Source organism: Schistocerca serialis, chromosome 4 (genome assembly GCF_023864345.2).
Source record: "Schistocerca serialis cubense isolate TAMUIC-IGC-003099 chromosome 4, iqSchSeri2.2, whole genome shotgun sequence".
NCBI classification, from domain to species: Eukaryota; Metazoa; Arthropoda; class Insecta; order Orthoptera; family Acrididae; genus Schistocerca; species Schistocerca serialis.
The window spans coordinates 858546154-858618242 of NC_064641.1; positions in this window are offsets into that span (position 1 = coordinate 858546154).

Here is a 72089-nt window from a genome sequence, read left to right on the forward strand (position 1 = left end):
CGGCATTGCTCGAGTAATCATTTTGCCAATTTTCTATTAAAAACGAAAACAAAAAATGGACTATGTTTGTCGTCAAGTATATAAAACAGTTCGTTTCCATGTTGTTGTTGTTGTGGTCTTCAGTCCTGAGACTGGTTTGATGCAAATCTCCATGCTATTCTATCCTGTGTAAGCTTCTTCATCTCCCAGTACTTACTGCAACCTACATCCTTCTGAATCTGTTTAGTGCATTCATCTCTTGGTCTCCCTCTACGATTTTTACCCTCTACGCTTCCCTCAAATACTAAATTGGTGATCCCTTGATGTCTCAGAACATGTCCTACCAACCGATCCCTTCTTCTAGTCAAGTTGTGCCACAAACTTCTCTTCTCCCTAACTCTATTCAATAGCTCCTCATTAGTTATGTGATCTACCCATCTAAGCTTCAGAATTCTTGTGTAGCACCACATTTCGAAAGCTTCTATTCTCTTCTTGTCCAAACTAGTTATCGTCCACGTTTCACTTCCATACATGGCTACGCTCCATACATGTACTTTGAGAAACGACTTCCTGCCACTTAAATCTATACTCGATGTTAACAAATTTCTCTTCTTCAGAAACGCTTTCCTTGCCATTGCCAGTCTACATTTTATATCCTCTCTACTTCGACCATCATCAGTTATTTTGCTCCCCAAATAGCAAAACTCATTTACTACTTTAATTGTCTCATTTCCTAATCTAATCCTCTCAGCATCACCCGATTTAATTCGACTACATTCCATTATTCTCGTTTTGCTTTTGTTGATATTCATCTTATATCCTCCTTTCAAGACACTATCCATTCCATTCAACTGCTCTTCTAAGTCCTTTGCTGTCTCTGACAGAATTACAATGTCATCGGCGAACCTCAAAATTTTTATTTCTTCTCCATGCATTTTAATACCTACTCCGAATTTTTCTTTTGTTTCCTTTACTGCTTGCTCAATATACAGATTGAATAACATCGGGGAGAGGCTACAACCCTGTCTCACTCCCTTCCCACCCACTGCTTCCCTTTCATGTCCCTCGACTCTTATAACTGCCATCTGGTTTCTGTACAAATTGTAAATAGCGTTTCGCTCCCTGTATTTTACCCGTTGAACGGAATGGACAGTGTCTTGAAAGGAGGATATAACATGAACATCAACAAAAGCAAAACGAGGATAATGGAATGTAGTCGAATTAAGTCGGGTGATTCAGAGGGAATTAGATTAGGAAATGAGACGCTTAAAGTGGTAAATGAGTTTTGCTATTTAGGGAGTAAAATAACTGATGATGGTCGAAGTAGAGAGGATATAAAATGTAGTCTGGCAATGGCAAGGAAATCGTTTCTGAAGAAGAGAAATTTGTTAACATCGAGTATAGATTTAAGTGGCAGGAAGTCGTTTCTGAAAGTATTTGTATGGAGTGTAGCCATGTATGGAAGTGAAACATGGACGATAAATAGTTTAGACAAGAATAGAATAGAAGCCTTCGAAATGTGGTGCTACAAAAGAATGCTGAAGATTAGATGGGTAGATCACATAACTAATGAGGAGGTATTGAATAGGATTTGGGAGAAGAGGAGTTTGTGGCACAACTTGACAAGAAGAAGGGATCGGTTGGTAGGACATGTTCTGAGGCATCAAGGGATCACAAATTTAGCATTGGTGGGCACCGTGGAGGGTAAAAATCGTAGAGGGAGACCAAGAGATGAATACACTAAACAGATTCAGAAGGACGTAAGTTGCAGTAGGTAGTTGCAGTAGGTGCTGGGAGATGAAGAAGCTTGCAAAGGATAGAGTAGCCTGGAGAGCTGCATCAAACCAGCCTCAGGACTGAAGACCACAACAACAACAATGCATTAAAACATTAAGCATGATGTAGCATTTGTCCACAAATCTCGGTGTTTATGACGCCATATTTATTGACTATGTGTCGTACAATTATGATGTGCATACTGTCAGCGAAATACCTTGCGAATGGAGTTAGTAGCAAGGAAATAATAAATTTAAACGGCATGCAAGACGCGAAATTTTTTCACGGATCTCAGTGTTTATGACGCCTTATCTCCTGAACTATATGCGGTACCATGATATACTTTTGTAGCGCATTTAGCGACACATGTGGATACTGCTTGCGAAATTTATTGCTAATAGAGTTAGTAGCACAGAAGTAATACATTTAAATATCAGGCATGATGCAGTTTTTCACGCATCAAATTGTTTATATCATATCTTCCTAACTATGACAGGTGGTCGTTGGTATTGCCACAGCGATTGTTGCCCGGCTGTAAGGGATATATGTACCAAGTTTGGTTGAAATCGGTCGAGTGGTTTAGGGTGAGGTAATGGAACACACACACACACACACACACACACACACACACACACACACACACATGTACATACATCCATACATACACTCACGTACATTTTACTTCACAGGACTGACGAAATTTGAACAGCTGATTTACAGGCACCATTTCTGCGAAACAACTGACGCTCGTAGCAGCGATAGTTGTTCGGCGCCGCAAAATGTGTTCAGGATGTAAATACTACACCGAATACCTGTTCCTTCTAATTCTTCTATTTTGCGAGAGCTTTGTCCCACGTGTACGCGGTGTGAGTTTGTGTGTGTGTGAATCGCTGTTTGGAACGAGACGTTTAAGTTCCACGGACGGCCGTTTTCGCACGGCGGGGCGCAGCGCTCGTTTGGCGGTCGCCCAGTTGGCGCTGCCGTCGAGTGGCGGCGCTGGGATCGCGCGGCGGCTTACTACACGTCGGCGGCGTCACGTTCCCAGCCAGGTGTAATGGACGCCGAGCCAAAGAGTCTTTGACCTTGCCGGAATTCGAAGACGAGCCGCGCCGTGCGCGCGTCCTTCACTTGCTCTACCGCCATCAGTCTTTTTCTTTTTTTCGTTCCCTGCCTCGCCTGCGGTTCCTCTTGGTTTTGTTCGCCTACTCGCTGCAACCGCCGATGACGAAGCATTTCCCCCCACCCCCCGCCCTTCCTTTCGCCTCCTCTCACCCTGCCAGGGCGCGACTCACAGCCGCGCGGCGATGCGGTCGTGCATGGCGGATTCCTGAAACAAGAGCAGCGCGACGCAGCGCGCGGTCGTTCAACCGCGGTAACAATATCCGGCGTGTCCTTGCGCGCGATTGGCCGGCGGCCGCGTGACCTTGCCTGCCATTGGGCGGCGCGGCGCGCGCGGCGAGGTCAGTCGCGTGGACGCGTAGAGCTGCTCCGGCAGAAGCGGGCGAACTGCAGCGTCGTGCGCCCGCTCTCCACAGCAATACGGCGGAGCGTAGCGTGCTATGAACGAGCTGGGGACCAAAGAAGCGCACCCAGGCGATGATGCGGCGGAACTAGAGGGCGCGGGTCGCACGGCTCTGTCCATGGGGCGGGAACGAGCGTAGATGCAGAGTGAGGCACTGCTCTCCGCGGCGGCGTGATTGCACAAGTTGGCTAACAAGTCAAGGCTTCATAGCCGAGGTGACGCGGTCCGAGCACACCGTGGGATCGACAGGGCTTCGAGTACGCACACCCTCCCGAAGGTAAAAAATGTCTAGATCACGGACAGTGATATTCAGGGCTGACATTTGCTGTGCTCCCTGCCTTAAGTGTACTACTTATATCAATTCAACTGCCCTCGGCAGCTTTTGAAATCACCACTCCCATGCCAATAAATCGTAATTATTTTGGGTCGCCAACCTCAGCGTGAAAGATTATCGCGTGACACAAGGGGATTACTCTAATTAGAAATCAGCGGTCCATCTGCCATTCGCGAAGACCCAGCGTCGGTTCAAACGGACCGTCGAATCGTAGCGAAACCTACGTAGAAATAAGCATTACACACAAGCCTAGCTTGTCGTCCCACAAAGATTGTGGCGGGCACTGAAACAGCAACGACGCCGTATAGGACGTTTAACACTTACGGGTGGAGACACTAACTGTTGTGGTAATGTAAATTAAAAGTGAGAAGGGTTTCTATTCACATCCTTTAACATCCGCTCCCATCCTTTTACACTTTGACGAGTAAGATCTCCTCTAGTCTCTGGATTTATGTGGTGTTTATTTGGTTTACTCTTTACACTATGACAAATGAGGTGTAAACTATCATCTGTTACAACCTTAGACAATTCCAGTCCTTCCTCGCAGTTGGTAAAACCCACAAACTACTAGCCATCCGGTATTCGACCGAACAAAAGTCCTGAGAGACAATCTCCACTCCTTCCAAATTAACAGTGTACCGGTAACTCAAAGAAATAGTATCGACAGCAACTGATTATATATATATATATATATATATATATATATATATATATATATATATATATATATAGCCACGCGGAGTGGCCGCGCGGTCTGAGGAACCATGTCAAGGATTGCGCGGCCGCCGGCCGGAGTGGCCGAGCGGTTAAAGGCGCTACAGTCTGGAACCGCACGACCGCTACGGTCGCAGGTTCGAATCCTGCCTCGGGCATGGATGTGTGTGATGTCCTTAGGTTAGTTAGGTTTAAGTAGTTCTAAGTTCTAGGGGACTTATGACCACAGCAGTTGAGTCCCATAGCGCTGAGAGCCATTTTTGATTGCGCGGCCCCTCCCGCCGGAGGTTCGAGTCCTCCCTCGGGCATGGGTGTGGGTGTTTGTCCTTAGGATGATTTAGGTTAAGTAGTGTGTAAGCTTAGGGACTGATGGCCTTAGCAGTTAAGTCCCATAAGATTTCACACACATTTGATTTTTGATTATGGACGGGGCCGTATTCAGTTCCTAGTAGTTGCCCTTTACAGTAACACAAAATTTATTTTAAACCAGTAATTCCAGACTCAATAATAAATAAAAAATACCACGCGCTATTAATGAAGGAATAAACAGCTGTGTAAACAATAGTGTTTTCAGTGAGTTACATTTTAGCAAATCACCTTTAAATACAGATACAGCAGATAATGTTTTAAAAGCAAGCCACTGTGATCTGGGCAGAAGGCCTTCCACACCAGGAATGGCAATAAATTAAGAATTGTCTAAAACTCACTGCAACTTACACATTACAGGTATTGAAATATTAAAGGCAAGTCGCCACAAACACAGCAGAAGGCATCAGGCGCCAGGAATGGCAGTAAATAAGGTTTTAAGGCTTACTGCTAAAATACAAATACCAAATTAGAATTTTAAGGCAAATGACCAAAATCACGGCTGAATGCCTTACACGCCAGGAACGGCAACAATATACAAAAAAATTAGAAACCTGCTGTAAAACAGCAAATACAATAGCAAAGGTTAATTTAAAAAAACAAGCAACTGATCACGAAACGGATGAAATAAGATGATGGTAAACTTTGTAACACAACCCTTAACATCCACTGAACACTACACTGCTAGATTTATTCCAGAAGGCGACAAGAACTATTAACCATATATAACCTTTAATGTAGGCATTACAAGGTATTGTAATAAATAATACAATAATAAAACATAAGGATCAGTGCGTAAGTTCCTTAAAGAGAACTGAGCCACATTATACCCGCAGAAGGCGTGGGCTGAAGGAGCGTTACACTGAACTATTGGCTATCACACCTCCTTTTAGAACACACATGTCTTACAAGCACCAAAAGGCCACAGACGGTGCTCCAGATATTGACATTTGAGAAGATCTGGTTGGTTGGTTGTTTGGGGAAGGAGACCAGACAGCGTGGTCATCGGTCTCATCGGTTTAGGGAAGGAAGTCGGCCGTGCCCTTTCAGAGGAACCATCCCGGCATTTGCCTGGAGTGATTTAGGAAAATCACGGAAAACCTAAATCAAGATGGCCGGACGCGGGATTGAACCGGCGTCCTCCCGAATGCGAGTCCAGTGTCTAACCACTGCGCCACCTCGCTCGGTGAAGATCTGGCATCAAACACTTTCGTGAGCGATGAGATGGCCAATAGTTGCATTCACTTCGCAGTATGGTAACTCAGACTAGTGGCAGTCTAACGAATGACTAATGATAATCTTGCTGAAGCTACCTGACGTCCGATAAATCAAATGCAACGATGGAACAATACGCCAAAGCCGGAACCGGCGATCTGCACTACGTCCACTGAATATTGTGGCTAGAGCGCCCAGAACGAGAAAGGAACCACTACCACCATAGTAGAAGAATCACCAACCGGCCTACAACCAAGAAAGCTGTCAAAAATACACGCCTTACCCGAGAGCAGCAGCGAGGAAACGTACTCTGCCGTTACATACACTAACCCCCAGGGCAGGTAACTGGGGCGTTAGCGGCCACCAGCCAATAAAAACTACCGCTGGTTGAACTTAACAAATTGTAACAAGTTGAACGCAGTAAATAGTAATAAGAAGTCGAGGGAAGCTAAACAGATCCGCCTTCCCCAAGCACTCCACTCGCTGCTCTTCACTTCGGCAACACTACGAGCAGCAACACGAAACCAAGTCAGTGGAGAATCGCGAGATATCACAAAGGTGGGGGTTTCTCTACTTGGTTTGAAATGCACTCATCTTAAAGCTTCCTGTATCCGGTTTACGACGAGTTCGTGCACCCTGGTGACCACAGCCCTTCCATCCGGCAGTCCATGCGTGCCGCCAGCGGTCCCGGCTTGTTCTTGCACTGCGCGGACCTGGCTCCTCATGAGTCCCCAACCGAACTGCCACACTCACACGAGCCGGGAAAATAACAACGTCGCCCCAAAGATAGGACCATAGTTACTACATATCGATAACCGCCGCTGCTGTCACTAGCGGACAGGCAACGCTTGCAAACCCGACAACCGCAACCATGCCAACTAAACGATACCGTCTGGCCTGCAACAGAGGACGGAAACCTACAAACAGCACCAACGCCAGTCGCAGCACGGCTCACTGACAGCAAATCCAAAGAGATTCTTGTCGTATGAGAAGTATACTAGCGGCAAGCTACAATCAATACTTTCTCTGCACGATAGCAATGGAAATACTATCGACGACAGAGTTGCTAAAACAGATTTACCAAACACAACCTTCCGAAATTCCTTCAGCAAATAAGGCGAAGTAAATATTCCAGAATTTGAATCAGGAACAGCTGCCAACTTAAAAGTAGATATCCTCGGAGCAGTGACACAACTTGAATCACTTAATAAAACCAAGTCTTCTGGTCCAGACTGTATACGATACACGTTCCTTTAACAGTAGGCTAATGCAATAGTTCCATACTTAAAATCATATACAACCGCTCGCTCGATGAAAGATCCGTACCTAAAGACTGGAAAGCTGAATAGATCACACCAGTATTCAAAAAAGGCAATACGAGTAATCCAGTAACAGGCCCTTACCATTAACGTCGCTATCCAGCGGATTTTTGGAACATATATTGTGTTTGAACATTATGAATTGTCTCGAAGAGAACGGTCTATTGACACAAAATCAACAAGGATTTAGAAAACATCGTTCTGGTGAAACATAGCTAGTAGCTCTTTACTCACACGAAGCATTGAGAGCTATTGAGAAGGGATTTCAAGTTGATTCCGTATTTCTAGATTTCTAGAAGGCTTTTGACGCCTCGCAAGCCGCTTGTAATCAAATCGCGTGCTTATGGAATATCGTCTCAGTTATGTGACTGGATTTGTGGTTTTCTGTCAGGGAGGTCACAGTTCGTAGTAACTGAAGAGAAGTAATCGAGTAAGACAGAAGTGATTTCTGACGTTCCCCCTATAGGCACTCTGCTGTTCCTTATCTATATTAACGGTTTAAGAGACAATCTGAGCAACGGTCTTAGGTTGTTTCCAGATGATGTTGTCGTTTATCGTCTAGTAAAGTCTTCAGAAGGTCAAAAGAGATTGTACAACGATTTAGAAAAGAAATCTGTATGGTGCGAAAATTGGTAGTTGACCCTAAATGATGAAAAGTGTGGGGATCACCCATATGAGTTCTACAAGGAATCTGTTACACTTCGGCTACACGATAAATCAATCAAATCTAAAGGCTCTAAATTCAACTAAATACCTAGGAATTACAATTACAAGCCCGCATCTCGTGGTCGTGCGGTAGCGTTCTCGCTTCCCACGCCCGGGTTCCCGGGTTCGATTCCCGGCGGGGTCAGGGATTTTCTCTGCCTCGTGATGGCTGGGTGTTGTGTGCTGTCCTTAGGTTAGTTAGGTTTAAGTAGTTCTAAGTTCTAGGGGACTTATGACCACAGCAGTTGAGTCCCATAGTGCTCAGAGCCATTTTTTTACAATTACAATCAACTTAAATTGTAAAGAACACATAGAAAACGTTCTGGGGAAGGCGAACCAAAGACTATGATTTATTGGTAGAAAGAAGATGCAACAGATCTCCTAACGAGACTGTTTACGCTATGCTTGTCCGTCCAGTACTAGTAGGCGGTGTGGGATTCTTACCAGACAGGATTAACGGAGTGCACCGAGAAAGTACAAAGGAGGGCAGCACGTTTTGTATTATCGAGAAATTGGGGGAGAGAGTGTCAGTGACATGATGCAGGATTTGGGATGGACATCATTGAAACAACGGCGCTTTTCGTTGCGGTGGAATCTCCTCTCGAAATGTAAACCACCAGCTTTCTCCTCCGAATTCGAAAATATGTAGTTGACGTCGACCTACATGGGGAGAAACAATCATCATAACAAAACAGCGGAAATCATAGCTCGTACGGAAAGGTATTCGTGTTCGCTTTCTCCGCGCTCTGTTGGAGAGTGGAGTAATAGAGAATTATTGTGAAGGTGGTTCGATGAACCCCCTGCCAGGCACATAAGTGTGACTTGCAGAGTGTCCATGTAGACGAAGATGTAGATGAAGTTTACATGCTGAAACAAAATTATGTGACCCATCAAAATTTTGTTTAGTTTTCTATTCCAGGTTGTTACTACCCACGGCTAAGTCAAAATTATGTGAACAATATTGATTTTGTTTTGTTTTCTATTCCAGGTTGTTAGTACCCATGGCTGACAGATTCACACAGGAGCAAGGAAGAGTGGCTGCAAGCTTAATGGAAGTTGTGCAAACGGCGACAGAAGTGCGTCGAAGGTTTACAAAATGATTTACAGACAGACAGACACCAACTTGTTTAAGAATTTGTCTCATTTACTAGAAGTTTGCAGCAACTGGGTCAGTAGCAGACAATTATCACGGGAATGCCGGGCGACCTAGAGCCGGCAGAAGTGAAGTAAACATTGCTGCAGCGCAGGAGGCCATGATACGTGGTCCATCGAAATCTACGACACGTTGCAGTGTGGAAACGGGAATTCCACAGAGGAAAATGAACCTAATTCTATCCAAGGACCTCGGAGTGCGGCCATTGAATAAAATTTTGAATAAAGCTTACAGTCATAGTAAAGATTACAAAACTGTTACTTCTATTAACGAAAAGCTTGATTCAAATAACGCAATCGTTACCAAAGTGGACAAATCAAATTCCATTGTTATTGTTAGTGAAGAGTAGTACATTAATAAAACATTGCAGTTCTTTTCGGTAAACGACATTACAGAAATCGGCATGGATTTAACAAAAAAGGTACAAGCCGAATTAAAAAAGCTATTGAAGAGGACTTTCTTCCTCTTCACAGAAAAAGAAAAAAAAATACGCTGCTCCGTCATGAATCCGAAAGCTCCACGACTTAGATCCCAGTTTAAGGTACATAAGGAAAATTGTCCTGCTAGAGTAATTGTGAATTCTAGAAACAGTCCTTTATGCAAAATTACTAAAATGCTCGATAAAATTTTAAAATCATCTTTCGTGATCGAGGATAAGTTTTCAATCACTAATAATTCAGCTTTGATAAATGAAATTAAAGATAAGCCTATCGCTGACACGGCCCGCCTAGTATCTCTAGACATTAAAAACCTTTATGCGAATGTGCCGGTAAATGAGGCCGTTAAGGTCATCAAAGAAAATTTGCTGAAGTACAAAACACTGTCTCAGCAAGAAATAGTCGAATTCATCGAACAGTTAGAATTCGTTCAGAAATATAATTATTTTTCTTTTAACAATAAATTTTATATGCAAAAAGATGGACTGGCTATGGGTTCCACTATACCTGGAACCATAGCAGACATCTTTATAAATCATTTGGAAAAAAGACTCCTCGTTAACCCGCAATATCCCGTGGATAAACTTGTATATTACAAACGCTATGTAGATGATACGCTGCTTCTTATTGATGGACAAGAAAAAGAAGTTGCAGAAATAGTAAATAAATTTAACGAGTTACACAGTAAAATTGAAATCACTGTGGAAGAAGAGAAAAATGGTGAACTGCAATCTCTCGATCTAAGTATTAGGAAACAAAATTTTAGGCATGTTTTTAAAATATTTAGGAAACCAACCACTACTGATGTGTTGATACAAAATAATTCCTGCCATCCTAATAGCCAGAAACTTTCTGCTTTTAGATCTTTCACAGATAGAGCCTTTAGAGTCCCTATGAATGAAGAAGACAGAATGACTGAGCTGAACATCGTGAAACAACTAGCCAGAGCTAACGGATATCACCAAAACGTTGTCAATAAATTAATACGACAGAAACAGCGCGCGAATGCGAGGAAGAATACCGTAAATAATATTACGAGAGTCGCAATACCATACTTCGGTGATATTAGGCAAAAAGTGGCTAACATTTTCAAACCTTTTAAAGTTGATACCGCTTTTCAGACCAGTAATACGCTGCGGTTTAAACTAAGAAATAATTTACAGCAGGAAAGCGATAAATATGAGAGAGCTGGGGTCTATAAAATTCAGTGTAACACGTGCAAGGCAAGCTATGTAGGCCAAACTGGTAGGTCCTTTAAAGTGCGTTACAAAGAACATAGCGATGCTTTCCGGCTCAATAATTTCGAAAAGTCAGCTGTAGCCACGCATATTTGGGAAACGGGACACCCCATGTTGGGAATAGATCAGGATCTCGTTATTTTACATAGACAGGACAAAGGCAAAAAGCTGGATCTACTAGAACAGCTGGAAAATACGATACATAGCGTGGATAATCAGAACACACTGAATGAACAGCTAACGGGTGATACAAATAACTTTTTCAGACATTTCACTGGTTTCTTTTCGTAACTACATTTTTAGCAATTGGTAGGATACCATCATTTCATGAGGTCCTTGGAACATGTATACGTCATCTGTTTGTATAGACATCTCTGTGACTTCCTTGTTTACTTGCGCGTGAGCTCACTCGCGTTTCCGTGTCGTGTTTGGCTACGTGATGTGTGGTATCAACGAAGACGCACGGGCGGTTTACGACGATAGAGGAGAGAGCCATGTGCTTAGATGTTGAACACCATAGGCGACACCATTTTAGAACTTTTTATACTTTGACGACTATGTGGAGATGCACCTCGGAAGACACGGCTGCAACAAGGGAAGTACCCACGACGTTTTAATTTTATTATCAATTTTTTTGTGCCTGATGCATGTTCCATTTTAGCGAGTTTTAACAGGTTCTTTCACTTTTTATTATTCTGATGATGGAAGCTTGACTTCTGAAACGAGTCAATCTTAGTTTTTTACACTATAAACAAGTGGTTGAGCCGATATATCTTTTAATATTGGTATGGGGTGCCATTGGTTACACGTCTCGGTCACCTCTTGTTCGCACTGACGGCACTTTGAACAGTGGACGTTACTTTTCAGATGTGTTGCGACCCGTGGCTCTACCCTTCATTAGATCCCTGCGAAACCATGCATTTCAGCTGGATAATGCACGACCACATGTTGCAGGTCCTGTACGGGCCTCTCTGGATAGAGAAAATGTTCGATTGCTGCCCTGGCCAACACAGTCCAGATCTATCACCAATTGAAAACGTCTGGTCAATGGTGGCCGAGCAACTGGCTCGTCACAATACGCCAGTCACTACTCTTGATGATCTGTGGTATTGTGTTAAAGCTGCATGGGCAGCTGTACCTGTACACGCCATCCAAGCTCTGTTTGACTCAATGCCCAGGCGTATCAAGGCCGTTATTATGGCCAGAGGTGGTTGTTGTGGGTACTGATTTCTGAGGATCTCTGCACCGAAATTGCGTGAAAATGTAATCACATGTCAGTTCTAGTATAATATATTTGTCCAATGAATACCCGTTTATCATCTGCGTTTCTTCAGGGTGTAGCAATTTTAATGGTCAGTAGTGTAATTTTGACTCACTCGTACTTGCTCCTTCCCGAAACGAAACTACAGAAAATCTGCTAGAGCGTTGTAGCTTTCGCAGAAAGCGCTACGCCTCTCCCTTCTCCACGGTCCTTGCCGAACTGCCATCTCGTCCTCCGGGCGGCTTCCAACTCCTAACGCCGTTATCGCCACTTCCCAGTTCTACTATCGGCCCCGACTCCGGACCGACATCCACCACCCTCAATACGCTTTTCACTCCGGCACATCACTCTTGTTCTCTGCCTTATTTCGATTGGATGTCTCATAATGAATCTTATCGACTAGCTGTCACTGGTCACTCTTTTCCCTGCTACCCCCACTTCCTCTCTTGCTCCTTCCACAAGGATCTCCCGGTATAACGGTGGCCTAGGAACCACCGCTGTTACTGTCCACTGTAATGAAACTGGTCTGACTACATCGTGTTCTATCTCCCAAGCGTAGTTTCCGATACAAGATGTTTTATCACACATTTTGCGATGTTGTTGTTCTATTCTTCAGTCCTGAGACTGGTTTGATGCAGCTCTCCATGTTACCCTATCCTGTGCAAGCTTCTTCATCTCCCAGTACCTACTGCAACACACATCCTTCTGAATCTGCTTAGTGTATTCATCTTTTGGTCTCCCTCTACGATTTTTACCCTCCACGCTGCCCTCCAATGTTAAATTTGTGATTCCTTGATACCTCAGAATATGCCCTACCAACCGATAACTTCTTCTAGTCAAGTTTTGCCACAAACTTCTCTTCTCCCCAGTCCTATTCAATACCTCCTCATTAGTTATGTGGTCTACCCATCTAATCTTCAGCATTCCTCTGTAGCACCACATTTCGAAAGCTTCTGTTGTCTTCTTGTCCAAACTATTTATCGTCCATGTTTCACTTCCATACATGGCTACACTCCATACAAATACTTTCAGAAACGACTTCCTGACACTTAAATCTATACTCGATGTTAACAAATTTCTCTTCTTCAGAAACGCTTTCCTTGCCATTGCCAGTCTACATTTTATATCCTCTCTCCTTCGACCATCATCAGTTATTTTGCTCCCCAAATAGCAAAACTCCTTTACTACTTTAAGTGTCTCATTTCCTAATCTAATTCCCTCAGCATCGCCCGACTTAATTCGACCACATTCCATTATCCTCGTTTTGCTTTTGTTGATGTTCATCTTATATCCTCCTTTCAAGACACTGTCCATTCCGTTCAACTGGTCTTCCAAGTCCTTTGTTGTCTCTGATAGAATTACAATGTTGTAAGTAGGCTGTTTAGGTTTTTTATTAGTAACGCCACCTCTGTATGAAAATCACTGGCTGTGCTGTGTGCAGTCTGTGGCTGCTTTGCATTGTTGTAATACTCGCCATTGTAGTGTTGGGCAGCGGCAGCTGGATGTGAACAGCGCGTAGCGTTGCGCAGTTGGAGGTGAGCCGCCAGCAGTGGTGGATGTGGGGAGAGAGATGGCGGAGTTTTGAAATTTGTCATGAACTGCTATATTTATATATGATGATATCAAGGTAAATACATTGTTTGTTCTCTATTAATATCTTTCATTTGCTAACTATCCCTATCAGTAGTTAGTGCCTTCCATAGTTTGAATCTTTTATTTAGCTGGCAGTAGTGGCGCTCGCTATATTGCAGTAGCTTGAGCAGCGAACATTTTTGTGAGGTAAGTGATTTGTGAAAGGTATAGTTTAATGTTAGTTAGGGCCATTCTTTTGTAGCGAATTTTGAAAGTCAGATTGCGTTGCGCTAACAAAATATTGTGTGTCAGTTTAAGCACAGTCTTGTATAATTGTTCAAAGGGGACGTTTCATATGTCGACCCTTAGCCGAGGATACCTCGCTGGAATCTTCTGATTTTTTCTTGTAGTTTGCGTAATTAGTGTAGCTTTAGTTTATTGGTAGCGCGTAATTGTAGAGAGAATCTCCTTTGTAGTTGCAGTCTTTCATTGTTGTGCAGTAAAACAGTTGTGGCATGCATGTAAATTTGCACCAAGTATTTCGAAGCTGCGCTTGCAATTAACTAGATATTTCTTTCAGTGCTATGTTAATGTTTTCTCTTATTTTTGCTCTTCAAATTGTGCTTTTCTGTGTTATCTTGTGAAATATTGTGACAATAATGGCGTGTGAAAAACGTAATACTAGGCTCCAAAGTAAACTGAGAAATAATAGTGACGACGAGTGTAGCTTATCAGCACCACTGTGTAATGAATTAACAGACATTCAAAGTGGTAATTTGATAATTGTGCATAGGGAAATGGAGCGGGCGGCAAATAATGGTGTAGACAGCGAAACAAGTAGTGAACAGGGAAGCATTATAGATCGATCGGTCGGCAGCAGCTCGCCTCAGGAATCCGAAATGACAGAACACAATATTGCAAATACTGTAGACTCAGGTTTTGGGTCCTCACCGTTTCCTCAAATAAGTCAGGACACATTTACTACTCGTCAAAATGTAAATGTTGCCGGTGCAAATGTACTGCCGAAAAGCACTGAGGAACATGTTTCAGACACCAGTGCATTGTTATTACAATTAATGCAACAAATGGGACAAAAGCTTGAAACGTTAGACACAATGGAACAAAATCAGAGACAAACACAGCAAAAGTTGGACACAGTGGAACAAAATCTTCAAAAGTTAGACACAATGGAACAACACCAGAGACAAACACAGCAACAGTTAGACGCAATGGAACAAAATCTTCACACCACGCTTGAACAAACACGTGAAGATTTAACTACTGAGTTACATAACATTGAATCGAAATGTCAAAAAGTCTGTAATGACGTAAAAACACAAATTTGTGAGCATTTTCAACCTATTTTTTCGCGGCATGAAAATGCATTACAGAATCACGAAGAAGCCATAAAAAAACTGCAAACCATTGTTCATGAAAATCATGAGACCTTGTGGGCTAAAATTGACTCAGTTGCATCTACCGATTCGGTTACGCAACTTGCAAAAACTCAGGAAAACTTAAAGGACACAGTAGATTCGATCTCAACACAAATGGACACTCTGAAACTTGGTTCAGAAAAACACACTGAGGAAATGTGTTCACTATCGGAGAAAGTAGCTGAACTTTCGGATCAGGTCACTAACTTATCTACAAAGGTAGATGATGATCTGAATGACACAAGACCCGTAGCCTTCACTGACACAGAAGAGTATGAACAAATAAGAAAATTCAAACAAAATCAAAATCAAATCAATACATAGTACAAAAGAGAAATCCGGGAAGTACAAGATCAGTTGACGCAGGTGATACAAGAATTACATATTTCAGAGGACTCTCGCGCTCCAACACGGGAAGAGGAACTTAGAAATACGGAGAAGCCACAAAATAATAACACGGGGCATTTCGGTAATTATGAAAGGAATTGGCAAGGTGGACCGAATTTTGAGATGGAACCGCCGACACGACGTAACAATGACCGATATGCTACTCGCCGACACGATGACTTTGACTATAAGCTGTTCATTACTACACGTAAATTCAAAACATTTAAGAATTCTGCCAATGACATTCATCCACAAGCGTGGCTCCATCAATTCTCTCATTGTTTTCCTCCCAACTGGTCATTAGAACACAGATTAGAATTTATGTGTGGCTACTTGGAGAATGAACCAGCTGTAAGAATGCGATCGGTCATTCACGATTGCCACAGTGAAGGAGAGTTTTACCATGCCTTCCTCTCAGCATATTGGTCTCAAGCCACACAAGACCGAGTAAAACATAGCATCATAATGATGAAACGTTTCGAACAATCTGAATTTTCCAGTCTTATGAAATATTTTGAAGACATGTTGCATAAGAATCAGTATCTTTCAAACCCATACAGCCCCTCAGAACTTATCCGCATTTGCTTCATCAAATTGCCTGAACATTTACGACACATTATTTTGGCAGGACGTTGCAAAGACGACATTGAAGCTTTTCAGGGACTGTTACAAGAACTGGAAAGTGACACTGACAATCGCGGAACGCAGGAGCACAACAATTACAGATCACATCAGTCGCAATTCCGCGATGAAAGAAATAATAACTGGACGCGACAAGCCTATTCTTACAACACAAATCGTGACCGAAACAGACACCACCCATATTACAACCGTTGGCAGAGTAGTAATAATTACAGGGAAAGATCACCCCTCCGCGGTAATGACTATCACAGAGACAATCAGAGAAACAGACAATATGGGAACCAAAACAATTATTATCAAGGGAGACAGAATAACTTTAGACGCAACGGTCCAGCGCACAGTTACGATTTAGGGAGAAATTCTCCACCACTTAACCGACAAAAAAGAAACTACAGGAACTACCGAAAAAACGACAGACGTGAATTTCATCAGAACTAGCGGGATTCTAACAGAGCTGGGCCCTCTGGGCAAGGTGAATTTGTAGAAGTTAGGTCTCCAAATCCCAATAACGACGCACGCCAACAAAGGAACAGACAATGACTCGCACCACAGGCAGCCGCGTGCGCCGGCCGGCTCAGAGAAAAATAACATAGACGCTAACCTTGAGAAAAATTTTAGCATTCTTTACCGATGTATACAACATGACAATTGCTTTGAAGTTGAAACTCTGTGCACTATGAAGAGTAAAGGCTTGCACCACATTCCGCATGTAACACCGTTCATAGAAAGATAATCTGCTTTTTAACTTAAGTCTTCCCAATAAAATTTTTCACTTCACTCTACTAGTATAATTTGTCACACTTAGAAACTGTTAACATGCAACAATGTTTTGAAGTTAACTATCCAGTCTAGAACCTAGGGAACATATTTAGATAGTATTTACAAATGCATTGTTATAGTGAACAAACGACACAGTGTTATTGTGTGTGTACATTCTTGCTTGTTAGTTGCACAATTACGTAACGAATGTATGGATTACATACTTAGAACATATACTGCCAAATTTTGGTTTACTTGAAAAGATACTCTTCATTTGAGAGAGATTAAAGATGACTTATCATTTGGTTTCTTTGATAGCTACACGATTTTATCACGACGCTACCAATGAGTGACAATTTACAATGTTGCTTTTGCGGTGTTTCTGTTTTATATCAGCACAGTTTTCTGTTTTATTCTGGAAAGTAAAACAGGTTTTAGTAGTAACTTTTGTGGTATAGCTACAATGAGACTGCCTTTTCCGTAGCACAACAATACGTTATAGCACAGTACTTTCCTCATCACGGCAATAAGCGTAATAACTAAGACATTTATACGCAAAGCATTTCACTTTTGTGTATTATGAGGTAAGTACATTGACTTCTGCAGAACTTAGCTTTCGGAGGACGATAACTACGACACTTCCACACAGATTATGTTGCAACAAGACGCACATTTAGCGCTACAGTACACGTATTTAAGTGATTAATTTTGTACTTAAAACATTTATTTTTAAAGATTTTTGAATTACAAAGAAAGTTTTCCGTGATACATTTCATTCCATTGCTGTAATCTGTAACACCTGAGGGTATAATTACATTAATCCTCAGGGGGGTACATGCTTACTTTGTGTACCATGTGTGTGGCAACCACAAGGAACCCTAGCTAACATGGTATTTGCTTATACAACTTTACACATCGGTACCATATTTGTCTAACACACAAATTACACAGCTATCTGATCATATAACTGAGAGATATACATGTTTTTTACTACGTCAGTGACACATGTTTACGTAATTACACCGTTGGATAACTTCACACTTACGAAATTGTATTTTGTCTGTACTGTGTGAACTCTTCATATTTTTTCGGAACCATTGTGATACTATGAGAGCTTTGAATGATGTATTTGGTAAGGGAGCATGATTTTAAAGTACGTTTGAGGTAGATGACACTATTGAAATGAGCAGAGAATTTTTTTTAGGTTTTGAAATTATTGCAGAAAGCTACAACGTTTTTGAGATTTGACTGAGGTGTTATGATATTATTACGACGACGATGTGTACTATGCTGTTGAGATATGTTTATGATCAATAAGATGATGCTACCGTATATGAGGAATAAGAAGTATGTTGGAAACCAAGAATCGTACTTTAAGAGTTATGAAATGTGCGTAAATGCGTGACTGTATCACAATGCTGACGAATATTTTATTTGGACACTTATATTTATAGGATTTTCTTTCTACAGATTTGCAACGCTAATTCTTGACCTGTGAAATATTTTTATGTGAGACTGTCACTGTAGAAGAAACTGCTGTCATAAATATTTCCGTAAGAAAGTTAAGTGACCACCTGCACGTAATGCGTCGCGGGCACCCACCTGGGCGACAGCCGCCCGAAAAAAAGCCATTAGCCTTTCAGAGGCACAGGTGCAGAAAAAAAAGGACCATTAACCTCGCTATTGACATTCCTTTGTAGAAAGCATCGCAAATATGACACGCTCATTACTTGAAAACATATGATTACTCGTACTTTGTGCTACTTACTGAAATGCTTATGAATTGATAGGAAATATTCGTACATCTGCACACCTGATTATGACAAGTGTCTACGAGAATTGAGAGAATTTCTACTAACTTATGAAATGCCTCATGACTACTGAATGATTATTTTATGCTTTACTTTGTACATAGTTGCTTATTTTATTTGATATCTGTTTTCCAGGTGTGTTGCATCATTGCTTTTATAAAATAAAATTAAATGCATTTGCTAATGTGAACACTTTCTGTCAACAGATCTGTTAGATAATAATTTTATGATCCACATTCTTCAAAAAAACAAAAAAAGGAGCACTTGGAAAGGAAATAACAGTAAGACGAGACTAATAACAGTAACTGCATACATAATTTACTTTTCAAGTACTTGTTAATTTTTATGGTAGAGTAAGTTGTGGTGCACCACTTTCATTACATAGACATTAAGATGTGAATAGACATTTCCCTTATCTGTATTGTTGTCTTTAGTGTACTATTTTCTCTGCTTGAGCTTAGTCATGTTTAGGTATAAGTTATTGCGTTTGCTGTTGCTGCTTGCCAGGCATAGTGCTATTAAATTTCACTTTGTATTACTCCATGAAGCCAGTTTTACTACTGATTTATTTTTCTTTTTGCTGCACATTGGCTCATATTAGTAATAATGTTGCATTTGCTCTTCAAATTTAGATTTACTGCTGCTAGCTTTGCCAATTTGCATTTCTTTGTCATTGCTGTTTGTGTTAATTGTTATGTGCTGCTGCATTGCCTCATCCCTTAGTTTAGCTCCTGAGCTCAGTAGATTTAAGTTAGCTTAAGAGGGGGTAGACTATATAAGAAACTGACTATGGAGAATAGGTAAAGAATGCATTGCGAAGTTATATGAAAAAGATTTGGGCCCAAATGAGTATTGTACAATCAGAAATAATTATTTTGAAAGAAATATGAACAGAATACAGAAAGCAGGCTTAGATAGGAATTTTTGGGAATAATGATGAACAAAGGGAGATCTCCATGCAAAATACTGCAGTAAAACAAACCCTGTCCTTTCCCTTTTGTGTTATCCCACTATATGTCTGTGTACCCTTGTGTATTTGTTTTCTTTCTGTCTCTGTGTACTGTTTCATAGAACTTTTTTCTCTTCTAATACTAAGTTACATTCACTATGATGAGGAATACTGTTATCCTCAAATACAATTGGCATTAATAATGTGTTATTTACTTTGTAAAGATGTTTAGACATTATTTATTCTGTTTTGTGTTAATGCTCATGTGTGAAGTTGATGTTTCGAAACTTATTCTGATCTTTTATGTATGTACTCATGTCATAATTCCTGTAACACTGACGTTGAAAGGTCTCTGTTGGATTCCTTTCATGTTTGATTTCTTAAATCTGTTGTCATTTATGGAATAAATTCCTCTTCTAAATTTACTGTGGCGTTTCTGACTATAAAACACAGTTTATATGTAATTCATGTCACACAGTCTCATACGGAACCTACATCCGCTTTCTGTTATATACTGTATATGATAAGATACTGTCATCCCCCTTCCCTTCTGTGTGAGAGGATGAATGATCAAATGTGTTTGTAGTTGCATGCTTGAGGGTAGCAGACAAGGCTGTCTGCTAGAGAACAGTAGGACTAACGTCGGAACAGGTAGCTACGCTTTCTTAAAGCAGAGAGGTTTCTATCCTTAGTATGGTTCTGTCCGTCCGTTGTCATGTTGGTATAGGAAGCTGCCCCTCTGGCCACTTCCGTTTGTCTTTGTGAGCCACCCTCAGGAAGCACGCTCGGCAGTAGGCAGTTGCTGTGGGACCGTGGCGAGCGTCTGAAGTGGTAAGATCTCCGGCTAAGCGCGTGTCTGCTAAGTCCGTAGGACAATGGATTTGTTAAGTTCAGCCTAACTGAAAATTTAATCATCTTTATTTCGGGTTTAGCTCTAAAATATCTAAGGTTATCTTAAATTGCAGCGTAGTGTAATTCTCGTGTGAAGTTCATATTATTTTCCGCTAGTTGCTTTGTTACTACTTTGTGAGTAAAGTGGAACCACGTGTTGATCAGTAACTCTAACTAAGTTCATCAATCTTAAATGTGAATGCTTGTGTGATTATAACGTCTCGTCTTGACAACATTTTACAATATAGCAACTTTTCTTTATGCTTTTCTTTATGTTCAACCCACGTGGAGTGTACTTTGCGAGATCAGTACCACGTGCTTATATAACTGTTTGACCCATCAGGTTAATAGTAAGACGTTAGTAACCAGTTCAAGGTTTTTCTTTTGTCAATTGCTTTTCGATCGAATTTATTTTAATTATCAAAATTACTGTGGAGTTATACGCTTTCTGTAAACCAAGTTGACCACGTGGAGCATGTGGTGTAATCATCAAAGTAGCCTTCAGCTATTCCTTTTGGGAAGATTTTACAAAGAGTTGATATGAATTTAGTATACCAGTGTGTGGTAATTACATGACGGACAGGATTGTATTACGAACGTAATTTCTTTGGGTGAAAACTGAATCTGTTGGTTGTGGTTAATTTCTCCTTGCTTATGTTTCAACGTTTTTTGGGTGTTGTTTTGTGAATGCAGGGTTGTATGCAGTCTCCCAATCTTGGCTCCATATTTGATGTGTTCCGTAAGATTAAAATCTCACATTTTTACAATCCTTAAACAAGGCACCAGCTCAGTTATAACTCACGTATAATATGCTGAAATTTCAATGAACAATCTTAAAATAAATTTCCAAATATAAACTGATTTCTTTCTTTTTATTTAAATTCTCCTTTTTATATATAGATATATTACCGGTTGTTGTATGACTGTAAAAGATTATAATCAATGTTAGTCTGTTTGGAAATTTGGTAAACTTAGACTAGATACCTGATGAAACAGTTGCTTAGTAATACAAGATTAACTTCGCCATACAGCTCACAGCTTTTAACCCGCTTTTATTCTACTATTAGCACCCGATTTCAGCATAGCAAAATTCATATAGCAATATTACAATGTATATGTCTATTTCTATTCTTCTGTAATGCCTGTTTTACTACAAATGTTATCTGTATTGTTATGTTCTTTAATGATGTATTTTGTACCTTTGTAATTGTATTCTTATGTTATAAAATTGTAATTGACACCAGGTCATCAAATTAAGTAACTTGTAAGTTCCATTTCACTGCACACATTTCTGTTGGTCATAGTATATGGGCAATATGTGCGAAGTAGGGACTGTTAGTGTTTGCACGTGTGTTAATAATTCAGCAAGGGACTGGATAACAGCATTGCTGGTTCTAAGGACAATTCCAAAAACTTTGTGAGTGCACAAGTGGTGGTTATGGACTTGCTATATTATCCGCAAGACTCTTCGATGGTGATTGTGCACCTGCACAGTCGCAACAGATCACAACAGATGGCTGCTGGCTATCTCTACAAGGACTACAGTGGGTCTACATCTTTGATGATCCATCAGTACCATTACCTCTACAAGGACTGCAGTGGGTCTGCACCTCTGGTGGCCCACCAATACCGTAATCTCTACCAGGACTACAGTGGGTCTGCTCTGTGATGACCTATCTACCAATACTCTTCAAAATTTCGACTGACTCTGCTGTGGGTTTGCTCTGTTGTAGCCCATTACCTGTGTGCATGTCGAGAGTCAGCACTGTCTTTCCGTTGGAAGGAGAACACTACTTCTTCAAGACTGCATGGAAATCCACTACTTCTGTGTGCATTTTCTTTTACTGCTCAGATTTTGAGAAAAACTGTGCATTTTTACTGTGATGAACAATCTGGACTGTCTTTATGGACTGTGAGAAAATTTGAGCTTTTGACCAACATTGTATCAATAAGTGTGTGCATTTGATTTCTTTGTTATTGTAATTATGAAAATTTTTTTTCAAATCTGTATTGGCCACTGCCCAACCCAATTTGTAAAATTTTTTTTGTGGGGAGCATGGGGGCTGTTTAGGTTTTTTATTAGTAACGCCACCTCTGTATGAAAATCACTGGCTGTGCTGTGTGCAGTCTGTGGCTGCTTTGCATTGTTGTAATACTGGGCAGCGGCAGCTGGATGTGAACAGCGCGTAGCGTTGCGCAGTTGGAGGTGAGCCGCCAGCAGTGGTGGATGTAGGGAGAGAGATGGCGGAGTTTTGAAATTTGTCATGAACTGCTATATTTATATATGATGATATCAAGGTAAATACATTGTTTGTTCTCTATTAATATCTTTCATTTGCTAACTATCCCTATCAGTAGTTAGTGCCTTCCATAGTTTGAATCTTTTATTTAGCTGGCAGTAGTGGCGCTCGCTGTATTGCAGTAGCTTGAGCAGCGAAGATTTTTGTGAGGTAAGTGATTTGTGAAAGGTATAGTTTAATGTTAGTCAGGGCCATTCTTTTGTAGCGAATTTTGAAAGTCAGATTGCGTTGCGCTAACAAAATATTGTGTGTCAGTTTAAGCACAGTCTTGTATAATTGTTCAAAGGGGACGTTTCAATGTCATCGGCGAACCTCAAAGTTTTTATTTCTTCTCCATGGATTTTAATACCTACTCCGAATTTTTCTTTTGTTTCCTTTACTGGTTGCTCAATATACAGATTGGATAACATCGGGGAGAGGCTACAACCCTGTCTCACTCCCTTCCCAACCACTGCTTCCCTTTCATGCCTCACGACTCTTATAACTGCCATCTGGTTTCTGTACAAATTGTAAATAGCCTTCCGCTCCCTGTGTTTTACCCCTGCCACCTTTAGAATTTGAAAGAGAGTATTCCAGTTAACATTGTCAAAAGCTTTCTCTAAGTCTACAAATGCTAGAATCGTAGGTTTGCCTTTCCTTAATCTTTCTTCTAAGATAAGTCATAAGGTCAGTATTGACTCACGTGTTCCAATATTTCTACGGAATCCAAACTGATCTTCCCCGAGGTCGGCTTCTACCAGTTTTTCCATTCGTCTGTGAAGAATTTGCGCTAGTATTTTGCAGCTGTGACTTATTAAACTGATAGTTCGGTAATTTTCACATCTGTCAACACATGCTCCCTTTGGGATTGGAATTATTATATTCTTCTTGAAGTCTGAGGGTATTTCGCCTGTCTCATACATCTTGCTCACCAGATGGTAGGGTTTTGACAGGACTGGCTCTCCCAAGGCCATCAGTAGTTCTAATGGAATGTTGTCTACTCCCGGGGCCTTGTTTCAGCTCAGGTCTTTCAGTGCTCTGTCAAACTCTTCACGCAGTATCGTATCTCCCATTTCATCTTCATCTACATCCTCTTCCATTTACATAATATTGTCCTCAAGCACATCGCCCTTGTATAGATCCTCTATATACTCCTTCCAGCTCTATGCTTTCCCTTCTTTGCTTAGAACTGGGATTCCATCTGAGCTCTTGATATTCATACAAGTGGTTCTCTTTTCTCCAAAGGTCTCTTTAATTTTCCTGTAGGCAGTATCTATCTTACCCCTAGTGAGATAAGCCTCTACATCCTTACATTTGTCCTCTAGCCATCCCTGCTTAGCCATTTTGCACTTCCTGTCGATCTCATTTTTGAGACGTCTGTATTCCTCTTTTCCTGCTTCATTTACTGCGTTTTTATTTCTTCTCCTTTCATCAATTAAGTTCAATATTTCTTCTGTTACCCAAGGATTTCTACTAGCCCTCGTCTTTTTACCTACTGCATCCTCTGCTACCTTCGCTATTTCACCTCTCACAGTTACCCACTCTTCTTCTACTGGACTTCTTTCCCCAATTCCCTTATGCTCTCCCTGGAACTCTGTACAACCTCTGGTTCTTTCCGTTTATCCAGGTCCCATCTCCTTAAATTCCCACCTTTTTGCAGTTTCTTCAGTTTTAATCTACATTTAATGACTAATAGATTGTGGTCAGAGCCCACATCTGCCCCTGGATATGTATTACAATTTATATCCTGGTTCCTAAATCTCTGTCTTACCATTATATAATCTATATGATACGTTCTAGTACCTCCAGGATTCTTCCATGTATACAACCTTCTTTCATGATTCTAGAACCAAGTGTTAGCTATGATTAACTTATGCTGTGCAAAACTCTACCAGGCGGCTTCCTCTTTCATTTCTTAGCCCCAATCCATTTTCACCTACTATGTTTCCTTCTCTCCCTTTTCCTACTCTCGAATTCCAGTCACCCATGACTATTAAATTTTCGTCTCCCTTCACTACCTGAATGATTTCTTTTATCTCATCATACATTTCTTCAATTTCTTCATCAGCTGCAGAGCTAGTTGGCATATAAACTTGTACTACTGTAGTAGGCGTGGGCTTCGTGTCTATCTTGGCCACAATAATGCGTTCACTATGCTGTTTGTAATAGCTTACCCGCAGTCCTATTTTTTATTCATTATTAAACCTACTACTGCATTACCCCTATTTGATTTTGTGTTTATAACCCTGTATTCACCTGACCAAAAGTCGTGTTCCTCCTGCCACCAAACTTCACTAATTCCCACTATATCTAACTTTAACCTATCCATTTCCCTTTTTAAATTTTCTAATCTACCTGCCCTGTTAAGGGATCTGACATTCCACGCTCCGATCCGTAGAACGCCAGTTTTCTTTTTCCTGATAACGACGTCCTCTTGAGTAGTCCCCGCCCGGAGATCCGAATGGGGGACTATTTTACCTCCGGAATATTTTACCCAAGAGGACGCCATCATCATTTATCCATACAGTAAAGCTGCATGCCCTCGGGAAAAATTACGGCTGTAGTTTCCCCTTGCTTTCAGCCGTTCGCAGTACCAGCACAGCAAGGCCGTTTTGGTTAATGTTGCAAGGCCAGGTCAGTCAATCATCCAGACTGTTGCCCCTGCAACTACTGAAAAGGCTGCTGCCCCTCTTCAGGAACCACACGTCTGTCTGGCCTCTCAACAGATACCCCTACGTTGTGGTTGCACCTACGGTACGGCCATCTGTATCGCTGAGGCGCGCAAGCCTCCCCACCAACGGCAAGGTCCATGGTTCATGGGGAAGATTTTGCGATACACTTTCGTAATTCTTGCTTTATTTTCGTCGCCACTGTAGAGCCTCGTGCCATGGGAAGCAACGGAGAGGCTGTTGTTTGGTGGCCAGTATCCTCTTTCTACAACTGGCCATCTGTTGTGGTACAAGCTCTTCGCTAATACTCCACGTTAGCCTCACTGCTGGTGAACTACAAGTCCCGCAATGCGATGAATGACAGACGCCAAAGTGGAGTGCGAGTTGGTGCGTCACTGACTGAGCTATTGACTGAGCAGCTGCGCTAGTGACCGAGTCAGAGACTGAGACTGAAACCCTCTGGTCAGCGGTGGCGATCTAAATACCTGTTGTCGAGAGGGCGTTGTCGGCACGTTGCTAGCGAGTCTGTATTTGGCCTCCCTCCTGATAGGCGCACTTGATCCAGCACCTGCTATCAACCTTCTAACTACATATTTACCGACCGTTGTGCTGGTGACAGCTTACGCCAGCATAATTCTCATAAATTGTGTAAGTATTTCTTATAAAAAAGTTGTCTCGATTATTTCGATTGAATGTAAATTGTCAGTGGGGTGCGTAGGTATGGAGAGATTTAATAATGTTTGATCATTGTGTTGTCGTCTTCGTACACTACTGGCCATCAAAATTGCTACACCACGGAGATGACGTGCTACAGACGCGAAATTTAACCGACAGGAAGAAGATGCTGCGATATGCAAATCATTAGCTTTTCAGAGCATTCACACAAGGTTGGCGCCGGTCGCGACACCTACAACGTGCTGACATGAGGAAAGTTTCCAACCGATTTCTCATACACAAACAGCAGTTGACCGGCGTTGCCTGGTGAAACGTTGTTGTGATGCCTCGTGTAAGGAGGAGAAATGCCTACCATCACGTTTCCGACTTTGATAAAGTTCGGATTGTAGCCTATCGCGATTGCGGTTTATCGTATCGCGACACTGCTGCTCACGTTGGCCGAGCTCCAATGACTGTTAGCAGAATATGGAAACGGTGGCTTCAGGAGGGTAATACGGAATGCCGTGCTGGATCCCAACAGCCTCGTATCCCTACCAGTCGAGATGACAAGCACCTTATCCGCATAGCTGTAACGGATCGTGCAGCCACGTCTCGATCCCTGAGTCAACAGATGGGGACGTTTGCAAGACAACAACCATTTGCACGAACAGTTCAACGACATTTGCTGCAGCATAGGCTATCAGCTCGGAGACCATGGCTGCGGTTACTCTTGACGCTGCATCACAGACAGGAGCGCCTGCGATGCTGTACTCAACGACGAACCTGGGTGCACGAATGGCAAAACGTCATATTTCGGAAGAATCCAGGTTCTGTTTACAGCATCATGATGGTGGCATCCGTGTTTGGCGACATCGCGGTGAACGCACATTGGAAGCTTGTATTCGTCATCGCCATACTGTATTATCACCCGGCGTGATGGTATGGGGTGCTATTGGTTACACGTCTCGGTCACCTCTTGTTCGCATTGACGGCACTTTGAACAGTGGACGTAACATTTCAGATGTGTTACGACCCGTGGCTCTACCCTTCATTCGATCCGTGCGATACCGTACATTTCAGCAGGATAATGCGCCCAGAGGTGGTTGTTCTGGGTACTGATTTCTCAGGATCTACGCACCCAAATTGCGTGAAAATGTAATCACATGTCTTCTAGTATAATTTATTTGTCCAATTAATACCTGTTTATCATCTACATTTCTTCTTGGTGCAGCAATTTTAATAGCCAGTAGTGTATTTCACGATCTATTAACTGTCTGTCGGTAAAGTAAGTGAGGTGCTGGGGAGTAGTTTATCGAGAGAGGTTGTACATTTTCACATGTGGTCAAAGTTGGACGAGTGTTGCCCATTATGTCTAAATATCAATGCTCAAAATTTTCTTTTTGTATATCTGAACCATAACCAAAAAGGGTTATTTAAAATTTATGGAATGATTCCAAGAATGTATCAACAAATTTAAAAGTGAGATGTGTTTATTGTTTTAATTGAATTAATACAAAAGATCAAATCCGTGAATTCCTGCAAATCCAAATAATATTCTATACGAAAGCGAGAAAGAAGACCCCTAGACGTGAAAGACGAGAAACAACGAAGAATAATTTTACCAGCTAAGTACCAATTATGTCGATCCGTCAACATTTCTGAACTTTCCAGCCTGTTTGCTCAGTGTGCTATTACGACGGAATACGTATATGTCCTGAAAATCAGCAGAGACAGATTTTAATAATTAATGGTTTAAATGGCTCTGAGCACTATGCAACTTAACTTCTGAGGACATCAGTCGCCTAACTAACATAAGGACATCACACACATCCATGCCCGAGGCAGGATTCGAACCTGCGACCGTAGCGGTCGCTCGGTTCCAGACTGTAGTGCCTTGAACCGCACGGCTACTCCGGCTGGCTTAATAATTAATCTGAATCCGTCATTACAGGGTAGGGGGTCAGACTACAGGAAACAACACTTGGCAGCCTCCGAGACCCCTCCATTCCGATTTTGCAGAACAGCCTCCGAGTCCCCATAACCGCTATGGTTCCCCAGCGACCCCAGGGGCCACACGGCGTTTGACAAACACTTCCTAGAACGGGACAATTTCTTGTGCGTCCTGTGTTCCAAGACTCTTGTCAGCGACCGAAATGGCATGTCAGCGTCTCCATCGCCGGAAACCGCCATCCAGCCAGCCAATCTCCTCGCAGCCCAAGCAGCAGGCTTCCCAACCGCTCCCTTTGACTAAAGCATGACCAACATCGAGTTTTACCTTATCTCCAGACTGTAGTCCCACTAAATTAAAAATCAAAAATTTATCACTTTGCCTTTCTATGGTCCCATTAGCAATAAAATTGCCAGAGTATTCAAGAAGAGGAATATTAATGTAGGTTTCTCGACTACGAACAGACTAGGTGTGCTTTTAAGGAATAACATTCTTGAACGCAATGTCATACATGAATCAGGTGTTTATAAACTTATGTGTGCCACGTATAATGCAGGTTACATAGAGCAAACCGGAAGAAAATTAGAAACAAGGTTCCGTGAGCACGTTGCACTTGAGAAGAAGGATATTGCGGAAAAATCGAATTTCGCAGCCCATCTGGTAGCTACTGGTCATACAACTCCAGATTTGACATCGCAATTGAAGTTGTTGCACAAGGGTAAAAAAGGACGCTTTCTCGACCTTATGGAAGAGATGGAGATCTTTTGCCATCATAAATCTCCAGACATCGCGCTACTTAACGAGCAAACGATATCGAGAAGCACACATTTTTGGGACTGCTTCTCCGATTTCCTATGAAAAAAGTCAACAACTTGCTGCCAATTATCACAATTAGCAATTCGTAGTTAGTTGCTTGTTATCCCCTATATACAACGCCTCAGTCATAGTTGCTACGAGAACATTTACAATGGCCGCTATTCCAACTATCTCATGTTTCGGTTTGTTCTAATAACGTTACTAATTTCGGTTTTTAAAAAGTATGCTCCCTTTTGTTCCGTAATTTTCAGAACTTACGGACGCCTACTGAACATAGTTTTACTACAGTCGACATCTCTTAGGCGTTGACACAAAGTAATATGAACCGCTTATCACTTTACGTAATTATTTATAATGTATGTTAACAATTCCTTTTCTGTTTGAATAAGTGCTGGATATCGTGCAGAGCCTATGTTTAATTTCCCTAAAGTATGTATATTTCTGGTATAAGTGGCACTATTACCTGTCCATCCTCATGATGGTTTCTCGATGTTCGCACCTTATATTTTTAAATTTATTTCAATAACACAAATAGAATTATAGGATCTTCTGAAGTCTGCTTTTTTTTCATATGGATCCCACTACTACTATAAGTTATGTAAAATCAAATTATTTTATTAATATTCAAAACCGGTTGCTTGGCAATTTTACTACTGTTTTATCAACCTGTGAGTGCACGTATGGGTTCTGACCCAGTGCTTATGCGGAAGCGTACAACCAGTGATGGGACGAATGATATGTACATTATCACGTCGTTAAATATGATAACAAAATTGTTACTCTACACCCTCAAACAATTTTTGTTGTTGTAATGAATATTGATTAGTGGCATTTGAATTGTTACTTAGTGGCATTTTCGTACTATTACTATTTTTATATATTTGACTTCTCAGTTTTAACGTATATTTACGTAAATCAAGAACGATTAACTACTAACTTCCCACGCCAAATGGTGGGTGCTATGTTTTACAGTAAGCAACCGTGTATATTTGATGTCATGTATGTATGGGTTCTGACCCAGTGCTTATGCAGAAGCCTATAACCACTGTTATAACAATGCTAGCTTGTCCAAAGGGACAAACGAGACGTACATCAGCATGTCGGTTAAATATGATAACAAAAATTATTTATCCACACCTACAAACTTTTTTGTAATGAACATTGTGTTTCACGGCATTTTAATTATTACGTAATGGCAGTTTCGTACTATTACTGTTTTTTATATATTTGACTCCTTAGTCTTAACGTAACATTTTACGTAAATCAAGAACGTTGGTGGGTATTATGTTTTTTTAAAAACCTGTGTTATACCTCATTTCATGTTATTCATATATTATTCTTTTTCATTGTCTTTTTCTCTTTTACCTGTCCGGCACTCTGACAACTTATTATCGATCTGTTTTTTGTTTTGTAAGTTGTTTTTTTAAAAACAATACGCCAATGTATTTTAGATGTTTCCTTCCTCCTTCGTCTGCTTTGTGTTTTACGTTGTTGTTGTTGTTGTTGTTGTGGTCTTCAGTCCTGAGACTGGTTTGATGCAGCTCTCCATGCTACTCTATCCTGTGCATGCTTCTTCATCTCCCAGTACCTACTGCAACCTACATCCTTCAGAATCTGCTTAGTGTATTCATCTCTTGGTCTCCCTCTACGATTTTTACCCTCCACGCTGCCCTCCACTGTTAAATTTGTGATCCCTTGATGCCTCAGAATATGCCCTACCAACCGATCCCTTCTTCTAGTCAAGTTTTGCCACAAACTTCTCTTCTCCCCAGTCCTATTCCATACCTCCTCATTAGTTATGTGGACTATCCATCTAATCTTCAGCATTCTTCTGTAGCACCACATTACGAAAGCTTCTATTGTCTTCTTGCGCAAACTATTTATCGTCCATGTTTCACTTCCATACATGGCTACACTCCATACAAATACTTTCAGAAACGACTTCCTGACAATTAAATCTATACTCGATGTTAACAACTTTCTCTTCTTCAGAAACGATTTCCTTGCCATTGCCAGTCTACATTTTATATCCTCTCTACTTCGACCATCATCAGTTATTTTACAAAACTCCTTATCTACTTTAAGTGTCTCATTTCCTAATCTAATCCTCTCAGCATCACCCGATTTAATTTGACTACATTCCATTATCCTCGTTTTGCTTTTGTTGATGTTCATCTTATATCCTCCTTTCAAGACACTATCCATTCCGTTCAACTGCTCTTCCAAGTCCTTTGCTGTCTCTGACAGAATTACAATGTCATCGGCGAACCTCAAAGTTTTTATTTCTTCTCCATGGATTTTAATACCTACTCCGAATTTTTCTTTTGTTTCCTTTACTGCTTGCTCAATATACAGATTGAATAACATCGGGGAGAGGCTACAACCCTGTCTCACTCCTTTCCCAACCACTGCTTCCCTTTCATGCCCCTCGACTCTTATAACTGCCTTCTGGTTTCTGTACAAATTGTAAATAGCCTTTCGCTCCCTGTATTTTACCCCTGCCACCTTCAGAATTTGAAAGAGAGTATTCTAGTTAACGTTGTCAAAAGCTTTCTCTAAGTCTACAAATGCTAGAAACGTAGGTTTGCCTTTTCTTAATCTAGCTTCTAAGATAAGTCGTAAGGTTAGGATTGCCTCACGTGTTGCAGTGTTTCTACGGAATCCAAACTGATCTTCCCCGAGGTCCGCTTCTACCAGTTTTTCCATTCGTCTGTAAAGAATACGCGTTAGTATTCTGCAGCTGTGATTTATTAAACTGATAGTTCGGTGTTTTACGTACATTTTAAATTTGAATTACTTCATGATTCACAAATGCACAAGAGTTATTTAGTGTTAATATCTCGCAAAACCAGTAATATTAAGTCTTCACGTGACACAAGTCACATAGAGGGCGTTCCAAGCCCTGTCACACCGAGGTCTGCTGAACAAGTGCATGTAAACAGCGGCCTCAGTTTATGTGATCGCTCTAAATTTGTTGACACCTGTGCCCACCAATTTAAATTGTATATTACAGGTATGTTCCTATCAACTGTTATTTTCATATGCAGATGTAGTTGTGATTTTCTGTTTAATACTCTCTGTTCGTTATGTGAAAATTTTTAACTTCTAACACTGAGGATGGTCACTAAGTGACCGAAAATCGATTTTGCGGTTAATAAAACAAAAAAATACGACCAATGCTGTCTCTCCTTCCAAGTATATCCATTATGTGGTCTTGGTGCACAGGACACTCTATGGAGTCGCCAATCAATAACCTTTCACATATATGAGGAACTTCATTATTGATGTTTCAAGTTGTCTTAGATCTTTTGATTTAATGTCCAACTTACTGCTTTCTCTTCTTAAAAATTTAAGTCACATCCTAGATACTGAAAATGGGACAGCTGCTCTATTACTGCGCTGCTGATGATTTTATTAGTCCTTATAGGGTATTTTCCTAAGAGGGCTATTGTTTTTGTTTTTATTGTTCATACCTTCTGGTTATAATTTAGGATTATACTGTTTAATCTACGAACCGTTATTTTTAATTTGTCTTGACTGACCAGTATGGTTACCCGGTCGTCGTCAAAAAGGATTTTATATAAAAATTTGCCACACGCACTTCTTATACCCTGAAATATTTCTACCCTTCATCAGTTCCCTCAACTGGTCGTCGAAGTATGTTGTACACTATACGTGATATATTACAACCCCATTACTCCATGGTTTATCTCTATTTTTGGTGTCAGCTCTTTGTCCTTATCTATTCCTATCTTGATCGAAGAAATTTCTTTTATTCTGTTAATATGGTCCTCGGCTGCGGACGATCGACTGATCAAATGATTCGTATTCTTATGAGGTTCATTTCAAAATTTCTGCACACTGCACATGCGCGACCGTTAAAGTCGCGTGATCAAGTTGAAATTGAATTCAGTTGTGAGCGAGACTTGAGGCGCGATGGTCGTATTTGTGTTTGCAGGTTCACGTGCTATGTCGGGAGTGATTCATTTTCTGAAATGAAAGCTGAAACAGAGTCACGTCGGATTACGCGTAGTGACCAGCATTCCTACATCAAAAAGCCGGCCAGAGTGGCCGAGCGGTTCTAGGCGCTTCAGTCTGGAACCGCGCGACCGCTACGGTCGCAGGTTCGAATCCTGCCTCGGGCATGGATGTGTGTGTCGTCCTTCGGTTAGTTAGGTTTAAGTAGCTCAAAGTTCTAGGGGACTGGTGGCCTCAGATGTTGAGTCCCATAGTGCTCAGAGCCATTTTTTTCCTACATCAAAATCGAATTCCTACGTAGGAAGAACCCAACGGAAATTTACACCGCTTTGAGAGAGGTGTGAGGCAATAGTGTAGTGGATCGCAGCACAGTATCACGGTTGTCTAAACGTTTCCGTTAACGTCGAAGAAGAGGAAAGCCGTCAACTGCAACAGATTCAATGTACAGAATCATAAATGAAAAAGATTAGAAAAGTTGCTGCCAGATGGGTTGGGCATGATCTGAGTGAAGAGTAGAAAGCAGAGTGCAAGAGAATTGCGGAAGAATTGCTTCCACGTTACCGAACAGAAGGAGAACAGTTTCTGAAAAGGATTGCTGCACTCGCTGAAACGTGGAAAAGAGATTATGAGCCAGAATTGTAGTTTCAGTCGTCACAATGGAAAAGTTCCGACTGTACACGTGAGGCAAAAACTTCGGTGCCAACAATCAAAGGTGAAACTAATGATGATCTTTGCGTATGAAATAAATGGTGTCATAGGTACAAACAGAGCGCCACAGGGGACGTTTTAACAGGCGCCTACTACAAACTGTTTTTGCAAAATATTTGCGCCCGAAAATTCGTCGCACAAGGCCTGACATGCTTGCACACGCTGTCCTCATTTTGTATGATAATGCAAGATGGTAATTGCTCTTCCAGTGAGAGCAACGCTCGACAAATATGGATGGGAAATACGTCCACACCATACAGTCCCGATATGAGCCCACCAGACTTTGATTTGTTTCCCAAATTGAAAGAACAGCTCCGAGGAAAACGTTTTGATACAACTGATGAAGCTTGCAGTGAGGTGAGTAGTCAGACAGCTCGACAATGAAGGTGCCCTATCCGGAATACAGAAGTTGTGAAGAGACGTTGGGAAATTGTCTCAAGCAAGAATGGAGGCTATATTGAAGGCCTGTAAATGTGTTTTGTAAAATTAACTATTTTCTTTAGTTCTATCTAGCAGTATGCAGAACTTTTGAAATGAAATGATCGTATGGCATTGTTGGCCTGGAGGCCCCATGCGGGGAAGTTCGGCCGCCGTATTGCAAGTCCTTTTTAGTTGACGCCACTTCGGCGATGATGATGAAAGACTAGGGTTACCAGATTTCGGAATGCTAAAAAGAGGACATTTTCCATATTTTAGGATGAAAAAAGAGGACACTTTCTGTTTCTTAAATTTATAAGGTCGGGCAGGGTGGCCGAGCGGTTCTAGGCGCTTCAGTCTGGAACCGCGCGACCGCTACGGTCGCAGGCTCGAATCCTGCCACGGGCATGGATGTGTGTGATGTCCTTAGGTTAGTTAGGTTTAAGTAGTTCTAAGTTCTAGGGGACTGATGACCTCAGATGTTAAGTCCCATAGTGCTCAGAGCCATTTGAACCATTTTTATTGCATAAGAAAAAAAATAAAAACATTACAAACATCTCACACACCTACGGATTTTTCATTTGACTGAATATTTTTTAAAAGTTCCTTTTCTTGACACAAATATTTAAAAAAGTTGTTGCAATTCAAATTTCTAAAATTAAATTTCACCATTGCCATCCCCTTTACAGTGTCAATAGTGAGTCTATTTCTCTCCTTTGTCCACTGTGCCTCTATTAAGGAGAACAACCTCTCCACACAAGCATTATGGGCTGGCAACGCGAAGAAGAGTTATCCAATTTCAATTCAAAAAAATGGCTCTGAGCACTATGGGACTCAACTGCTGAGGTCATTAGTCCCCTAGAACTTAGAACTAGTTAAACCTAACCAACCTAAGGACATCACAAACATCCATGCCCGAGGCAGGATTCGAACCTGCGACCGTAGCGGTCTTGCGGTTCCAGACTGCAGCGCCTTTAACCGCACGGCCACTTCGGCCGGCTGCAATTTTAATTAACTCGCTAAACTGTTCCTCACTGCTACACGACTCAATATACTTGCACCACTATGGCTATGTGGCTATGAATTTTTTAAAACTGGGACAACTGATCAAGACACTTTTCATCGTCAATTTTAATATATTTATCCAACAAAAATTTGATTGATTCTTCCACGTAAGACCACGATATATCTGAAAATTCATTTAAAACAAGAAAATTCACAAAATGGTTCCGTCCACATATTCAGGTACTCCAAACATCCTTCATAGAGGGTACTAACATGGCACTTAAAATCCTTCACCTTCAAAGCATAACCATCATTTTCCATTTGAAACAATCTTTCTTTCACACTCAAAGATATAAAATTTTCATCTTTTCTGTGCTGAAGAACACCACGAATGGAATACAGTACATTCATGACATCGATAAGGGAGTTTTCTTCCTTTTCTAATATAATTATGAAAAATGCCAACTAAGGATTGGATATGCCATAGATTAGCTCATTGATAGGGTCCAAAAATTCTTTACGACTGTTGGAGGTTTGTTTCGTGACAGAAAGAAGGATTTCAGAGCGGGAAACATCTCTGTAAGTCTTTGAATGGCTGGAAATAGTGACAGCCATCGAGTCTTGCTATGGTCGAGAAGTTGCTGGTATTCTATTTCGACAAAATCACAAAATTTCTTTAGTGACTCCACACGCACAGTGTACATCGTAAAATGATTATATATTTTCATTATTAATACTTGTAAGTCAATTTCAAGGAGGTCAGTTCCGTGCTGAATGCAGTTATTAAGAACATGAGAAGGACATCCCACTTCAACCAATACCTTGTTAAGTACCCTCTTTAGATTAACAAATACATTATTTCCGTCACCTCTTTTAATGCCACCAAACATTGTGTTGCAATTATCAGCACCAAACGCCACACATTTGTCCTTAATTTTAAACTTGTTAAGCGTATCAGTGATATATGTTGAAATAGTTTCTGCCGTTTCATTTGGTCTACTTTCTATATTTAGAAGTTTAATTTGCAGTCCTCCATTCCTGTGATCAAAGTAATGAACTACAATGGGGGTCATTTTAATATTCTCATGGTTGTTAGCATCTGTCGAGACACCAACAAAAGGAATGCACTCCAGATCTTTCATGATGCATTCTAGTGAATGAGGTGCTAGAACTGAATTCATTATTGCTTCAGTTTTCGTACGTCCACACGAGATTTTTGATGATATGGACGAGTCATGGAAAACTTCTCTCAACAGTCCGCTGGTACAGTCCATAGATTTGTAACTGCTGTGGTGAAACACTGTATGACACTTCATATGTTTTTCTGTTTTCATGTGCACTTCCAGATCGCTGGTGCCGTGATCTGCTATAGATACATAGGTCCATGGCAACAAACCATACATTCTGCATCCCATTGAACTCTTCCAGGACGAAAGCTCAGATATTTTTCTCGGAGTTTATCTATAAATGCACACTTCCTCTTTGGCATGACGAGAAATTATCTTAAACAAAAGTTAAACAAAGAATGATCAAAACGTATTGTTCAGCTAAACTATGACAAAGTCTTCACTTACAAAACTTAGCTATAATTCTGTGCCTTAAGCTATATTTTGAAATTCGCGAAACTTATCCAATACGGAAAGTAAAGATGCAGCTGGATGATCAACAAGTTCGCTAAAAACACGTGTGTCACACAAAAACAAACAGCACGTAGACAATCACAGCTGTGCTTTGACCATAGATACTACCTATGGTCGAAGGTAAAAGATACATAATGTGTATGCAATACAAATCGATATTTTTGATTTTGTGAACGTAACAGATCGAATTTAAGCTAATAAGAAACGATGCAATTCAATGACCGTAGTAAAAAGTACATAAATTGTTGACGATACGACATGAAAACAAAAATCAAAAGATCTTCATCCCCAAAACCAAAAAATGCGGACGTTAACAGAAATCGCAAAAATGTATGCGGACGCTACATTTCACGTCGAAACTGAGGACATGTCCGCGTAAATGCGGACGTCCGGTAACCCTATGAAAGACACACAACACCCAGTTTCCTTCCGGGAATCGAACCCGGACCCCATGCATGGGAAGCGGTAACGCTGCCGCTACGCTACAGAGGCTGTCAACTTTTGAAACGTCGACATAAAAGTTTTCTGGGTTTGGTACCGCGTCGTAATGTAAACACTACTGCTGCTGGTGGAGAAAAATCAACGTTTAGACCCAGAGGAAGGCCGCTGCAATCGTGGCCGAAACGTTGGTTTTTCTCCAGCAGCAGTAGTTTTTACATTATGACGCGGTACCAAACCCAGAAAGCTTTTATGTCGACTGACTCTGGCTGCGGAAGCCTACGCAATAACTTTTTAAATGATCCTCGTATTTTGGACCTTTTGTACAAACGTCGACACACTTTCATCAGGTGTCTGGGGAAACCTCTTTTTTCATTACTGACCGAGTTCTTTTCCGTGGATGCGGTCAGGTGCCTTTCCTTACTGATTGCATAATAGTAAAGAAAAATCTAGCTTCAAGGGTGATAGGGAGCGAGGTGGTGCAGTGGTTAGCACATTGGACCCGCATTCGGGAGGACGACGGTTCAAACCCGCATCGGGCGATGCAGATTTAGTTCTTTCGTAATTTCCCTAAACCGTTCCAGGGAAACGTCGGGATGGTTCCTTTGAAAGGGGACTGCCGACTTCCTTCCGTATCCTTGATGCAATCCGAGCTTGTGCTCCAACTCTAATGACCTCGATGTCGGCGGGACGGTAAACCCATTCTTCCTTCCTTTTTTCCTTCTTCCAAAGGTGATGGACATACAAGTATGTAGGGGGAGAAAAGAGAGTACGGAACAATATGCTGCAAAATCGAATATCCAGCTGTGGGAAAGATGGAAGAAACAGAACAAGAGGAAATCCAAATAGAATCTCCAAGGAGCATCTGCTGCAAGTAGCAGAGTGTAAGGAAATATATCAGTGCAGGTTAACTTAGCTACTGTAACAAATGCCTTCAAGCGAAGATCTAACTGAAGAATGGACAAACACATTGCAAAAGTTTACTATAAATCTCTCTGTGCTGTTGAGGAAGAAATGACGAAATTTCCGACAGGTCTTTCTGTTTTTCAACTGATAAACATGGCTGGTCTTTGTAAGGAACCGCGGCTCGGCCTGTGTCTACTATGGCTTCCTCTTGTAATGTTAGTGTCATCGTGTGTATAGTGCTTCAAGGCGCGTGTGAATAGTCTGGCTTTCGGGGGCAGTGAGCGCAAGCTGCCTGCCACACTTTCGGACTCAAAACACGATTGATTTGACCAGCTACTCGACACCCCGTAGGTTTACAAAACCACAGAGCGACACTTCCAATGGTTACCACTGACGGCGCTCAGTGCAGATTCAGATGAAGTTTAATTACCAATAAATAAAATCCCAAAAATTCGTAAACAAAAGGAATGAAACAATAATATTTCCTGGTTAATCCGAAAATGTTCAAGGTAACAGCATCTGTTTTACACCGGAACGCCGACACAGCGAGCGCACAATGCAGTCACATAGAGCTGTATGATGACATTTACGCGACGTGATTTTTAAGTAAGTACCGTCTTAAAATTAAAAAAAGACGTGCTAAGATATCGCAATAATTTCATTTTTACGCGAAAGCCTGTACCTTATACCACTTTCCTATATAATTTACGTCAATATTGAGGCACTTGTCATAACGTTGTACCAGTTTTTGAATACCCTCCCCACTGAAGTCTGCCGCCTGACTTGTTAACCACTGCATCATCACTGATTCGACATCGTCATCGCCTTGAAGACGCTGACCGCCCAGGTGTTTCTTCAAGATGAAACATGGGTAGCCTACGTCACACTAGAATCAAAGCAACAGTCCATGGAATGGCGGCTTTCAGATTCACCCAGAAAAGTGAAGTTTAAGCAAACAATTTCCGCCCGGAAAATCACGTGCACAGTTTTTTTGGGACAGAACAGGAGTATTGCTTGTGGAATTTCTCGCTCGTAATGAGGCAATCAATGAAGCAGCTTACTGTAAGACATTGCACAATCTACGCCGTTCAATTCAGAACAAAAGACGTGGCAAGTTGAGCAAGGGCATCGTTTTGCTGCAAGACAATGTCCGTCCGCATGTGGCGAATCAGACCAAATATCTCATCACATCTTTTCGATGGGAAACTCTAGATCATCCTCCGTACAGCCTCGATCTTGCTCCCAGTGAGTACCATCTGTTCCTGCACTTGAAGAAACACCTGGGCGGTCCAGCGTCTTCATGACGATGTCGAAACGGTGATGCAGTGGTTAACAAGTCAGGCGGCAAACTTCTATGAGGAGGGTATTCAAAAACTGGTACAAGGTTATGATAAGTGCCTCAATATTGACGGAAATTATGTAGAAAAGTAGATTAAGATACAGGCTTTCAAGTAAAAATAAAATTATTCAGATATCTTAACACGTCTTTTTTTATTCTCAAAACGGTACTTACTTAAAAAATACGCCTCATATTTACAACGAAGGGTCGCCTCACCACATGGTTGTGGCACGGAAAACTATTATATTCGTTGAAGTTAATTGTTAATTTATTGTTTTTATGTATATAGACTGAAGTGGCGAGTGAAAATTTGTACCAAGGACGGGAATCGAACCCGGATGTCCTCTGTTCGTGTAGTAAGGAAGAATTTAAAGCAGAAGACAGTGTGGATGAAGGAGGGAGGCGTCACAGGGTAATACACGCAGCTGTCTGAACGGCTGTGCCAAGGTGGCTTAATGAGTAACGCAGCTCACTACCAAACAGGAGACCTGGGTTCGATTCCCGACCTTGATACAAATTTTCACTCGTCATTTCAGTCTATCTGGATAAAATCATATCTGAGACCTATAAAGTCCCTTAAATTGAGTCATTTCATTTGTATTAATTCATTGATTCAAAAATAGTAAGATTAACAGATCAAGGGAATCTTAGGAAAATTCACCATGTTCTATATAATGGAATTACTTTACATGCTATTACGAACAGAAAGAAATTACACATTGTATACCGACTGCACTGAATAAGTGCTGGAGGCAGCTGAGTGCTACTCTACAAAGCAATGACTTTTCAAAGTCTGAGGAGCTCGCATATGCAATGATGCTGGTGAAGATCGACTCACGATCCTAATACAAGAAATACTCTACAGGGCTATTACAAATGATTGAAGCGATTTCATAAATTCACTGTAGCTCCATTCATTGACATATGTTCACGACACACTACAGATACGTAGAAAAACTCATAAAGTTTTGTTCGGCTGAATCCGCACTTCAGGTTTCTGCCGCCAGAGCGCTCGAGAGCGCAGTGAGACAAAATGGCGACAGGAGCTGAGAAAGTGTATGTCGTGCTTGAAATGCACTCACATCAGTCAGTCATAACAGTGCAACGACACTTCAGGACGAAGTTCAACAAAGATCCACCAACTGCTAACTCCATTCGGCGATGGTATGCGCAATTTAAAGCTTCTGGATGCCTCTGTAAGGGGAAATCAACGGGTCGGCCTGCAGTGAGCAAAGAAACGGTTGAATGCGTGCGGGCAAGTTTCACGCGTAGCCCGCGGAAGTCGACGAATAAAGCAAGCAGGGAGCTAAACGTACCACAGCCGACGGTTTGGAAAATCTTACGGAAAAGGCTGAAGCAGAAGCCTTACCGTTTACAATTGCTACAAGCCCTGACACCAGATGACAAAGTCAAACGCTTTGAATTTTCGGCGCGGTTGCAACAGCTCATGGAAGAGGATGCGTTCAGTGCGAAACTTGTTGTCAGTGATGAAGCAACATTTTTTCTTAATGGTGAAGTGAACAGACACAATGTGCGAATCTGGGCGGTAGAGAATCCTCACGCATTCGTGCAGCAAATTCGCAATTCACCAAAAGTTAACGTGTTTTGTGCAATCTCACGGTTTAAAGTTTACGGCCCCTTTTTCTTCTGCGGAAAAAACGTTACAGGACACATGTATCTGGACATGCCGGAAAATTGGCTCATGCCACAACTGGAGACCGACAGCGCCGACTTCATCTTTCAACAGGATGGTGCTCCACTGCACTTCCATCATGATGTTCGGCATTTCTTAAACAGGAGATTGGAAAACCGATGGATCGGTCGTGGTGGAGATCACGATCAGCAATTCGTGTCACGGCCTCCACGCTCTCCCGACTTAACCCCATGCGATTTCTTTCTGTGGGGTTACGTGAACTTCGAACTCATTGATGGGGACATGCTGCGCCGAGTGTGGGAGGAACTTGATTATCGGCTTGATGTCTGCCGAATGACTAAAGGGGCACATATCGAACATTTGTGAATGCCTAAAAGAACTTTTTGAGCTTTTGTATGTGTGTGCAAAGCATTGTGAAAATATCTCAAATAATAAAGTTATTGTAGGACTGTGAAATCGTTTCAATCATTTGTAATAACCCTGTATAAAGACGGAAACTCACATCGTGAAATGAAACTATGCGCTACCTATGCAGGGAAGGAATCCCGAGTTTTGCCACCGCGACAGCCGAAAATTTCTTTTCACAGTCAACAATGCAGAGGAAACCCGTAGAATTTTCCCCAAAAGCGCTTACTGTATTTCCGTAAACTGAATAGCAGTTGATACTGGGTGGGCTTTCGTCCCGATTGTCTGAAAATTCCCCTGAACGCAAAGTGCAGCTCTTTCCCACGCTGCGTACGGTAATATGACGGCGGCGCTTTCTCTGCGTATGCTTCTTGGAAAGACCGAGGGCGTTTCTGGCTACCCCCCAGGTATCACTTGTCTTTCTTACAGTTCTGAGAAAGAGGCTTGTGGCACCCTGGCTTGAAGAGCACCATTACCTGAGTCAGCCTGCTCAGGCGGCTCCCGTGTCGCTGAAGGAATTCAGGAAAACGTCCCGCAAATCCGCTCCTCGTCCACCCAACGTCCTCAGCTTGCAACTGGTCTTTCTCATCACTCTCCAGCAACGACAAATTTAACGATCTCAATACTCCAAACTTCACAAGCCCTGTCGCTCCATCTGGTAAATTTCGGATAATACAACATCAATAACCAGGTTTATTGTCACTTGGAGACATGTAGCTAACGAGTGACGTCACATTGTTTCGAATACTTCGATATTTCTCCATTCTTCTGTTTCAGAATAACAATTTTTATGTACCTATTTTAGACGGATGAGTATGAGACACTTTGATCACGCTGCATTTGGTTATCTCACACAGTTGCACTGACAATAACGTTTCAGCACCATTTTTAAAATCGAAGTTGTTTGCTTTGAACTTACATGGAAGGGGTTCATAGCTTTACCTGGCTCTTGTGTAATCGTAGAACAAATCTTTCCTCATTTCTATATAACTAAAAATTCTCTGTCGCAGCTCGAAAAACGTGAGTGTTCTCTCTTCAAACCATCCACTCGGAATTCCGGATGGAAACACTGCTTGGCGCAAAGGCCATGCAACACCTGGTAATGAATGTCTAAAACATTTTCTCCATGATTTGACACTTGGAACAACTCTAGGAACATTCAACAGAGACCCACAAACATAACAGCACTGAAGACCCGTTTTGTGGAGAAATGACACTAAGAAAGTTTCCCACTTCCATTCTTCAGTTAGTAACCTACGAAGTACTAGAAACCTTAATATAACTGAAAAAGACACAGAAGGTTAAACATAACTGGTAATGAAATATGAAAAAACTACTACTAAGGTTCGCCGGCCGAAGTGGCCGTGCGGTTCTAGGCGCTACAGTCTGGAACCGGGCTACCGCTACGGTCGCAGGTTCGAATCCTGCCCCGGGCATGGATGTGTGTGATGTCCTTAGGTTAGTTAGGTTTAATTAGTTCTAAGCTCTAGGCGACTGATGACCTCAGAAGTTAAGTCGCATAGTGCTCAGAGCCAGAGCCATTACTAAGGTTTATATCGAAATGAGTTCAAAAATGAGTAGAAAACATCAATAGAGAATAAAGAGACAGAGGCCCAAGAATACTATCAGAATTAAGAAGTGCATTAAAAGAATCAAAAACCAGGAAAAAAGCCCCACTTGTTGGGTGTCCCTTTGAGGAATATCGTGCCAAATTCTGTTCAATTGGCGCGTTGCATCGTTAAAATCCCCATTTGGTTCTGCTCATAATGGTCCAAACGTTCTCAGTTTGGAGAGATCCGGCGACGTAGTTGTCCAACATAGGGTTTGGCAAGCACAGAGAAAAACAGTAGAACATCTCGCCCTCTGCAGGCGGGCACTATCTTGCTGAAATGAAAGCCCAGGATGGCTTGTCATGAAGGGCAAAGAAACGGGGCGTGGAATATCGTCGACATACCGCTCTGCTGTAAGGGTGCCGCAGATGACAACCAAATGGGTCCTGTTACGAAAAGAAATGGTAGGTTCGTACCCCACCACTGTCTGGAGTATCTCCATACACGTCTTCGACCTGGAATCTCATTGACTGGAGCCGAATTGCCTTCAATGATGAGCGCACTGTACCCCGTTGAGCTGCGAAGACATATCTGGAGACCTCCCAGGCGGCAGTGCGATACCAATCTGACTGTCGCCCACCATACGGCCCACCCGACAACCAGGAGTGATGGTCTGAAATGTTATTTCCCATAGCAGGATATCTGTGATTGTCATCCGAGTCACCCTTACAGCATACGTCAATGATGTCCTATGTCCCGTTTTGTTGCCCATCATGGCAAGCCATCCTTGGCTTACGTTTCAGCGAGATGCCCGCTCGCACATGGCGAGAGTTTCTGCTGCCTACCTTCATTCTTGCCAAACCCTACCTTGGCCACCAACAAGGTTACCGGATCTCTCCCCAATTGAGAAAGTCGGGAACATTATGGACAGGACCGTCCAACCATCTCGTGATCTGGCGATCTGACGCTCCAATTGTACATAATTTGGCTTGATATCCCTCAAGTGGACATCCAACAACTCTATCAATCAATACCAAGCCGAATAACTGCTTGCATAAGGGCCAGAGGTGGACCAATGTGTTATTGACTTGCTCATCTGGTGACGCTCTTTCTATTGAGTAAATCATCCAGTTTTTCTGAAATTCCAATCATTCGTGTATGTGTACATGTACATCACATCTACCGATTTCCGTCCCATTCGGATAATTCCTTCGCGGTTCATCGTTTTTATTGTCTTAGAGTCCTTTTTCAGGGCTGGCTTTTTTGCTCTCTGTGTAAATCGACGCATGACAGAAATAAACGTTTGGGGATGGGCTTGAAAGTCAGAGTGGAAGGACATCGATGATAAAATTTACTGATGACAACGAGGTGCGCTGTGAAACTGAAGAAGAGTGGACTGAACAGTCTACTGAGTAGAATAGACAAAAGTAGGCTAAAGTATTAAGCATCAGTAGCAGAAACTTAGCATAAAAATTGGGGACCAAACTGTAGTTGACGTGAAGGAAAACAACTATACTCGAAGCAAAATAACCTATGATGGAGGAAGCAAGGAGCATGCACAAGGAGATAAGCACAAGCAAAGAGAGTAGAGAGTATACTCGCCAAAATACGTGTTCTAGTGTTAAACACAGATCTTAACTTGACAAAGAAATAGATTTCCCTGTGGCTTTCAAGATGAGATTTCGATGCTGAAAAGATTTCTCCTCCAGTACAGATTCAGACGCATTAGTACTATATTTTTTCTAATCTGTAACATGCTAACTTGATGCTGCTGTGGGGGTAGCGCCAGCGATCGATACACGGTGAGCGTTTTTCCGGCATGTGCACTCCATGCGAATGTGGAGCAACGCACGGAGAACGTTTATCAATTATTCTATCCTCGGATGCACATGTCCGATGTGTTCATACCATATCAGTTCAAAAATGGCTCTGAGCACTATGGGACGCAACTGCTGAGGTCATTAGTCCCCTAGAACTTAGAACTAGTTAAACCTAACTAACCTAAGGACATCACAAGCATCCATGCCAGAGGCAGGATTCGAACCTGCGACCGTAGCGGTCTTGCGGTTCCAGACTGCAGCGCCTTTAACAGCACGGCCACTTCGGCCGGCACCATATCAGTTGCGAGTCTTAGATTGATCCCAAAAATCGGGTAGTCAAGGTTATTGACGTCATACGGCCTTCCACTTTCACCTGCGATGTTAGGTTCTGTTCACGTATGCGAGTAAACAACACTACTTCTATCTGCCTCCATAGCTCAGGTGACTGCTAGCATTTGGCCGACAAGGGGAGGGGAGTTGGTGGCATAAGGTTCCTGCTCAGCAGTCGTAGCCCCAGTACCTTGGAAACAATGGTCGTGACTGACCTGTATGTGTGTTTCTTAGTCTGCAGTCCACTGTACGACTTGTCGTGGTGTAGGCAGAAAAGCAGAGAGGTTTAGCCGTATCGAAAAAAAATGGTTCAAATGGCTCTGAGCACTATGGGACTTAACATCTTAGGTCATCAGTCCCCTAGAACTTAGAACTACTTAAACCTAAGTAACCTAAGGCCATCACACAACACCCAGCCATCACGAGGCAGAGAAAATCCCTGACCCCGCCGGGAATCGAACCCGGGAACCCGGGCGTGGGAAGCGAGAACGCTACCGCACGACCACGAGATGCGGGCTTAGCCGTATCGATGGACAGGTTGTTCGTCAGGGATTTACCGTTAAATTGGCCACGAGTCCTTTGTTCTCACGCTAGTTTTCCTCCACCAGTTTTCAAAGCAGGGTCACTGCTCAATGTTTGTTGTCCAGCATTCTACAGGTGATAATAAGTAAGTACAGATGTGTTTTGGTAGACACTTTTCGTGTTTTGGCCACGGATACTGGCATCTTTTGTAAGAGAGCTATGATTGTGCTAGAGTTCTTGGATGATACTGCGAAATTATGGTGCTCATTTCGGGAGCCATATCACGTGTGCACGAATATCTGCGATTTCTTTAGGAAATACTTTGCTACCACGTGCAGTGATCGTATAAAGTCTCTTTTGAACGATTAATGAGTTTATCGCCAATGTAGCCAGTAAATTCAAGGGAATTCAAGTGATAATTTTTTTTAATATGATACTAACTTTCTTATTTTTACCGATTTTTGGGAATTTGAGAGTTAACGCCTTTATTCAGCCATCTTCTCACATGGACGAGCGGTTGGGATTAAGTCTTGTGCTTTTGGATCTGTGGCAAATGTTTGAGCCTTCAGTACCAGTTTAACCCATGTGTGGATTTACCAATTAAAGTGTACCTTCGTAGTGGAATATACAAGTTCTTCTTGTTCACTTCACTGCCGTGTATGTCCACATGCTTCTCAGGTTGCCCGTGAGTTCTTATTCTCGTTAATTATTGAACAATACTCAGTTTTCTGCATCGAATTTTCTTAATTTTCAGTTTAATGTACTTCTGTTCTGTTTAACATGCCTGTGATTGCTGCGTACGCAGTTCTCTTTTTAGATACTGTTTGCACTGGAGAATATCATTTGCTATGCTTATTTCATGAACAGTCGAACATCTGATTATTTCCTTTTATGTACCGACTCCTTGCGAAACAATGTTCATTTTCCAAACTTTGCTAATATAGTACGGTACTGTGAACATTCGTACATACGAAGAAGGGTATAGTTTCTCTGAATTAATGTAATATTTTCTTATTTTATCACGAGTAGGGAACATGGTTCTTGTCTGAGTGTGTTTTGTGTTTCCCAAGATCTGCTTTTTCCTGTTAACGAAACTATTTGCCGGAAAATGTAAGAAATCCAGATCTTCTATCTTAGAAGTCTTCACGATGTCATGATTGAGGCCATGATCTCTTCTCTTATAGTAAATAAACAAACACCGTACGGATACGAACTTCTTATTACCAACACTGGTTTCAGTCGGCACTGCAGATCATCTTCACGTCAGGCTCTGCCAGATCTGCAGATGTACTGAAGAGTAGATAAGAACAAGTTGTTGGTAGTAAAAAGTTGGTATCGGTGTGGCAGTTTGTTTGTTACTTCGGCGGATACTTATCTAAATTCCTCATTCATAAGATTGCATTACCCTTTGCCTAAATTATTGACTGAATGGCGTCCCCTTGACATGCTGAATATTTATTCTTGGTAAGCATACCGTTTTATTTGTAGAACCCATCATCAAGTATGAACTTCTCACATGACAATCCCAAACAAGGTAGGTTTTAATAAACCTTTCACAAAAATGTTCAAATGTGTGTGAAATCTTATGGGACTTAACTGCTAAGGTCATCAGTCCCTAACCTTACACACTACTTAACCTAAATTACCCTAAGGACAAACACACACATCCATGCCCGAGGAAGGACTCGAACCTCTGCCAGGACCAGCCGCACAGTCCATGACTGCAGCGCCTTAGACGGGCTTTTTTTCCGTCGGTAATCGTGTTTGGTCGTCACATGACATCTGTTAAAGTTCGTTTGTTGATCCTTCCACTCAGTTTTTTTTATTACAGAGGCGAAGCGCCTCTCTGACCGAACACGCTGAGCTACCGTGCCGGCATATGTTTATTATAATTTTCAAAAAGTGCCATATTGGCAGAAATAACAACCTATTACAAGTTTTGAAACAATTTTCCTGAAGTATGCAATTCTAAAAATTTTCGCAGCCGGTAGGACTCGAACCTACGCTCCCAGAGGGAATCTGATTTCTAGTCAGACGCCTTAACCACTTTTTTTTTTTTTTTTTTTTTTTTTTTTTTTTTTTTTTCTTTGCCTTCTTCGGCTAGCCTCTTTGCTTTGTCGTTTTTATTATTATCATTGTTATTAGGAGTCCATCCTTCTACCAACTTTTTTTACTTTTTTAATTGTATGTACTTTTTTATGTTTTTGATGCCAAGTCCTCATTTTTCTTACTTTTTGCGAGTGCTCGGCAACTTTTTCTTGTTTTGTATTTTTTGTTTTATTTTTTTTATTTTTTTATTTTTTATATATATTTTATTTTTTTATTTTTTATTTTTTTTATTTTTTTATTTCGGCTTCTTAATTTTTTTTTCTGTAAGCTGGATGTCTAAATTACCTTAGCTAACAGAAATGAGAAATAAATGTTTCTTCTTAATATTAATTAAAGAAATGAATCTTCCTCTTGCTAATGGAAAGATAAGTATATTAAAAGAAACTGATACGTGAAGTCTCTCATCTTCATAAGGAAAACATAAAATCTTGCAACCCATTGAAGAACGTTTTTTTTAGAACTTAAAACTTCTCCGTGTATGGCATAAGATACTTAAAAAAAAAAAAAAAAAAAAAAAAAAAAAAAAAAAAAAATACAATACATAAAACTTGATGTCTAATTTCTTCATGAGGATATAGTCCTGTGCGTCTTGCCACGGACTTGATTTCTTTTCTGCAGTGTCTCGTGAAAGGATCGAAGACATTCCGGTTCCAGGTATCTGTAATCGTGCAAGGCTGACATCTCTGAATTCCGTACCAATCTTAATCTGTCTATTGTTCTCTGTTTAATTTTATTCCATGATTCTATTTAGGAAGCATGCGTAATTTTTTTTGTAGTCTTTTGTCCGCATGAGATGATGGTGCTGAGTCGTTAGATACACCCAATAATCTTCTTTGCTTTTATTTTCTGCCTTCAAGATATAGTGCACAGTGTGCCCTTTTAGCCAGTTAACAGCATTTCTTTTCGTATCAGGGTATGGCACTGCGTCTGGAGTCAGAAAATCTGCGGCGGTGAAAACGGCTGGAGATGTTCTGTTAACGGTCGCTAATTTCTGCTTAACTATATGCCATATGTCTCTTACTCTTTCACACACGAATCGGTGTTCTTCAGTGTCAATAAGGTTACATGACGCGCACAAGGGCGAATTTGTGAGATGTATAGCGTGCAATTTGGAATTAGTTGAAATTTTCCTGTTGACTGCATTATACCAAGTTGCTTTCACCTTAGAGGGTAAGTTCCGATCGTCGATATTTTTCCAAATTGCAGACCAGTCGTTGTTGGGGTATTTTCTTTCAATAATATTTCCGTCCTTAGCTTCCATCAAATATGTATAGATGTCCTTTACTCTCTTCAACTGCTGTTCTGAGAGCCTCGAGGAGATATAACTGTACTCAACGAGAAAAGTTTTCAGGTGACAAAGACCAGCTGGTATATGCTTCACATCTATAGGCGGCTGCATGCTTGTTGGAGCAATTTCATTCAGCAAGTGGGCCGTTAAGCTGTCGGGCATCTGTTTCCATTGCTTGCACATTCGACACACATATAACGCTCGTGACCTGTAACTGACATCAACAAGGTTTAAACCTCCTTTCCTTGTTGGGAGTGTTAGTGTATTGAACTTCACTTTGAAAATGTTGCCTTGGCATACAAAGCTTCCTATCGCGGATAAAATTCTTCTGGCTGTTTCTAAAGGCATCGGAAAAGCTTGGACAACATAGTTAAGTTTGGATGTTATATACACATTTACTAGTTTGATTTTCTGTATCTCGTCCAGTTGCCTCATACTGTTTCCTTGTACAGATGCTCGTATGCTTGCAAGTAGTTTTTTATAATTGACGGCAATAGTGTGTTGGATGTTGCTCCTAAATTCAATACCCAAACATTTCAATGTGGATACTTCCGTCAATTGTTCCCGATTTTGCATGGATATTCCTCTGCCTAGGTTCATGATGCCTGACTTCCTTTTATTTAGTTTGGCGCCAGAAGCAAGTTCATATGTGTGTACAATCTGAAGAGCTTTCGCCACTTCATCTTCATTTATAACCAGGACGCCCACATCATCTGCGTAGGCGTTGCACACTATTTTCTTGCCGTTTATACACAATCCTTGCAGGTGATGCGTGAGTGTCGCGAGGAGAGGTTCTATTGCTATTGCGAAAAGGGCCATTGACATTGGGCAACCTTGACGTACGGATCCAGTCAATTCAATCTCTCTACTTAGTTGTCCGTTTATCATTATTCGTGCTACACTGTTTTTCAGAATATGTTGAATAATCCTCACGAATCGTGGTGGGAATCCCATTACTTCCATGATACCAAGAAGATACTTATGATCGACCCTATCAAACGCCTTCTCGAAGTCTAATGACACTAAAGCACATTTTATTCGGCATACATTTGCGGTTGATATTATATCCCTATATTCGCATATATTCTGATAAATGTTTCTGTCTTTGCCTACACATGTTTGGTACGTGCCAGTTACAGAGTTAATACCCATTTTTATTCTTCTTGCTAATACGCGGGCCATAATTTTGTAATCACTGTTGAGTAATGTTACTGGGCGAAGGTTTTCAATCGCTTTGCTAAGTGAGTTTTTAGGAATTAGAACTATGATCCCTTCAGGAAATTGTTTGGGAGCGGCAACAGTGCCACTCATGATTTCGTTGTACATACATAGCAACTTGCTTTTCATTTGTGGCCAGAACACTTGGTAGAATTCCACGGGGATACCGTCAGGTCCTGGAGACTTATTTTTAGGACTCTGTGCTATTGCGTCTTTCAATTCGTCCTCTTCTATTTCGGCCATGAGATTTTCTACTTGCTCTGTACTAATTCGTCCTGATACGTTTCTAACAAGATCACGCCGCGCCTCGTCGACGGTAGGTTTGGTGGACATCATATCTGAGATATATTTATGAACAGCGTTTTGAATTTCATGCTGTTTTGTGTGCCTGGTCCCATCAGGTAACTTAACTTCTGTCAGTATTTTTCTGTTTCCTCTCTTATTCTCACGCATTACATGGTACATAGCCGTCTCTTCCCCTTCTACAATGTTGTGTAGTCTCGCTCTGACTTTAAAACCTTCTGACTGTCGCCGCTTCAGCGCCAAAAGTTTTGCTTTGACTTTCTGAATCCGGCTAAAGTTCTCCATTAATCGTGTGTCCAAGGTGTACAGGTCTCTAAGGCAGCTAAAATAAAATTCAGTCGTCTTTTTAATCCAGAAACTTTTCTGTCGCGAGTAATCCATCAGCATTCTTCTTATTTTAGGCTTCGCACATTGTAACCACCAAGCTATGGCAGAACTGTATCGCGGGAATCGTTTCTCGCATTCTTGCCACACATTAGTAAATGCTACGCGACATTCCTCATCTTGGAGATGTGTAATGTTGAGTTTCCATATGCCCCTCGCTCGGTAAGTCTCTTGTTTTTCCAAATTTACTGTGGTGATGTACGCGGCATGGTCAGAAAACATAGTGGGCCAGACCTCAGACTGGAGTACGTGGTTCTTAAGGTTGGACGACACGTAAATTCTGTCTAGCCTGCTTGCTGAGTGACTGTTAAAATATGTGAAACCGGCCTGTGCGCCATGGGTATGTTCCCAGGTATCGGTTAACTGCATTTGGTGGACTATTCTTTCCAGTTCTACGGACTTGTTGAAATTCGGTGTCTGGTCTTTCGGGCTAAGTACAGAATTAAAATCGCCGGCTAGGATTATATAATCTTGACGTGTACCGAAGAGATGAACGATTTCCCTTCTAAAAAAATCCGCTCTAGCACGCCTGTTATTGTTGCCTGACGGTGCATAAACGTTGATGATGCGGGCATTGTTAACAGTCACTGCAACCCCTCTGCTGTTTTCAAGTTTTGCTATTTGTGTGACACGGATGCCTTCTTTCGTGAGAATTGCGGTTCCCAGCTCTGCATCGTAACCGGGGTTTATTGTGGCGTTGTATCCACGTATCTTCTCTAATTTAATATCTGTTACTTCCTGTAACAGTAGTATATCAACGTCAGCAGCGTATAGAAAGTCTTGCAGATGTTGTAAATGCAGGGAGGAGCGTATCTTATTAATGTTCAACGTAGCGATTTTGTAGGCTTGCGCTGCGTTCATATTGTCCTATTCATTACCGAAGTCAGTATTCGTCATACGAAGTGCTGTCGGAGGAAAATCCTTTTTCACATGTATGTTCCGGCAATGATGTATTCACCGCCTTCAGTTGATCTCTTGGGGCAGAAGTCTGTTCCGTTCCTCCAGTTTCGTTCAATTCTTCATCTTGATGCATTTCATCCGATTCATCAGCCCAGGTTTTGTGTTGATTAGCTTTCGATGTCTCTTTTTCTGCATTTCTAGTATCAGGGAAAACCGTGTCTGCATCGAAATTTACTATCAGCTTCAACCTCTCGTTTGACGACTGCTCCGTTGACATGGGGCATGGTGTATTTGATTTGGCTTGCAAGGGGTCAGGTGCCTGCATACTCAGAACCGGATTACGGTGTTGTTCTTCATGCAGTTTGTTGCTAATCTGCTTTGCTTTTTCTCGCAAAGGGGGTGCCAGTTGTTCAGCTCCCTTATGAGCTAGTCTCCTCTTTTTATGTTTCCTTGGAGGACTGACTCTTGGGGAGGTTTCATCGTTTTCCATTACATCTTGGGTTTCTTGCGCTCGGTCTTGTTCTCTGGCAAGTGATGGGTTGATTTCCTTGTGGTTTTCTGGAGACTGCTCATTCGGAAGGACTATAACCGGTTCAGGAGTTTGTTCTATTTGAACAGAGATATTTGGTTCTTTTTCTTGGCTCTTTGGCTGTGTTGTCCCCGTCGAGTCGCTAACTTCCATTATCACTTCATTGTCGCGAGCTGCATCATCCTGGGTAGCGTCCCGAGTAGCGTCAGGAGCGTCACGCGTATGGAGTTGTCCAGCGGCTGCCGCTGCGTAAGTTAAAGGCAACGTTGGCATGGCCGGGGGTCTCACTGCTTCGCCCGCAGGTAGCTGGGCCACTCGGCGTTGTATACACTGCGAGCGGACATGGCCTGTGCCGCCGCAAGACGCGCAGGTTCTTGGCTGCCCATCATATATTACTATAGCCCGATAACCACAAACATTTATATACGAGGGTATGTGCTTGTGTAAATCCACTCGCAGTTGCCTGATACCATTCAAGACGGGGAACTTGTGAGCAGCAGACCACTTTTCTGCAAAATTGCTAATTATTCTCCCATAAGGAGCTATCACGGAATTGATTTGCTCAGCGGTGATTTCAAATGGTAGCTCAAAGATACGGACAGTTCTTAATCCAAAGCCAGCATGCGTAACACGAACTTCACTAACATTGCCATCGTGATGTTTGAACTTAAATGTTCCGCCACTAGATTCAACAATTTTGTCACACAATTCCGTGTTTTTAAGCTTGACATACACAATACTACTCACAATTGAAAGGTGAATACCTATAATATCCTCAAACGAAATTTTCACAACTTCTTCTAACCACGTCTCAATTTCGAACGAATTCGGTCTCTGCCCTTTCTGGTCAAAAACAAATTTCAATGTGTCTCTCCTATTAGGCTGATCCATCTCTCCTTCTAATATGAATCCATCAAGAGTCTCAAATAACGCAGTAACTACTGCAACAGGCGCTTGACTTACCGAGCGGAGCGCAGCAGACCGCAGCGCACAGCACACGCCGGAGGTCCGCACACCACGGCCGCCAGAGCCGACTGTTCCACTCGGCCACGGCTGCGGACCGCGTGCTGGTGCAATAACGCATGACACATCTTTTGCAAATCAATACCTATTTGAGTTAACTTCTTCATTCTCCTTGGTGCTATTCGAAAGGAGAAGGCTATGTGCTGGGACCAAGTTTCACCCTCTCCCTTCTCTGATTATCATTCTACAACACAAATGTAACGGTACACTATACTCACATCCAATACACTCGATTGCGCTCTACAGATACACACGACACAACTCTCACATATCCGCGAACAAAGAGCGCTATATACATGGAGGAATAACACTCTTCCCGACAGGCAACTGAATCCACCCTGTGGCATAATCCAGCCTAGAATGCTATACGACCGTTACATTTACCAGTACTTGTGATTTGCGAGGTGACAGTGCTAATATACTTTTGTATCAGCCAGTCGTCAAGTACGCTACTGGACGTTAACAGTGCAGCACCAGGAAGGATAGCAACTAACGAAATTTTACGTATTGTGTATATTTAGTATAGCATGAAGCATATGTGATAGAATTTTGGAGTAATTAGATGACAGATACAGAGACGTCATTCCATACTGCTTCATTTCTTTGCCAGAGTTCATCAATCATTCGTCTGTAAAGATTTCGTGTTAGTATTTTGCAGCCGCGGCTTATTAAACTGGTTGTAAATTCTTTCTGAATGCTATTGTAATGTCGTTTCACAGCAAATATGTGGCTCATCTCACTTATGCGAATTCAGAATACTCATCCCTCTCTTCTATTATTCCCATTCATTTTAAAGGATTGTACAGTAGATAGCTAGAATGCCTCTTGTCGTGGACACAGCCACGGGATCTTTGAATGTCCTCCACATCACGAGCAAAAAGCGAAGGGTAAACGGCGCTGACACCACGATTCTGCAGAATTCAAAGAGTTGTAACTACCGAAAAATGCCGCACCACAATGCTAAATGAAATGTACCACTGTGAAGCGTATCTCCAAGACGGACCGAGCAAAGTCCAGCGTCAGGTCGGGCCTTCGCCTGCACATGGCCCGCGCACACGGCACGCGTGGACTCTGTCACGACGTGGCCGGCCCTGGTCTAGCGGCTGTCATCGAGTTTCACACCTGTGATTGCAGTCTTTCCCGGCGTATTCCAATGATGAATTCTTCTCGGGTTATCAGCCGAATGGTGGCGTCGTCTTGTCGCAACGTTTCAACGAGTTTCGTACCCATCATCTTCTGACAAAGTTTCATACCTTCTGGCGGACCTTCAGACTCGCCGGACCGGAATGCGAGAAAGACACCATCCACACTGCTTCCCCAACAGAGTGCCCTATTAGCCCCATTTCTACCTATAAGGAGGCCTCTTACAGACCCCATCCACAGCCTTCAGCAGTGGAGTAAACGGCTCAACAGAAGACAGCCGAAACAACCAACAAGCAGACAACTGGAACAACAGTAATTATAGTAACATAGAGGTATGAGAGTAAGTAGGCTAGAATCTAAAAAAATATTTCGGACTTTACACTGACGCTTAGCGTGACTAACACTTCCCAACGAGAACATGATCTGCCAAACAGCAACGGAGCAAACTTTATAACACGACAACAGCATTTACGTAGCTTGTACTATTAAATACCAAATTTGGTTTACGTACTATGCCCCAACAGAACAAATAGTCCTATCACGGAAAAGCCACGTATAACACTTCCGTCCGCTACTGCTATACCATAACCTCAAAGCTGAAGGCAGTTCGTGAAATGAAGTTATTCTTGTGAAAGCAACAGAGTAGTGTTACCCTCTGAGAGGAATTTTGTTATGTTGACGGAGGTGGCTTATCGGAAGTGAAAGTCAGTGTGGTGTCACCGCCAGACACCACACTTGCTAGGTGGTAGTTTTAAATCGGCCGCGGTCCATTAGTACATGTCGGACCCGCGTGTCGCCACTGTGTGATCGCAGACCGAGCGCCACCACAAGGCAGGTCTCGAGATACGGACTAGCACTCGCCCCAGTTGTACGGACGACTTTGCTAGCGACTACACTGACGAAGCCTCGCTCATTTGCAGAGCAGATAGTTAGAATAGCCTTCAGCTAAGTCAATGGCTACGACCTAGCAAGGCGCCATTAGTAACATTGCATGTATCTATGGAGTCTCACTTATATCGTCAATAGCGATGTACCAAGGATGGATTAAAGTTAAGTATTCCAGAAGCTACGTACTTTTCTTTATAGCATTCATTACGTATCCTGTTACAGACCTATCTCTTGCCTGCGTGAACTAAACGCATGCCTTTCGGCTACTTCTGTGGCGTGGCTGTCTTGCTACGCCACAACAGTTGGCGACGACGATTAAAACGATTTTCTTCTTTATCCTTACTTGATTTACTTGTGTCATGGCTTCGCCACACCCTCCAGATGTACTGTCCGAATGTTATCGCTTGCAGAATCAGCAGACGCAGGCGTTATTAGATGCCCTTGGACAGCTCGTCCAGGGTCAACGTGCACTGCAAAACGATGCGGCAGCCGCCGCTTCACCGCTACTGCAGCCACAACATGCTGTTGCACCCACGTTCCGGCAATTTGACCCAGCTAAGGAAACATGGACGGAGTGGTCACGCCAGTTTGGGTTTCATCTCGCCGCCTACAGAATTCAAGGTAACGAGCGGCAGCCTCATTTATTGGCGTGTGTAGGGGTGCAAACGTACCGTGTGATAGTGGAATTATTTCCCCGACGCGACTTAGCAACTCCTACGACGAAATTTTGTCTGCTTTATATGCCTATTTCAAAGAAACAGTCAATGTAGTTGCAGAGAGGTATACTTTCTTTCGTACAAAACATACGGCCGGTCAAACTAATCGGGAGTGGGTTGTAACTTTGCAAGGCCTTACAAGGGATTGTGCATTTGAGTGTGAATGTGGACTCCCTTATTCAGATACAATGGTCCGTGATGCAATTGCACAAACGTTTCTGATGTTCGTATACGGGAACAGATTTTGAAACTAGTCAATCCCTCCCTTCAACAAGTGATAGACATATTAGATAGACAAGACACACTTGACTTTGCACAGGAATCATTTGAAACTTCGCCAGCCATGTGTCACATTAACAGGCCCGCCGGGCGCGCTGCACGGACCGATAAACAGCCCTCGCGCTCGTCCGCGCAGCTGCCGCCTAGCTCCCCACGTGTGCAGCGCAAGCGCACAAATGCAGTGAAATCATGCACGCGGTGTGCTACTAGACATTCGCGTGAGAATTGCCCGTCACGCCGAGCTATTTGTTTTTACTGTAATAAGAAAGGACATGTTCAAAGTGTTTGCCAGAAAAAGCTCAGATCAGATACTCTTAATCATTCCAGGCCCCTTGCTTCACGCCGGAATCGAACCAAGGACACTCAGGCTCGTGGACCTTCGCCCATGGACATTCATGTAGTTAATTCCACCCCGTCCAGTGCCACTTTCTCAAACAGTGACAGTGTTCGTCCCACACAAAGTGTGCGTCGACGTCGCCGGAAATCCCGTCAAGTCGCAAGTGCTTCTGTACCAGTGTCCGTTCCAATTGCACGCGAAAGTCGCTCTTGTCGTCGGCAGGACAAGAAACATTTTGTAGATTTGGACTTTAATGGCAAGGTCATACCATTCCAGCTCGATACCGGAGCTGCAGTTTCATTGCTCAATCACGACACGTACAAACAACTGGGCAAACCTCCGTTGCGTGCCGCAAATGTTCAGCTCAGTAGTTATTCAGGACAGCAGATCCCTGTGTTAGGACAGTGCACCCTTCTTGCAACATACAAGGGACAAACAAAACTTGTGTCATTTTACGTTCTTCGTTCTTCTACTGCAGTGAACTTGTTTGGTTTAGATTTATTTCAGTTGTTTAACATGTCTATAGTAAATCAGGTCCTATCTGTGTATCAGACTGTGCCTTCAGATAGTGTTTCTCATCTGTGTGAAGAATTTGCAGACATTTTTGCACCGGGCCTTGGTTGCGCTACGAACTATGCAGCACATTTGGAAAAGAAAGACAACGCGCAACCGAAATTTTTCAGAGCGCGCAATGTTCCTCACGCATTGCGTGATGAGGTCGCACGAACATTACACGATTTAGAATCACAAGGTGTGAGTGAATGTGCGCAATTCCTCTTCCATTTCAGCTCCGCTTCATCGCTTACGCCGTACAGGTGTTCCGTTCGTCTGGACGACGGAATGCGACCGCGCTTTTCGCCAGTTGAAATCGGCGTTGCTTTCAAATACTTGCCTTACGCCATTCGATCCCCAGAAACCCCTTTTGTTGATGGTAGGTGCATCGGATTTCGGGATCGGTGCTGTACTTGCGCACAAAGATGGATCGCATGATCGCCCTATTGTCTTTGCATCCAAATTGCTCTCGTCTGTGCAAAGAAATAACTCGCAGATAGAGAAAGAAGCTTTGGCTCTCGTCTTGGGTGTTACAAAGTTTCATGATTTCTTGTATGGTCGTCACTTTACCATCATCACTGACCACAAACCTTTGACATCACTTTTTCATCCGAACAAGCCTGTACCTCCACGTACAGCGCAGAAATTCATTCGCTGGTCTATTTTCCTCTCGCAGTACCGCTACGATATCTTGTATCGGTCCACTGCTAAGCACGGAAACGCCGATGCGTTGTCCCGTTTGCCTGTTGCTGAGGATAGAGCATTCGATTCTTCCGAACTTGCTTGCATGTTCATTGATACAGAAACTGATGACGTGGTCGAATCGTTTCCGGTTGATTTTCTTCGTGTAGCTACAGCCACAGCTGCTGACCCTGTCCTTGCTACCGTTTTGCGTTTTGTTGCTACTCAATGGCCCTTGTCGAAGTCGCGGATTGAGGATCCGTTGGTTCGTCGATTTTTTGCTCACAAGGAGAGACTTTTTGTTCGACGTGGAGTTTTGTTGTTGCGTTCTGATAATGATCAGTCCAGAGTCGTGGTCCCACGTTCGTTACAGTCCTCTGTCTTATGGCTTCTTCAACAAGGACATTGGGGTATAGTGCGAACGAAACAACTTGCTCGTCAGCACTGTACTTGGTTCGGAATCGATGCTGCGATTACGAATATGTGTTCTTCTTGCATGGCGTGTGCCGAACAACAATCCGCACCGCCGCGGAAAGTCTTTGCATGGCCGAAAGCCACTTCCCCTTGGCAACGCTTGCACATCGATTTTGCTGGTCCATTCTGGAATGCTCGATGGTTGGTTCTGGTAGATGCTTTCCGTAATTTTCCTTTTGTTGTCCGGATGTCTTCCACGACGTCTTCTGCCACCATCCAAGCGTTATCCGGTATTTTTTGCATTGAAGGTCTTCCACAGACTATTGTTTCCGACAATGGCCCACAATTCATGTCCGCAGAATTTCAGTCATTCTGCACAGCCAATGGTATTCAACATCTGACATCCGCGCCGTTTTCGCCTCAGTCCAACGGTGCCGCTGAAAGATTGGTCCGGACTTTCAAGTCACAGATGTTGAAGTTGAAAGAGTCGCATTCTCGGGAGGACGCATTGGTGCTCTTTTTGTCTTCGTATCGCTCTCAGCCCCGAGATGGTCGCTCGCCGGCTGAGTTGCTCCACGGTCGTCCTCATCGAACCTTGATGTCTTTGCTGCATCCGCCGCATCAGGTTGCTGTGCAGCGGCAGACTCCTGCTTTTGCTCCAGGCGACGTTGTATACTATCGCAACTTTCGCGGTTCACGGCGTTGGCTCGCAGGGCGCATTCTTCGCTGCCTCGGCCGCGCGATGTATTTGGTTTTGGGGGCCTCTGCTGAAGTGCGTCGGCATCTCAATCAGCTGCGCCTCTGTCGTCGCACGGGTTCTGCCGCTCCCCGTCTGCTTTCAGCGACGGTGCCGTCCGGTCAGCGCCCTGGGGACCCATCTACTGGCTCGCCTCATCCCCAGGTGTTACCGACGATGCCTTCCATTTTGCCCATGGCGACGCGCCGCCGCCGCCTCCGCCGCCGTCGCCTGTCCTCCAGCCGGCGCCGCCCGCAGTGGACGCCTCGCTGCAGCCGCCAAGCCCCTCCCTGGATCACGCGCCGCCGATCGCTTCCCGTGACCAGCCGTCCTCCGCCATGGAACTCTTGCCCGCTCCGGACCACATGGCGTCTTCGCGCGTCGGGCACCCCGACGCAATGGAGGTCGACCCTTCGGCCCCTCCTGTCTCTTTACGGGCGCATACACCGCATGTTGACGTGCACGCTGGACTAGGTTTTCAGGCGTTTCCTAGCTCCCCTTGGACCGAATGGCCGGGTGCGGGTGGCACAGCCTCTCCTGTTGTTAGGCTCCCCACCTCATCGCATACGTCAACATGGGGTCCTCCCCACGGCGGGCGGAAGCCTTATAACACGACCGTTCGCCGATTTGCGGGGGAGGAATGTGGTGTCACCGCCAGACACCACACTTGCTAGGTGGTAGTTTTAAATCGGCCGCGATCCATTAGTACATGTCGGACCCGCGTGTCGCCACTGTGTGATCGCAGACCGAGCGCCACCACAAGGCAGGTCTCGAGATACGGACTAGCACTCGCCCCAGTTGTACGGACGACTTTGCTAGCGACGACACTGACGAAGCCTCGCTCATTTGCAGAGCAGATAGTTAGAATAGCCTTCAGCTAAGTCAATGGCTACGACCTAGCAAGGCGCCATTAGTAACATTGCATGTATCTATGGAGTCTCACTTATATTGTCAATAGCGATGCACCAAGGATGGATTAAAGTTAAGTATTCCAGAAGCTACATACTTTTCTTTATAGCATTCATTACGTATCCTGTTACAGACCTATCTCTTGCCTGCGTGAACTAAACGCGTGCCTTTCGGCTACTTCCGTGGCGTGGCTGTCTTGCTACGCCACAACAGTCAGAATTGCGTAAATATTTAAACAGTAACAAACAATATTTTATCTACCGACACTGTTCAAAGAATAAGGAAAACGGTCGCCAGCCTTATTAGGCAAGAGAATGATTGACATCCTTGTTCAAGAAAATAAGTATGAGTAACTTTAACGGACAAACAAAACCTATACTTTGCCACACGCGAGTGCAATGAACTCTGAAACCAGCATATGTTCATGGTAAGATTGGAGCTGACAGAGCAGAACAAACTATTTGCATAAGTATAACAGATAACAATACACACTATTACTTGCAGGGCTTTTCAAACTGAATGGTCTTTATAACATTACTATTAATATTCACTGTATAATCATGAATTGGACATAGGTTCAGTATTACTTTTCACACATTTTCCTAGCTGACAAAAAATTGTAAAAGTAGTTCACTGCAAAATTATGATCACCGGTTAAGTCTCTCTCAACTAAATACTATTCTATTTAGAATGAAAGTTAATTGGAATTCACTATCAAAAAATTTCTCACTGAATTTTGAATAAAAGAAGTTACTGTTTTACATAGATAGTGGTCTTTCTAGTAATTGTTATTTAGCATGAGCACAATAGACAAACTATAGATCCTGTTACACCATTAATATGTACTTTTAATACACAAGGGGAGTCCAATATTGTACAGAAGTTCACTTGAATAGGAAGAGTAATTGAAACTTGCTATAATTAAGTATCTTTGTGCATTTGAACTACACTCCTGGAAATTGAAATAAGAACACCGTGAATTCATTGTCCCAGGAAGGGGAAACTTTATTGACACATTCCTGGGGTCAGATACATCACATGATCACACTGACAGAACCACAGGCACATAGACACAGGCAACAGAGCATGCACAATGTCGGCACTAGTACAGTGTATATCCGCCTTTCGCAGCAATGCAGGCTGCTATTCTCCCATGGAGACGATCGTAGAGATGCTGGATGTAGTCCTGTGGAACGGCTTGCCATGCCATTTCCACCTGGCGCCTCAGTTGGACCAGCGTTCATGCTGGACGTACAGACCGCGTGAGACGACGCTTCATCCAGTCCCAAACATGCTCAATGGGGGACAGATCCGGAGATCTTGCTGGCCAGGGTAGTTGACTTACACCTTCTAGAGCACGTTGGGTGGCACGGGATACATGCGGACGTACATTGTCCTGTTGGAACAGCAAGTTCCCTTGCCGGTCTAGGAATGGTAGAACGATGGGTTCGATGACGGTTTGGATGTACCGTGCACTATTCAGTGTCTCCTCGACGATCACCAGTGGTGTACGGCCAGTGTAGGAGATCGCTCCCCACACCATGATGCCGGGTGTTGGCCCTGTGTGCCTCGGTCGTATGCAGTCCTGATTGTGGCGCTCACCTGCACGGCGCCAAACACGCATACGACCATCATTGGCACCAAGGCAGAAGCGACTCTCATCGCTGAAGACGACACGTCTCCATTCGTCCCTCCATTCACGCCTGTCGCGACACCACTGGAGGCGGGCTGCACGATGTTGGGGCGTGAGCGGAAGACGGCCTAACGGTGTGCGGGACCGTAGCCCAGCTTCATGGAGACGGTTGCGAATGGTCCTCGCCGATACCCCAGGAGCAACAGTGTCCCTAATTTGCTGGGAAGTGGCGGTGCGGTCCCCTACGGCACTGCGTAGGATCCTACGGTCTTGGCGTGCATCCGTGCGTCGCTGCGGTCCGGTCCCAGGTCGACGGGCACGTGCACCTTCCGCCGACCACTGGCGACAACATCGATGTACTGTGGAGACCTCACGCCCCACGTGTTGAGCAATTCGGCGGTACGTCCACCCGGCCTCCAGCATGCCCACTATACGCCCTCGCTCAAAGTCCGTCAACTGCACATACGGTTCACGTCCACGCTGTCGCGGCATGCTACCAGTGTTAAAGACTGCGATGGAGCTCCGTATGCCACGGCAAACTGGCTGACACTGACGGCGGCGGTGCACAAATGCTGCGCAGCTAGCGCCATTCGACGGCCAACACCGCGGTTCCTGGTGTGTCCGCTGTGCCGTGCGTGTGATCATTGCTTGTACAGCCCTCTCGCAGTGTCTGGAGCAAGTATGCTGGGTCTGACACACCGGTGTCAATGTGTTCTTTTTTCCATTTCCAGGAGTGTATTTTCAGTGGAGGGGGGCCCTTAATCTTGACCACTGTAACAGAGCATACTAAACACACTTTCAATACACTAAAGAAACAAGGTATTAGTTCTCAACTCTTACTGCAGTAAAACACAACTTGACATATCTGTAAGAAACTGACTCACCTTTGGCGATTTGAAACAAGCAGCAATGTGATCATTTACTATGCAAAACTTTACCATCCTCAGTTTTAAGAACTTTTAATTTTGAAATTGGCAACAATATATTAATAAGCAGTTTTAATAGAAAAATTATTTTCTGCAAGTATCTTGTACTTTAGCTCACTCTGTTGCCACATTAACTTTCTTTCAATAAAGGCCACTCGGTAAGCACTTTAGCGTGGGAGGGACCCGAAGTGAGTATGTGACTGAGGATAAATCACGGTAGGTACAAGAGTTCAGTCAAATTTTACCTTGTATTTGAGTACACTAAACATCCAATGAGCTGATCCTTCACTGTACATTTCTATAGTGTTCCATTAACAGTGGTTGCGCAATGTGGTGGCAATTGCATGTTGGTAGGTGGATTTGCAGGTAGAATTGCCGGAATCTGTCATTTCTTGGTGGCAATGATAGATACCAATTTCAGAAAAATTACAGCTCTCCATCCATCCATCCGTGGCATTGGAAAGCGCCAGGAAAAGCCTCTCTCGGAACCAGCACAATGTACAACTTTTACATGGGCAGTTCACAGTTTGGTAGTGTGGTGTCACCGCCAGACACGACACTTGCTAGGTAGTAGCCTTTAAATCGGCCGCGGTCCGTTAGTATACGTCGGACCCGCGTGTCGCCACTATCAGTGATTGCAGACCGAGCGCCGCCACACGGCAGGTCTAGAGAGACTTCCTAGCACTCGCCCAGTTGTACAACCGACTTTGCTAGCGATGGTTCACTGACAAAATACGTTCTCATTTGCCGAGACTATAGTTAGCATAGCCTACAGCTACGTCAATTGCTACGACCTAGCAAGGCACCATTATCAGTTGCTATTGATATTGTAAAGAATGTACAGACAAGAGCTACGTTCAACATTAATGGATTAAAGTTAAGTATTCCACCATCTGCGTCCGTTTTTCTAAGTTCTCATTTCCTTGTCCTGTTCCAGACCTCATGCCAGCCTGCGTGAGCTTAAACGCGTGCCTTTCGGCTTCCTCTACCATTAGTGGGTTGGCTCTCATGCCAATGCACAGCAGGTAGCTCGTCCCCAACTGACTCTCAGTTCCACCTTTTCTACCTAGGCCAACCACAAGTTGCGCGCGCTACACAGTTCCGTTCCGAGGAGAATCACAACACCTTTTGCAAATGAAATAATTAAGAACCCTAAGTGAAGGTCAGCAGTTTACATAACAGTAAACAAACATTTTAAATAAAGCAGAACCTTTGCACATATTGAAATTTCTATAAAAAAAATATTTGATCAAAATTATTCACCCACAATGATAACCAAAGAGATTATGTAAGAAAGACAAAACATATCATTACAGAGATTATACTTCATTACAGTATCGAATTAATCATACACTAATTACAGAAGTTCAACAATGGGATGTTGAACAAAATAGAAAGCTACTTGAATCAAGAAAAAGGTATGTAATGCCTAAGCTATGGTGTATAATATTAGGAACTAATTATCCACCTAGTAAACCAATTACCTGTGTGAATTCATGGGTAAGGCTTGCAGAAGGTGCGCAGTAGGGCCCAACATACACAAAACACAGGGTGACCCAAAAGTCCATTAACATTTGAAAAGTCAGTATTTCACGGAATAATGTAGGTAGAGAGATCCTTTAAATGATATGGGGTTTTAGGGAAACTTAAACTAAGAGTGCAAAATGACCGCCAAATGGCGCTTCCTCCGCAAAAAAAAAAAAAAAAAAAAAAAAAAAAAAAAAAAAAAATTGCAGTGACAATTCAATTTTAGCAAAGGCAATAGTCTTTATAACAGATGCTCAATACAAGGGACAATGCTATGAACAGCACGGTACAGTAGGTATGGTGACAAATTGTCGTCGGATGCTGTCTTTTAGCGTCCCTAATGAGACTGGACGAGCGCGGCAGACTTTCGACTCCAAGTAACTACACAAGCAATAATGACACAGAGTAAGATCTGGGGACCTGGGAGGCCAAGCATTACGGATGTGGTGGGTCAGAACACGGTCCTCTGGGCAGGTGCCAATCACAGTAGCAGATCATCAATCAGAGTCTACCTAAAGAACCATCAGGATATTCAGTGCCACATTCCAGCCAGCAATCTCCAGTGCGTAAAGCAGCCACTGCCATCAGCAGGCTTCATCGAGATGTGGCTTCTCCTCTGGAGATATGTGTGGACCTTTTTATTGGCCATTTAGTGCTTTGTTTTATTAATATTTAATTCCAAAGTGAATCTATAACTTAATTTTGATATCTCTTGGGGCCATCAGCTCAGTAAACAGTTGGTATGTCTTTCTATGGCAAATCTGACTTACCACATACTGTCAGTATAGAAATTTACTCCAAGGATGAGGTTTGAATTCATGTGTTCACTAACGAACTTGCTCTGCATTGTTTACCTGGACTGCATGCCTCCAGTGGTGTGATACATATCCACTGGCGATGAAGTGTACAGTTTGGTGACCTTAGTTTCCACATATGTGCTGTGTCCCAAGTAGACGGTATTTTCTTTCGTATAACTTCCCAGGTTCGAGTGAACTGACATTTACTTCCTATTCCAGTATGTTTGGTCCAGTAGATGTTACCACCCCAGTGCCACTGCTTCTATAGAATATGCAACAGACTGAAGATCTGCTGCTGGAGAAGGGGGCTGCCATCAACATGGCGCCACTGGAAATCTCCAACCATCTATCATACATTGATTCGCTGGTGAAAGGATTCCACAAGGTCCCCCCTGCCAATTGAGCCATTTGACAATAAGGTTGGGCCATGGGCAGACTCCGTGGCTCAGCTTGAACAGTATTTCCTGGTACATGATGTTGCAGGTGATTCCAGCAGAGCGCATCTTCTTTTAGCTTAATCACGCCCCAAAGTGTGCTACTGGGCCAAGCTGCATGCCCTTCTACATGAACGGTAGAAATTATGTTTGCTAGACTATTTTGACTCCCAGATACCCATCACAGCAATCTGTCACAATTTTTCAGTTGTCCTACGCTCAGTGGACAATCATATAGGGACTTGTTAGCAAAGTTACAAGGTCTGTACAGAGACCCCCCTTTTCAGTGTGCAAACCCCCACTGCAAACAATCATACGTCACATCTTTAATTTGTAAGGTCATTCTCACCTCGCTTCAGCATCCATTGGCTACATGTCTTCCTAACATTAGAGCCTTTGAACAATCTGTTAGATCCTCAGCAGTGTTTCAGGACACATCTCAAGTGTTGGCTGCCTGCTCCATTCATTGACCCAATCTCAGCCTTGGCCTCCAAAACAGGCCAAGTTGCTCGCCACAGGCAAAGACACTGTTTTGTGATGTGTGATTGTCAACAGTGATACTGTCATCAGGCCAGATGCTGTGGAAATAAAAGGACACAAGGTGAAAGCTTGTCAGCCATCTCTCGAAATTTACATGGCCTGTGCTTGCCTGGAACCCCTGTATTCTGGATCAGATGAGGTGCCCAGTGTTTGCCATCCCAATGTACTGCATGTCCAGGTTGTTTACCCTCTCTCTGAAATGCTCCTAACGCTGACTGTTGTCAACGCCATTCCAGTGGTTTTCCAGACGGATAAAGGCACATCAGTGACCATTGTCAATTGGGAAACACATCGCTGCCTAGGCTCCCCTCAATTCTGTGTATTCTCCAAGCTACTCAAGAGCAACAGCAAGAGCGCCATCGAGGTCAAGTGTCAGTTTGTTGTGCAAGTGATGTACTCGACAGCCTCATTTACAGTATACCTCCTTGTGATTGTTACAAGGGAGCTATGAACATTCTGGGGTCAGAACTTTTCAGCAGCCTGGGGTTGGAAGTCCACGATTCTGCTAACAGTATCAAACCATTCATGGTCAGCTCATATCTGTGGGATCTTTGCTCCAAATATAAAACAGTTTTTCCATGCCCCTCTGCCAGCATCACAGGGTTTGAGCCACATGTTGCACCCCTCACCTTGGCTATCCCCTGCTTTTTAAAGTACATAGTGTACCCTTCGCACTCAGGGATAAGCTTCACAGCAAGCTCCAGTACTTTCAGAATGAGTTCATCTTGGCTTCGGTTCCCAACAGTCAGTGGGCCACTCACATCATCAACTTGGAAACACGAAGCAGTTCACTAAGGATTGGATTCAAAACCACGATTAATATCCAGCCTGTCATTGATAGCTACCCTATACCTAGAGTAGAAGATGCAATGGAGTGCATCACTGGTGGCAAGATCTTCATAAAAGTTGATATGCGTGATGCATATCTCCAGTTCCCACCAGATGAAGTGTCAAAAAACATTGTGATATCAACACCGTATTTGAACATTTTTGATATAATCGGATCCCCTTTGGCATTTCCCGTGCCCTTGGTATATTGTTACTGGTAAAACTGCTCAAGATTAATCACCAACCTCGGCTCCTTGTTTAACTGGCCAATTTCAGATGTAACCAGGACAAACATTTTTTTGTACCACAAGTAGTATAATTGTGACATGAGTCCAGTGCATCAGGGATACAAACCATACTGCAACTGCTGGCTCCCAGTGACACTCACTCCATCAGCTGCTGTGGAAAAAAGGTAACTACCACATGTAACAAAGCTTACTGGGATCTCGAACAAGATCTTCTTCATTTTACATGTCTCCCAACCTACGACACTTCCTACCCCTTCATTGTGTGCAGCATATACATCATACTATCGCTTGGATTCAGTCCTTTCTCATGATTTTGATGGTGTGGAAAGCCTAACGTTCATCTCAAAGACACATAAATATAAGCGCATTGGAACTACAGCCAGATAGAGAAGGGAGCCCTGATTACTATCTTCAGTCCGAAGAAGTTCCACAATTACATGTTCGGCATATATTTTACTCTATTAAAAGATGCTGAGGGAATTAGCTTAGGAAATGAGATACTTAAAGTAGTAAAGGAATTTTGCTATTTGGGGAGCAAAATAACTGATGATGGTCGAAGTAGAGAGGATGCAAAATGTAGACTGGCAATGGCAAGGAAAGCGTTTCTGGAGAAGAGAAATTTGTTAACATCAAGTATAGATTTAAGTGTCAGGAAGTCATTTCTGAAAGTAGTTGTATGGAGTGTAGCCATGTATTGAAGTGAAACATGGACGATAAATAGAAATAGTTTGGACAAGAAGAGAATAGAAGCTTTTGAAATGTGGTGCTACAGAAGAATGCTGAAGATTAGATGGGTAGATCACATAACTAATGAGGAAGTATTGAATAGGATTGGGGAGAAGAGAAGTTTGTGGCACAACTTGACTAGAAGAAGGGATCGGTTGGTAGGTCATGTGTTGAGGCATCAAGGGATCACCAATTTAGTAATGGAGGGCAGCGTGGAGGGTAAAAATCGTAGAGGGAGACCAAGAGATGAATACTCTAAGCAGATTCAGAAGGATGTAGGTTGCAGTAAGTACTGGGAGATGAAGAAGCTTGCACAGGATAGAGTAGCATGGAGAGCTGCATCAAACCAGTCTCTGGACTGAAGACCACAACAACAACAACATTAAAAGATCATAAACCTCTTTTGCTACTGTTCGGTGCCAACCCCAACATTCCAACCAGAACGGCACATCGTCGCCAGTGATGTGCTTGTTCCTGACAGGATCAAGTTACGACATATAGTTCACCTCTGCAGCACAACACATCAACGTTGATATCCTGTCGAGACTACGTCCTTCGAGAAGACCTAGAGTTCGACTTGGTGCCAGAGGTGTGTTTCCACATGGACACAGAAATAGAAGAGACAGAGACCAACTTCCCCTCGGTTTTGTCAGTCATTGCATGGTGACATTTACGTGACGCAGTGATTCAGGAAGTAATTCAGTTAGCGAACAATAGCTAACCAGAGGACCGCAAATAACTGGACAATCGTGGTATTACTGAAACAAGCTGTCAGTTGTCAGTGCTGTCCAATTGCTTCTGGTGGACAATGGTCACACTCGAGTGGTGATTCCATTTTCCCCAAGACAACGCATTTTGACGCTCCTTCATGAAGATCATTCAGGAATAGTCCTGACCAAACGATTGGCTCACGAACATGTATATTGGAGAGTCACTGAAAACACTACTGCTAAAATGATTGTAGCTAGCATTATCTGCCAGAGTGAATAGGCAGCTTCTGTTTGGCCATATTTTCGCAGGTCAGATACACCATCACCATGGGCTCGCCTCTATTTAGACTTTTCAGGCTCTGTCTTGGGATACTCCTCATTGTTATTGACGCAGGCAATATTTTCCCATATGTGTCTCGAATGCGTCCTACGTCCTTGGTGAAAACAATCTGTGCAGTGGCTCACATGTTTTCCATCGACAGACTCCCAGAAAAGATACTGACAGATTACAGCCACATTTTATATTCGCTAAATTTGGCGCTTTTTTCCCACAAAATGGCATCACCTGAATGCACGTTAACAGCCCTCCATCCAGCATCCAGTGGTACCACAGAGACGTTTGTCCACAAGTTCAAGATGCGTATGGCAAACTGCACCAGCACACTTCGTTGGATGAGGCGCTACTATTATTCTTAAGCTCCTAACACTCCTCCCCACAACATGTGTCTAGTGCGTCCTAACAACGCATAGTGGGCTGCATTGATTGTAACTCTCGATTACTCACCTAACTGTCCTTCTGTCCTTCGCCCCCCTTCGTGACTATCGAGCCACACTGATACTGCCACCGGGATGACGTCTAGGCGCTCATCTTTTCCAAGGTCTACCAACACTGGGTTCCAGCAGTTGCAAGGCTTATGTTAGGTTGGGTACTGGTTGAAATGCAACTCCAGGATGGCTTCAGATGCTGGAAACACATCTACCAAATGCACATTTGCAGCACATTGACCCCTTACAACCGGAAATCATCCACAGCTGTTTGTTCCAGACACCATGATACCCACGACCATCAACACAACCTTTAGCCTCTTCCACAACAGGTCACATTGTCTCTGGGTACGGACGAGACCACCACTCCAACAACACAGGTGCCCACAACTTGGGACTCCAGGTTCACTGTTCCAATGTTCCAAAGGTCGTCAGCAGTGAGGCTGTTACTTCTTGGCACTTCTTCATTGGGTGGGGTGGGGGGTGGGGGGGGGGGGAGGTATGCTATGTTGGGGCCATTTGTTTTTTGACATAGCAGCCTCATCTACACCAACGTCAAGCGGTTGGCCTACACAGCAAAGCTGCAGGGACCACTCCAGCAGATGACTGTCCGAAGTTTCGTGCATCCACTGGGCTAGTGGGATCACAGGCCCCATGGATCTACTTGCCTCCATGGGGTAATGTCACCACAAATAAATCTGTTTAGGACAGCACCCAGGCTGTGACAGGCAGTCCACTCCTAACGACCTTTCTGCACCAGATGCCGACCATAGAGGCGGTTCATCAATGAGAGTCTCGCTAATGAACTATCAGGACTTTTGACGCGATTTTTGAAGCAGCAGTCTCAACCGTGTGCAGCAGCCAGTGCTTTACCAAGACGTGGCCTCTACATGAGGGACATGTGTGGAGTTTGGTACTGGCCATTGTAGTGCTTCGTATTATTAACTTTTCATTTCTTGATGAACCCAGAAATTAACTTTCATATTTCTTGGGGCCGTCAGCACAACAAACAATTTTTGTATCACTCGAGAGAAACTTTGACTTAACCAAGTACTGACAGCGTAAGAACTTACTCCAAAGAAGAGATTTGAGTCTATGTGTTTACTAATGAACTTGTTCTGCATTGTTTATCTGGGCTGTGTTCTTGCTGAACCTCCATCAGCGCAGTGTACATAATATTTCATTTAACACACAGTGACGGTGGTCTACAATATCCATACTGGACAAGCTTTATCTTTCTCGACTTGTTTACACGTTCATTTTACACCTTGACAACAATTTTGCATGTCAAGGAAGGAATGAATGAAATGAAAGAAAATTGTGGAAGCGGAATAAAAATAAAAGTGCCGACGCCGCGGCTCGAAAATTCAAATTGCGATACGTCGGTGAATTAATTAAAATTTTTAACAGGGAAAGCCGTTAGAAATGATTTTGAAACATAGAGTGACAGAACCTTATTGCGCAGATGCTCAACACGGAGACAGATAACAGTTCATCACGTGTTCTGTAGTAACTAAAGGCGAGAACACAGACCCAGCATTCTGCACGTGAACCCCGTACGCAAAAGATAACACAAAAATGACGCCATCGTGTATTTTACCATGGACCCCAATTACACAAATGCATCAGAAATACACTCCAGTGACAAAAGTCCTAACATCGTGTCATACATCCCCTTGCCCAGTATAGCACAGCAACTTGGCAAGGGCGCCATAAGTCATTAAAAGTCCCTTGCAGGAATATTGAGCCGTGCTGCCGCTATAGCTACCCATACTTGAGAAAGTGTCGCCAGTGCAGGATTTCATGCACAAACTGAGCTCTCGATTATGTCCCATAAATGTTCGATGAGATTCACGTAGGGTGATCTGGGTGGCCAGATCATTCGCTCAAACTGTTTTATTTATTCAACATGCAAATGTCACTACAGATATTGGGATTTAGGTTATGATATGCTCTATATGCCTGCCATCCCTGACGATGATGTGGCGCAGACGAATAGCGAAATTCTGCCTGACCCGCTGAAGTGTCGAAACATTGATGCTGTCGATGACCTCCTGAACGGCTGTTTCCAGCTCAGCGATGGTTTTGGGGTTATTGCTATTGTTGTGTACATAGTTCTGCGTAGTCAGCGTCTACACAACTTTCCCACTAGAGCGCGCCCCGCTAAGCACAACAGCGCAGGCGCAGCGCTCGTCCGTCTCCGCACTAAGAGATGGCGCTGCCTTAGAGACGGACCAAATTCTGCTTCTGCCGATCTGCGTATTAATATGTAATGCAGCCAATGAGATTGCTGCTAACGTAGAACCTTTTCTCCTCGCGGATCACACTCGTGCAGTGATACCTGAATGCGCGAGGTATTATAACGAGTGTACAGACCTCCGATTAGTCAGTCTGCATTAGTCTATACGAGTCTGCATTTGTCTGCACCAGTCTGTACCAGTCTGCATTAGTCTGTACCAGTCTATAGTCAAGTTTCAGTCTGCACCTAAGAAGATTATCATATTCCTGTACATAGCCATGAAGATAAATGTATAGACACTTTGTCAAGTATCAGATATATGTGAGAACAAGATTAACATACCAAGACCAATGGAACTTCAGATTGTCAATTGTAAATAGAATCCAGAATCAAGGTACGTAATGTCTATGCTTTTTATTATTTTAATAAATGTGTCCAAAAATTAATCACGTTCTGTTTAAAGTTGGTCACCATCAATCTGCTACTCTAAGTGTGCAAGTGGCATTTCTATCGTCTGACCTAACGGCAGAAGATAAACACGTCACTATAAGACCACGAGACGTATTGCTGACACTCGCCTACTTCGTTAGAGCGACAAGTCAAATAATCTGATGGTGTGTGTACCGAAGGTCTTATAGTACGCACACTACAGCTATACACCTTGTCTTTGACATAGCCCCACAAAAAGGAGCAGCATATAATATGCCGGCCGATCGAGACCCATTCTAGTGGCCTCTGGGCACTCCATAGACAGAATGTGGTA